Below are 60,365 nucleotides of genomic sequence, written 5' to 3'. Positions count from 1 at the left end.
GTGGCCTGGGAAAGTAGCAGAGGATGGCCCAAAGCCTTGGACTCCTGAATATGTGTGGGAGACCTGGAAGAGGCTCCAGGCTCCTGGCTTTGGATCAACTCCGCTCTGCATGTTGTGGCCATTTGAAGAGTGAATCAGTGATGGATGATCTTTGTCCTCTCACTGTAACTCTGCCTTTCAAATAAAAACAAATAAGACTTTAAGATATTTTAAAATTTATTTTACTTGAAGGTTAGAGTTATACAGAGAGGAAGAGACAGAAAAATACAGACCATCCAACTGCTGGTGTACTCCCCAAATGGCCACAATGAACAGAGCTGAGTTGGTCTAAGCTGGCAGCCAGGAATTTCTTCTGGGTCTCCCACATGGACTTGAGCTATCTTTCACTGCTCCCAGGCCATAAGCAGGGAGCTGGATCTCAAGTGGAGCTTCAAGAATTGAACCAGTTTCCATATGGGATGCTGGCCTCCAGGAAGAGGATTACTTTTCCACACTATCACGCCAGTCCCCCAAACATAGTTAGAAAAAGCTCTCTGTAAGGCTCTGACTTCTTCCAGCTGATTCAGAAATCAGTTGCTACCTACCATGTGGGTTTTCTCCCTGGTGCGTTATCCCTTCTCTAGTATTTTCCTCCTCAGTGTCTGCTGCCATGGCGGACACTAACTGTGCCATCTTCTCCTCCCAGTGGACCTCTAGGTTCTGTCTGTGTCCTTGCCCACATCTGGCATCTGTCGGGCTCACACTCTCATGCAAAAGAGGAGTCATGACTCTGTCCACCTTGCCAACCAGGACCTGAAAAGCAGCGTTTCCTACATTAGGTTTGGTTTCCTAATTATTTCATGTGAGATGGTCCATCTGGTTCCTGTTATCACTTTCAGCATAAAGAAATTTCCAAGAAAACACATTTTCTTAAGTGTTTATGAAGATATAGAAAACCAAAACTGACCAGTATGACCTACCAAACCAGAAATATTGTCAGATGTATACCCTCTCCATCTCATTTCAGATGATAATTCTGCCAATTATTTGGGAACAAACTAGATAGATATGAGTTTACATATTTCATAGGAAATACACAGTATTGAAACACTACATAGGGAAGTCGAAAATTTTGCAACAAAATATTTTAAATAATTTATTATTTATTTGAAAAACAGAATTAGAGAGAGAGAGAGCGAGAGAGAGAGGGAGAGAAACCACTTCCCAATTGGCTGCCAATAGCCGGCGTCCCATATAGGCACTGGCTCAAATCCTGTGCAGTTTCCTGGGAAAAAGAAGCCTTGCAACGGGTCTTCAGGACAGTTTCTGGGTTAACCATATGTGAATAAGGGAGAATTCCCACGGCGAGAACATGATCATTGTCCTGCCAGGAGGGAGAGGCTGCCTCCTGGCTCTGTCACTCACAGGTTCTCTTTCAAGGACAGTGGTGATCAGAAGCTGTAACTCACCCCACTGGCCCATCACACCTAGAGCTATTAGGAACCTCCTCAGTTGACCTTGCTAGACACTTCTGCCTATTGGGGAAGTGTTAGTAACAAACAAGGGATTGTCAACAAATTGTGCTTGATACCCAGGGCCATCTTCAGAAGTCAGAGTCGTTCTGGTCAGAAGATAGCCTACACTTTTTCCTTATGGTGTTGGAAACATGGAGAGTTAGGCTACTCCAGGCTATTGGCTACTGTGGGAGCACAGAAAAAGGAAAGGCACTTGCATAAGATGAGAAAACAAGCCAGTGTTGAGGGTGGTTAACACGAGCTGTGATGTGAGCTGACCATGCAAGGAGTAGGAAGCGGCGGTACTCCTGGGGTCAAGTAGGAGCATGTTCTGCACACACCCCATCCTTTCTGGGTTGCAAGCTCTAGGGCAGAATAGAAAGACACACCCTCTGCTCCTTTCTTCTTCCAGCCCTTCCTAAGACTAAACTGGAAACCCCTGGTTTCAACATCATCCTCAGTGCTGCAAGACTTTCTGGACTTCGTGTACGAGATTAAAATTTAACTATAGTATGAATAACATGACTTCTAGCTCATGACACATGCTAGAAAGCATTTTGTTGTTAAATAAATGAGTGAATGCCCCCTGCGTCCACAGAGGCCATACTTGGAAACATTTGGAAGAGATCCAAAAGCTTGTGAAGGTTCTAGAGATGACTCTTTCCTTGGCAAAGGCAAGTGTTTACCTGGCTTGGAAGGTGTTAACTCCTGGGGCCTCCAGGGGTTGCAATGGGGAGAAGAAATCCCAGTGTGAAAATGACATCAGGTGTTTTTCCTTTCTTCTCTCTCTCCTTTATAAGCTAACCTGGTTGTGGGACTCCCACCCTGGGCCGGGGTGACTGTCCCTTCTCTTTGTCCAGCTCCTGGGTGAGTGTCCCAAGGCCCCTCACTGCATCCTCACAACTTGGGCTTCCATGCAAGTGGAGTTCACGGTCTGGACCCAGGAATGGCTTTTCCCTCTCCCAAGAGCTCTGGTGGGACTTTGGTGCTGGATGGTGAATGGGGCGAGACAGAGAGGACTCAGTGGAATCTAAGGCTCTGAGCCACGGATGGCAAGGATGTTAGCAGAATAGCTTGATCAAGAGCAGACTGAGACAGAAGAAGGACAGTTTAGGTGTGGAAAGACTGATGTAGAGTGGTGGTAAGAACACGTCTGTCCAGAGAAACCCAGACCATTAGATGGCAGTGGATCTACTGGAGATTCAAAAGTGTTATTCTTGACACTTAACCATCAGAAAATGAATCCCTCTCCTCATGCCTTTTCCCCTTGAAGCTCTTCAGCTCCAGCCTTATCTCAGGTAGATTTATGTGGGTGACTTTTGAAGGACATCTCTAGGTCAGAGATTCAAGTGGGTCATCGTAGATGTCATGGGCATGGCCACGTCAAGGCTGAGGAAGGAGAAGCACTATCCAGGTCCACAGTACAGTAAGACTCTGACCTTATCTGGTGATCAGGCTCGGGATGATACGTGGGTGAGATGGCAGGTGATGAGAGCCAGGGCACAGAGAAGTAAACAGCCCAGTGGTTGTGGAATTGGATACAGAGAGGAACTTGAGAATCTGGCAGCTGCCTACCTGAGATTGCAGCTGGATGAGAGTTCAAGTGGGGACTTGGTGAAGCGGCCCTGCTGCTGGGGACTCAGTCATTTGGGTGCTTCAGCCTTGAATCGCTCACCCTGTTAAAACCCTTTGTACATTTTAAAAATAATTCAATAAAAGCCCAGTACTCTGGTGCTCAAAGTTGTCAGGTTTTGCATGAAGAAAAGCAGTGTAACTTTACCATGTAGATAATCTACAGGGCCGGAGGGACACAGACACTTCTGGAAGCTGCTGTGGTGGCCATCAGCCCTCATGGATGGTGCTCCATCTAGTTCTACTGGCTTTTACTTCAGTTTAATCTTTTCTGAAAAGTTCAGAGGCTCTTGGCTTCCCAAGTGGCGGAGTGGGCCATGGCAGCCAGTTCACTGTGGCTGTCGTGGGCATGTTTAGTGTTTGTGTGCATTTGGAGAGTGGGGGGAAGGTGTCTATGTTTCCACTTTCCCCTGAAACTTTCCCTTTCACCCTCGGGGTTCTGGAGCACATGACGACGACTCGGCCACCATGTTCAGATTTGGGGTTTCCTTCCTAGAACTATGGCTTCGCGAAAATCATCTTTTCCTTTCAAATGCTGTGCTTGTGTCCCCTCTGAGATCAATTCTTCTATGTTGAAATCTGCCCAGGGTCACCATTATTCTCCATTGAAAGATTTGCCAGATCTTTTTCTGATAGCACTAAATCTTTGGCTTCCTTTCCTTAACATGTTGGATGTCCTTCCACGCCATCCTTTCCTGGACATTGACACTGAGGTTGCAGTGGTGGCTGTGCTCACAATCTCCTTCCCTGTGGTCCCCCAGTGGCACCTTCCAACTCCTCTCTGACTGCTGCCGGCAGCTGGGAGCCATGGATCTTGGAACCTCAGAAAATGACTCTGTGGTGACTGAGTTCGTCCTGCTGGGTTTGACAGAGACCCCAGTCCTGCGACCCGTCCTGTTTGTCATCTTCCTTCTTGCATACATAACGACGGTTGGTGGGAATTTCAGCATCCTGGCTGCCATCCGTACAGAACCCAAACTCCACACGCCCATGTACTTCTTCCTGGGGAACCTGTCCGTGCTGGACGTCGGGTGCATCAGTGTCACTGTACCTGCTATGTTGAAGCATTTCTTGCGCCAGGACAGGAGCATTCCTTACAGAGCCTGCATCTCTCAGCTCTTCTTCTTCCACCTGCTAGCTGGGACCGACTGTTTCCTGCTAACTGTTATGGCATATGATCGCTATCTGGCCATCTGCCAGCCCCTCACCTACACCACCCGTATGGGCTGGGGAATCCAGCAAGTCCTCGTGGGTATGTCATATTTGTTTTCCTTCTCCAATGCACTGACTCATACTGTGGCCCTATCTACCCTGAACTTCTGTGGCCCCAATGTAATCAACCACTTCTACTGCGACCTCCCACAGCTCTTCCAGCTCTCCTGTTCCAGCACCCAACTCAACGAGCACCTGCTCTTTGTAGCTGCAGCCTTCATGGGTGTGGCTCCCTTGGTCCTTATCGCTGTGTCATATGCCCATGTGGTAGTTGCAGTCCTGCGCATCCGTTCTGCCGAAGGCAGGAAGAAGGCATTTTCCACCTGCGGCTCCCACCTCACCGTGGTAGGCATCTTCTATGGAACAGGTGTCTTCAGCTACATGCGACTAGGTTCAGTGGAGGCTTCAGATAAGGACAAGGGGATTGGCATTCTCAACACTGTCATCAGCCCCATGCTGAATCCCCTGATCTACAGCCTGAGGAACCCTGACGTACAGGGAGCTCTGAGACAGGTGTTCCTGAGGAGGTAGCTTCTGACCTGGCAAAGGTCATGGCTTTAAGAGGTATTGTTACTTGTGAATGTGGAACAAGGACACGATGAGGTGAGATGAAAGACTGGCTTAAGATGGAAAGTACAATGACAATGATCATTGCTCTCGCTTCTGATACCCATATCAGGCTGCGATCTAAGTGACTGGCATCTCTCAGCTGATTGCATCCTCATAACCATATAAGGTAGATAAATTTATAAATTATAAACTAGGAAACCTCAAAGAGGCCGAGCAACTCCACTTCATACAGCTAATGGAAGTCAGAGCTGGGTTTGAATGTAACCCATTGTCTTTCAGGAATAATGAACTTCAAAGGAGAAGGATACCCATGAGATGGATAAGAGCGATGGGCAATGGAGAGGTCAAAAAGAAAATGGATATCTGTGTAATGACCTTAAAAAAAACTGTAGGTATAATGAAAGTGGGAATGTAGAGGTCTTTTTTTCCTTTTTACAAATTTAGTTTCACAGCAGCTGGTACAGGTTGAGGGAATTGCTGATTTCAAGAGAGCCAACAAAAAATGAAAATGAATTTGAAAACTTAATTCAGAGGGGATAAGCACTGTTTAGGAAAACCATGGAGATGAAGTAGAGTTCTCTGGAGTCTGCTAAGACCCCCGACTGGTGACATCATCCACCTGATTCTTACGCATTTGAACAAGTAACTCCTCCATCTACATGTGAGAGATGCTTGATAGTCTGGATTTGAGATATTTGATGCTTGAAAAGAAGTTTTATTTGTATTGTATATTTGTCTCCTAGAATTTTCTGGTTATGAGCCCTGAATTCACAATAAAGGTGATATAAAGAGTACTCAGTGTTACTGAGATGAGTGATTGCCTTGTTTTGTGAAAGGTGTTGTGCATACTTAGTAGTATCTTTTTTATTATTTCTATTTGAGGGAAGATTTACAGAGAGAGAAGGAGAGACAGAGACAGAGAGTAAGATCTACCTGTTGGTTCACTCCCGAGATGGTCACAATGTCTAGAGCTGAGTTAGTCCAAAACCAGGAGCCAGGAACTTCTGGGTTTCCCACACGGGTGCAGAGGCCATCATGTGCTGCTTTCCTAGGCCATTGGCAGGGAGTTGGATAGGAAATGGAGCAGCCAGGACTCGAACTGGCACCCATGGGATGCTAGACCACAGGGACCACAGGTGGAAGTTCATCTACTATGCCATCACGCTTAGTAATTATTAAGGGTTAAAAAAGAAGCCGACATCACCAGATTGAATCCAATACTAAGTTAGACCTGATACATTTCTCCAAAAGCAGAATTCTCAAACTAGTAACTGATTCGGAAAGAATTTATCAAGCACCTGGAAAGAACTGATGGTGAGTTGTAAGGTTCCGAGAGCAGCATAACCCACGCTCTGGCCTCGCTCTGGCCATGTAGCAGAAGAAGCCAAGCAGGTCACAAGCAGGTCACAAAAGCGGGATGTCGGATGGAATACAGTCAGAAAGAAAACAAAAGTCCTCTCTGGCAGGGCAGAAGGAGGGTTAGGAAAGGCATTCTGGAAGAGCTGGACTGGAGCCAAGTGATGAAAAGTGAGTGAGCATTTGTCAAGGTGACCACGGGGCGGTCACTCCAGGCTGAGCGGAATCTGAAGGCTCTGCCGGGAGCAGTGGCAGGAGGAGGACATGGCCGTGGTGGGAAGACCGTTGGATGGGAAGCCAGGGAATGAAGGCCGCAGAGGAAGACAGCTCTCCAGTGAAGTTCAGGGGTGTCAGGAAACGGAGACCGCGAGGAAGCTCATGGAGAAACGGCATCCTAAGGGAGACTGGGACTGGCGTTTTAGCGTTGCCTGAACACCAGAGCAACTGCGTGTTTGTTAGCAGACACACATCAATAAAAAGGAAGATCATCAGTGAAGATCACAACAGAAGTGTGACAAAATGCAGCAGAATTCAGAGGTGCCTGCTCTCTTAAATATTGATCTACTTACTGATGAAAAGAAATGAAAATGTTGGAAAATGTGGTAGGATATATTAAATGAGTATTGCTTTCTAGATAATTCTTGCCTCTCAGCCATTTCCTTTTCCAACACATGATTTTGTTAACAATTCGATCAATTGTTAACAGTGTCTATTCATACCTTCCTTCAAAGAATTTAGAATTTAGAATGCATGGGAAATTTTAATGGAAGATATTAATTATATTGATTGAGTTTCACAGATTATGATAGAGCCCAGAGATTTAACAATCCCTTACTTAAAGAACATTCACGCATTAGAAATCAGTATTATATTAAGGTATTCGTATAATGCTTAAATAAATAAACATATATACAAATTCCTTTTATTTATTCATTTACTCAATGACATCTTACTGAAACCCTAATAAAGGTCCAGTACTTTGATGGTACAGAAATGAAAACTCAATCTCTACCCACAGATGAGTTGGTGTGTTACAGTAAGATGCTCTACCGATGTTTGTTACTGATATATATTGTTACTGTATATTTTCATTTCTGATTCTTCAGCATTTTTGCTAGAGGCCTGCCTTCCTCTCTCAGAGACTAGTATGGAAAGTGGGACTGAGTATAACACCACTAAATATACCTGCAGCAGTTATTTAAATGAAAATCATTCTTTTCAATTCACAAACCCACTTTCATACTCAGCATCTTATTTGATTTGCAAGACATGCCTCACTGGCCTACAGTGAGTGTCTCATTATTTATCCCTTATTTTGCAGGTGAAAAACTTGAAGTGCAATACAATACAGCTGCTACTTGGTTAAGGTCACAAAGTGTCAGGATAAATTATACAACTTAAGCTTGAGATCTGGACCATATCTCCAAGACCTGGTAGAATGTTCTAACTAATTTTGAGTGAAGCTGTATAGAATTGTTACTGATGTTTGTAATAAATTTTACTAGAAAAATTTATCATGTTCTTCTTTAATCAAGTATTTTAAAGAATCTACTTGCAACTGAAAGCCAACCAACATACCTAACAAAATTTTAGCCTCTCCCACCAACTCAAGACCAAAGCACAAGGACCCAATACATTGTTATTTTTTCTGAATTTCAAAACTACTTTAATCACACCTATTTCCTTTTCTCCCTATATTGAATTTGAGGAACAACAAAAAAAAAACCCCAGCATCTAATATACACAAATTGGTAGGTAGTATATCAATATTAAACAAGATAAATATCATTAAACATTGATGGTTACCAAGGTTAATGGAGGAAGTATTTTTATTGGAAAGGCAAATGTTAACACAGAGAGAAGCAGACACAAAGAGAGAAAATCTTCCATCTGTTGGTTCACCTCCCAGATGGCTGCAACATTCAGAGCTGAGCCGATCTGAAGCCAAAAGCTTCCTTCCAGGTCTCTCACATGGGATCAAGGTCTCAAGGACTTGGACTATCCTCTGTTGGTTTTTCAGGTCATAAGCAGACAGCTGGACCTAAAGTGGAGCAGCTGGGGCACACATCAGTACCCATATGGGATGCTGGTGATAGAGCATGCCATGCCACCATGCCAGTCCCACCATAATCTCATCCTCCGTTAGACATCAACCTTCTCTGTGCATCATTAAGATCATCTCCTCTCCACAGACAATCCCTGCCCTGTTGCCCAGTTCTTATTGTTTTTATGGAATTCCAGGAAGGGTGACTAATCTTGGTCGGGACATATGCGTGTCTTAGGTGGATGTAGGCTCATAAACGTTTGAATGTAAAGGAACTTCTAGCAGTATTTTGGCCTAGCTACCCCGACTCCAGACAGCTCAAATCCAAAGAAACATGTCCCAGATGTGATCAGTCCTCAACAGGCCTGGGAGGTTTTGAGTCCATCCCCAGTTCAAGGATCCAGCTCAGCAGATGTCACCCAGTATGCCATGGGACATACACACGTTGGGGATGCGCTCACACACCTCTCAGCAGTGCCTCCTCTCCCCACATCCAGCCGTCTATCCTCACCCTCTGTCCAGCCCAGGCAGAGTTCCTTCCACATTGCAGAGGAATTCCACCAGGGTTCCATTTCTTCTTCTTTTTCTACTGCCACACAGCAGCATGTATAACGCTCCATAAGGTCTATGTGCTCGTTTGAATTTTGCAGCACTTCTGGTGAAGAACTAGTGACACTGACCCTTGGAAATGCCCGAGACAGTCCAGCTGAGCAGAGACCCTTCGCTGGGAAACCTGGAGATCTAGACTCCACCAGATTCTGTTCCCTTAGCTTTCAGATCTGTTGTAGATTTCAATCCTTCATCTGCAAAGCGAGTTCCTTGTGAGTCTGCTGGGACTTTTTTCCTTCACTTGTTATGGGATAAATACTCAGGCCCAGAAGATATCAAAGCTGGAGGGAAACAAGGAACAGGACAGTTCAATGGTCATGTGACAAAGCTGGGAACAACTGGGCAGAAGTGGGGCCTTGGGCCTCAGCGACTGCAGAGTGCCTATGTGGAAGATGATGGCAGTGGACCAGGTACACATGTGAAGGCCTGAGTGGGAGCAGCGAAGGAAGCAGAAGAAAGTGAGCTGGGGCAGTTCACTTTCCAGGCAGAAAACAATTTTATTTTTGGAGTTTATATGTTTGTAGGATATGGGAAGACAAAGACACCAGAACCCTGAAATTAATTCAGATCTTTATTTGGTATCTACAGGGAGTGAACGGGCCAGGTCAGAAGGCAAGATAAAAGCAGACCTGGCATCATGTGGCAGGCAGCAAGGCAAGCAGCACATGGTTTGCAGAGTGAAGTCAGGTGTGACAGGGTGAAAGCCGATTGCACTGGGCAGTGGGAGGACCTGCACTTGGGCTGACATGGCCCTCTGTGCAACCTTGAGCAGCTCAGTTTCTGTGGGCCTCAGATTTAGCACCTGCGAGTTGGAAATCAGCATATGCATGTCAGCTGATTATTCTGAAGATTAGACAAAGCAAGATGCAGAATCACTGATTTGAACAGTGTAGAGGGAGATGGGAACCCCCATTGGGTTATCCTACTTTCTAGAATGTGTGTCCTCTTCTGACAAGGGTCAGAGGTGGGATGTCTCTGGCCCTCCCCCAAGGCGCAGTGGCCAGTGCTTCATCTGTTGCACCACATCAGCCCCACGCTTCCTTCCTGGCAAAGGGCTCAAACTGCAGAAGCCACGGTGTCTGTTCCCCACCCCCAACCCCGACACACACTACTCTCCCAGCTCTGGGAGGGATCATGCTTAATCTTCTGGGTCACAAGCACTTCAGACATTTTGGGGTTGGAGATGAGAGGCAACAGCTGAGAAACACTGCTCACTGCCCGAGTTGGCAGGGCCTCGGGAGGCACTACCCACGAGTGTTCCCAAAAGGTTCCCACAGAGACAAACAGGATCAACAGTGGGGACCTGAGTCCTGCTGAGTTCTGCAAACAGAATCCTGTAATTAGCTCCCGAGTGAGAGTTCAAGACTAGGGATTTACTTTTGGACTCCCAACTAACAAGGCCGGAGGGATGGGGTACCCAAGAAAGGCTGACTTCCTTTTTGGTTCTTACTCTGAAAGAAACTAGGACCTTGGAGAGTGGAGCAGGCCAATTAGCAACACATGATTTCAGGAGTCTCGTTAGCAAGACTCATTAGCAAAGTTGCTGGTAGGGGAAAGCTGAGTTCAGAATGAGCACTCCTGGGCATGAGCCTGCCTCCCTGCACACAGCAGGCCTGGCTCCTTCCCTTTGTGTCTGCTTGGGGCACTGCAGCTCTTCCATCCACCTTCACATCCCCACAGGTCTCTTCTCCCTCTGGCCCTCCTGTCTCAGCACGTTTGTTTTGTAAAATTCCATGCTCAGCAATGCCACTGTTCTGTCACTGGCAGTGGCTGGCTGATGTTGCAACTGCCTCCTCGCTTTCTCCTTCCCCACTCACTGTAGCTGGCCCCCTCTGGGTAGTTTGTAGTTTGTCACCATCTAGAGCACACTGCTTTGGGAAGCATCTGTATAACTCTTTCTTGGAACGGCCCAGCTGGTGTGCGACTATTTTTAATGTTTTTGTGAAGATTAACAAATGAGAAATAATTTGGATGTCTGATTTTTGTTCCAATTCAGTGTGACAGGGCTATCTTCCTAACCCTCACCATCTCCAGGTGTTACCAATTCTAAAGTCTTTGCAGGAGTAAAAAGTGCATCACTAGCTCCCCCTCCCCTGCTGTTTTGGTCTGTGGTTTTGGGGGAGACTCTCCTGTTGCTGTGTGCGGTGGCCCTTCCTCGGGGAGTTAGCGAATGCTTTCCTGATTACTTTGCCTCTCATGAATGCCATGCTACAGAGGAACATTGCTAATGTAGTTGAGTGCATAGATGTTTGTTTCCCAACTTTGGCCCTTGCTGTCACACTTTAACTCTTCTCCTGTGCATTTCAAGCTTACATAAAAAACAGCCATCTGTGTTTTCTACAAGTTCTTTTGTGACCTTAGTTTTTACATTTTATGTTTTATATGTAAAATTTGCTTTGTGTGGGGTGTGATACCGGGAAGGGATGCAATTTTAGTTTCTGAGCTCTACAGCCTTTGTCTCTACACACACTTATTCTGGCTGATGCTTTCTGCCCTTGGGTCTCCTGGGTGGCTAAGTCGAGGGTGGACATGACTCACGCACATACTGTGATCAATCTGTTGCAGGATGGAGAAAGAGACAGTGAAACAGAAGTGGATATTCATGGGGAAAGTCAGCTGGCAAAGAGAAGCTTCCAAGGGACGCTGCTCTCAGCTCAAAAACCTGCCTCCGGGGTGATCGCACTTTTCAGGCGTGCAATCCCATCTACCAGCCTTCACATATGGACAGAGAAGATGACTTTCAGAAAGTTTAAGAAAATGCAGATTTTGAAAACCTGGGCATGGGTTTCCATTTTAAATTATCTTTTTAAAAATCTTAAAGTTTACGCAGGCACATATGGAATGCCATGTGATGAACCGAAACCTGTATCTATATTACACTATGTATATAGTTATCTCCTCAAATATTTAGCATTTGTTTGTGGTGAATCTTTGTTCATTCTACTTTTACAGAAATATACATTATCTTCCCCAGCTGTAAGCAATGGCTGGGTTTCATTGTACCTAGGCAAGTGTTACACTGCTGGGAGAAAAGCAGCTATTGGCTGATGGCTATCCCGGGCCTGGTTAATGCCAAAATTGTGTTAACTGTATCAGTGTGTCAGCATAGTCACATATTCTATTTTTTTATATGTTGGGTGTAGAAGCTGGCACATCAATAGACATGGTCTGAGAACCTGCACCCAAATTTGCATGGGCCATGGGTAGGCAGGCAGGGCTCCAGGCTGGCACAGCATCCTGCCAGAGGATCAGGCACCGGGGGAGAGGGGCTGTGGATTGCTCAGGGAAGCGAGTCTGGAGATGTGTGGGATGGAGGACTACTGAGGGAGAATGCGACAGGTGAGGAGTGAGCTGTGACTTCTGGGGGGCTTCCACCAACCTGGCGACTGCACTTTCAGGTAAATGAGGTGGCTGAGACCAGGTGGTTTAGAGGAGAGAAACTAGAGGTCCTTTTGGGGTCAAATCAATATACCTGTCAATGTGGGAGAGCTGAACTGGGATTGTTGGTATCAACCACCGCCTATTGGCACACAAAACCGCCATGGCTGGAGGGCCTGCCTAACAGTGCTCCATCACAGTGCCTGCCAGTGAGTGCTGGAACAGGGGGTGGACCATGTTAGGTTGGGCCATGACACTAACCAGCTCATGAGATAACTGGGTCTGGGAGCAGATTCTGGGGGGATCATGGGCTCATCCCTGTGGGATTGCCATACCAGCTGGTTTGCTCAAGAGTTGAGGTGGTGATGGACTGAGGTAGGCATGATCATGGAGCTCAACAACACTCGTGGGTACTGAGGTTGGGAATAGGTTGTAGCACCCCACAGGCTTGCCCAAGAATTGGCTATGGGGTGATACAGGCTGCAACATCCACCAGCACAAGGCTGACAGTGGGAGGAAGACTGCTGGGTAAGGGCCTAGCACCCACTAGCACATGTAAGATCTAGGTCTGGGAGTGGGCCTTGTGGGAGAACTTAGGGAACTTCCATGATGGTCATGGCCTCCCACTAGTGAGCATGAGTCAGGGTTGGGTGTTGGTCAGGCAGAACAGAGCTGCTTCACTTGTTGGCAAGTGTGTGGGTTGACTCTGTAGGGGGTAAACTTGGCAGGGCCAGATCAAACCATAACACAATGGCATGTGCAGGAGCCAGAAGGAGGCGCAGGCCATGTCAAGCTAGATTAGGCTATCACCCTTACCAGCTTGCATGAAAGTCAGGGATGGGAGCAGGTTGGGCAGGGCTAGGCTGCAGCACCCACCAGTGAGAGTTGAGACTGTGGGTGGGCCAGGCTAGGGTAGGGTGCACCATCTGATGGCAAAGAGCAAGCTGTGTCAGAACAACTGCTGACATGCACAAGATGTGTTGTGGCTAGGAGCAAGCTTGGCTGGGGAACTAAATGGACATTCCTGCTGGGCTGCGGCTCCCACTAGTGAGCATAAAAGCTGAAATGGGGGCTACAAACTGGGCTGGACATGGCTGCAGCATCCCTCAGCATGGATGTGGACTGTGTCTGGGGTGTGCCAGACTGGGCTCCAGCACCTGCTGATACTCACAAAAGCCAAGGTAGGCATAGGACAGCTGGACTAGGACTCTGCATCTGCTGAACCACAGGAGAGCTGGGCCTGAGAGTGGACCAATTGTGGCTGGGCTGTAGCACCCAATAGTAGCAGTTGGAATGGCAAGGACCCACCTTTGTGCGCAAGATCTGCCACTGGGAGAAGACTGGATAGAGGACCTTGGGTAACTCCTCTGTCAGGACATAGTCCCTGAAGGTGAGCTCAAGAACCAAGGCTGGGAGCAGCCCAGACCATGCCAGGCTACAGTACCCGCACCTTATCCTGATTCTCACACTTCCATTGGATTCTATGAACTGACCCAGCCTGGTCTGAGCCATACGTATGGTCTGACCATGGAGTGCATGTGTCAGAACTGGGTCTCCATAGCTGTGAAGGGCTTTATGGTGGATGGCATGCCCAGATTCTCATGGGAGACACGATGATCAGCTCCTTGAGGCCTACAGAGGACATCTAGTACTGTGAAGGGCAAAACAAATTGTACAGCTCTCCTGGGCAAGTATCTGGGTGAATTGAGACTCTAAGGTGAACTATGGCAATGGGCCATGGAAGGATTTCCTCAGCCTTGGAACAACAAAACCAATAGCATCTCAGAACTGTCAAAATCACTTAAGCAGTATCCTCGGAACATGCTCCATGTTGGGGACCCTGGGATGACATCAGATGTCCTTCCTCCATCTCTGGGTACTGATGCAGTTGCCTGAGATGAGATTTCATCCGTTTTGAAGCCAAGCAGCACTTCATTGTGTATATGCACTACATTTTCTTTATTCATGCTTCTGATGATGGACACATTGTTTCCATTTCTTTCCTACTGTAAATAGTGGGAGGCAGATGATTGCCAGATTGAGTCCATGGCCATTGGATATAGACCCAGTACTGATATTATTGGGTCATATGGTAGTTCTATATATCTTATAGAGGGTTATTTATTTATTTATTTATTTATTTATTGAAAGCCAGAGTAATGAAGAGAAGGAGAGACAGAGATACACAGAGAGGTACCTTCAACCTGCTGATTCACTCCCTAGACAGATGTGAAGCAGCTGGGACACAAACAGGTGCCCATATGGGATGCTGGCATTGCAGGCTGTGGCTTTACCCACCAAGCCACAGTGCCAACACTAGCAGTTCTGTTTTTAGTTCATTGAGGAGCTTCCATATTGTTCTCAGCAGTGGCTGCACTAACTTACATTGTTACAGTATACAAAGATTCAAACCTATTTGTTAAAATTCCATTTCCCCCCACAAACTTTAAAAATACCTTTCTACACACCAAAAAGGATCATGTATTCTGCTATTTTCTAAAAACAAACAAACAAACAAACAAACAAACAAAAAACCCAACATATTCTCCTAGAACGACATCGTTTTCCTATACATAAGCAAAACCAGAGTACTGCTTAGTGAGCACAGTCACATTACACTAAGGTACACGGGAGGACTCTGCTTACCACAGGGGCAGTTGAGTCCAGGAAAGGTCATGCCGAACCTGACAAGGCCCGGTTCCCTCTCCCCAGGCCGTACTTAGAGTGGCACTGCCGTATTCATCTCGGAACACTGATCTTCCCCCAGATTTTCATAGTTGACCAACTCCCTTGTCTTTGCAGCATATACATATATATATATATATATTTTCTTCTAAATAGTGCTTACTCCAACTCACCAGCTTTTACTTACTAAAATTACACTGTTCAATAAAATTACAGCAATTTATAACTTTGCCTTCATGAAGAAAATAAAAAGCAAGCGAGAGAGAAAGAGAGACAAACCTCAGGTCACTTTGAGGCGACTTGGAAGTTTTTACAAAATTCTTCAGATGGTTTACAGCTAGTCTCTGTTATATCTAACAAACTCTTGCCCTGAAACCAAGCCACTGCATTTCCAGTTGCACATACGCTTCTCAGAATAGAAAAGGTGCTTGAATCATGGCGAGAAATCAGCAGCCCAAGCCCCTCACTCCCGGAGGTGACAGCCATTGCTCAGTTGTACAGAGGAATTTCTGACCTAGAAGTCTAAGATTCTTCCTAAATGCGAACAAACCCATTGGGCCTTTGACCCTTGACAGGTCACCAGTGTAATTCCTAATTTCAGGAACTTTGCACATACCGAAGTGAGTACAAATTAGTGTGATATCCTTCTTATAAACTAATAATAATGCTAATAACTGCCCACAGGGGTGTTATTTTAGGAGGAAAAATGAACGTCACAATTATTCAGATGTTTAGATGTATTACTTTGCAACTTAATGACATATATATGTGTATGTATATACATACATACGTGTGTGTGTGTGTGTGTACACACGTGTATTCTTGTGTCCAACTGAGCATAGTATAATTTTGGAAATTACTCCAAAGGTCCATTAAAAAGAATATGAAACTTTATGATATTTGTTTCATACATATTAATTTGAGAATTAGAATTAATTATGCAAATATGAAATTAGTTTTACATGGCTTCATCAGAGAAAAATTATAAATGTGAAATGTCTTGTCTCATAGCTTATAGTTCTTTCAGAAGTGAGGCATAAGCCAGGCCAAGGCTCTGGGTCGTAGTCAGACCTACTGACCTGGACTCAGACAAGAAAAGACAGGCAAGCACATCTCATAGAGCAGAGAAATGCCCCTAATGATCAAAGCAAATTAAAATGCAGAAGTTTCCCTCAGAGCCAAAATTCAAGTAAAAGAATAATCAATATTTTAAAAAGAGGGTCCAGCATGATGGTTCAGTGGCTATAATCCTCGCTTTGCATGTGTTGGGATCTCATATGGGTGCTGGTTCATATCCTAGCTGCTCTGCTTCCCATCCAGCTCCCTGCTTGTGGCCTAGGAAAACAGTGGAGAATGGCCCAAAGCCTTGGGACCCTGCATCCACATGGGAGACACAGAAGAAGCTCCTGTCCCCTGGCTACGGATCAGTTCAGCTTTGGCCATTGCAGCCATTTGGGGAGTGAGCCAGCAGATGGAAGATCTTTCTCTCTGTCTCTTCTTCTCCCTGTAAATCTGCCTTTCCAATAAAAATAAATAAATCACATATATATATGTATATATATATATCTTTAAAAGAATTAAAAGATCAAAAGACTGTTTCATAGTGGGTAAGGCAGACATTGAGCTAGAAGCTAAGACATGGGACCCAGGCATCCCACACTGGAGTGTTTGATTCGCAGCCCTAGCTCCTGAACCCAGGGTCCTACTAATGCAGACACTGGGGAATAGAAGATGATGGCCCAAGTAGCTCATGGTCTAAGCAGCCAGGTTCCTACAACTCCCTTGGGAAACCTGGATGAATTTCCTGACTTCTTTTTTACCTAACTGTTCCAGGCATGTAAGGAAGCTGAGGGAATCTCTCTTTCTCTGTCTCTCTCTCTCAAGATATACTGCCTGGCACCCCTTTCCCCTGGTCTCTTCCCTCCAGTACTGGCTGCCAAAGACACATCCCCAGAACTTTACATCCTCCGACCCAAAGGAATCATCAGATGCTGCCAGTTCACCCTTCTCAATTTACCCACAAGGAAACTGCAGCTCAGAGAGGGAGAAATGACTTGCCCAAGGTCAAGAGGTAGCATGGACTTAGAGATTCTCCTCATTCAAGGCTTCATGTGACTCCAATTTAGAGATCAATAGCACCCCAGGATGCTGAGTAAATGTCCCATGGACTGTGGCTGTCCACTCCACAAGCATTAAAAGGCATGCCTGGTGCAAGGGCAGCTAGCAAGGAGAAGGAGTTGACCTAAGGAGCATCCATTCACCTGGGGAGTGAGGTTGGTGCTGCTACCTTTCAGTGAGCAGCACAGGGCAGGAATGGGCTTCAGAACATACAGCAGAGATACTCTATTTCTGGCACTTGCTGGGCAGGTCCAAGATGCCAGCATCTCCCAGCCAGGCTGTGGAGGGGCGGAGGGTGGCAATTTGCCAGTCCACCCAGAGCAGCTCCCTGTGCACATCAGCCTGTTTTGTCCTCATCCCAGATCTTCCTCTCTAGGGGTGACCCTGCCAGCAACTCCTGCTTCCCCTCTCCTTCCTTCAATTCCTGGATTAGTTGTGACCCTGCAAATTGTGGCAAGTCTGGGATGCAGGGGAGGTCTGCTCCGTCCAGGCATCCTGGGGCCCTAGTTCTGTAGCATGTCTCCTTACAGCGCCATCTAGAGGAACTATGGCTCGCCCTGGCCATTTCCCATTCCCTGCCTCAGGAGGCTGAGAAGAGATATCATCATTTCCAGCCCCTGTGACTAGTGTGGCTGGTTACCACCCCAAGAAATACTGATTCCAATTCTAGGTTCTCAGACACCTTTGCTGGCTGTTCCTGCTCGGCCTCTTGAGCAAGTTGGGAGTGGGAAAGCTGGCTGCTTGAGGGCTTGAGACATTTTCACGGGTCCACAGGCTGCAGAGGCCACTGCAGTTCTCTATGTAGTTCATTTTATTAATTAATTGCTGGGTGACCTCCCACTGTCCCTGTCCTGCAGTCCTTTCCTCTCACCTCTGCCTGCTAAGGGAAATCTTTCCCTCTAGGGCATAGCTGCCAGAACTGCCCTCTGCAGCTTAGCCTGTGGGTACAGCCTAGGGAAGGCAGGGCTGGGCATGCTCACAGATGAGTTGTCAGGCAGGGGAGTTGCTGGCAGAAAAGGGGAGTCAACAGGTGGCCAAAAATAAGATAAATATGCAGATAGCATGAGGAAGCAGGCTGGACCGGAGATTTGGAGCACTGGGATGAAACCCTGACTTGTCCCCTGATCACTGAAGGGCCTCAGGTGCCAACTTCTCTTGACATTGCCTTCACTGCTTGCGGCATGGGTGTTGGGTGAGGTGACAGCCAAGAAACACTGCCAGTTGCATGGCACAAAGATAGAAAGGTGAGCTTTTTGTGCCTGCACTTCTGAATGCTCTCCTTGCCTGGTGTCTAAATTCCTGGCAAGAATTCAACACCATTATTGGATTTACAGTTGAATAAATCACTAAAGGAGAAGAAATGAAAAGTTGGCATGGGATGGTAGAGGACATCCCAATGTTAAGTGTGTAATTGGAAGAGCATAGTGGGCTATCACTCGGAGATTGTGGGCTGGACAGAAACCCAGAGTGAGATTGTTGGGGTCAGCAGTGATTTCGCTGCTTTCCCACAGCCCACTCTCTGCTCTGTGAAGACTGACAGCCCTGACAGCAGGTAGAGCATGGAGGTGGAGTGTTTCTATGCAGATCTACATGAGATCTCAGGGAACCTTACAGAAGCCGTGGGGGTCTGTGTGGCACTGCCAGTGTCTTTGATATAGGTGGCAGGCATGGCACGGGTTGGCTTCTGTATGAGTCTGTGTGCCTATGTCTGTATGTGCCCGTCATGGCAGGTGCGAATCCATATGTCAGGAGGTAGCTGAGCATGTCCGTGTCTGGTGTGGGGCCTGTGGGCTTCCATGTCATGGTGTACCTGAGTGTTCGCTGCAGAGATATTGCTTTCTGTCCAGGCTTTAGGGTGGTGAGTTGCTAGATGCTTTCTGCTCTGGTCTGCCCCCTTGAACAATCCTTACTGCCCATGGTTGCAGCAGGTGCCTGTCACATGTGGGTCTCAGAAGAGGTTCTGCATGGTGACAGTTACAAAAAAGCAGAACACTGACAGGAACCGTCATTGGAGTGTGCCTGACACCTCCTCTCCTCTTCTTCTGCCTCTGTTCACCTCTGTTTTCTGCTCAAAAACCTTCATCCAGCAAGCATCTATTGGCTAAGCTTTGTACTGAGTTTCCTGGACAAGCCTCCCTCTTGGGAGGGGCTGCCCTGCTAAGCGCTGACCTAGTCCTTCACTGGTAAAGGGTGGGCAGGTTAGGTGAGTAGCCCAATAGTTCTAGAAACTTTGGAATAGTGGAAGAAATCTGTGCAGAGGTTTAAGGAAGAGACTGAATGGGGAAACAACACAAACACGTATTTCCGAGATGATTAAAGTCACATGGCTAACAGCAATTTAGAAGTTTCTGTGAAACTGATTTTGTGCTAAGGTGACAGCAGGGACAAACCTGTCCCATAGTCCATTGTGGATATTTCACCTTCTTCCTTTCATGACTTTCTTGCTAACAAGCACACACCATCTCTTTTCGTGTTCCCACACAAGGTCATGTCTATTGGGTGAAACTCCTTCTGTTCTCTGAGACCCAGGCCAAGTCCCACCCCCGGCATTCTTCCTAGGAACAACAGCATGCTCTCAGTTGGTTCACAGAATTGGTAAAGGACTAAACCCCCAGCAAAGATGCTCCAGGCTACACTGAGGGCAGAAGCCAAGACTCACTCATCTTTCTGTCTTCAGCAGCCTGTGGACCCTGGCCATAAAGTGTCTATCTCCTGCTTTTGTAAATAGAGTGTCCTGGGAGCTGAACCATGACCATTAACTCATGTTATTGTCAGTGGTTGCTCTGGACTACAATGGGAGAGTGGTGGAGTTGTGGCTGAGACCATAGAGACTGCAAGCCTAAAATATGGACCATTTACAGGAAAGAACTGTCCTTCCTGAACCAGCCCATGCGATGCGGTGAAGAACATAAATGGGAAATGTAGTCAAGAGTTTTGTGAAAACATTCAGACTGGTATTAAGGCAGTCTGGCTAATGCCTCCGACCTAACTTATTGTCTAAGCAAAATAAATAAATAAATAAATAAGGAGGTAAGCAGATGATGGGTGCTCGGATGGAGATGGATGACTGATTGATGGCTGACAATAGATGACAGAGGATCAGATAATTTTGAGGCTTATTCTGCACCAAGCACAGTAGTGACAAGTACTTTAAACTTCTTAGGCACTTCATCCCGCAATCAAGCGGAGGGGTAATAATTCATATTTTTCCCACTAAGGGAGAAGATACTGAGGCTCAGAGAGGTAGAGCCAGGACTCGAACCCAGGTCTGATCTACTCTGAAGCTTGACACTTAGCCATCTGAGAATTTGTTTACTTGTAAAATTTGGATTATTGGACCAGCAGTATGGTTTTAGCCATAGGAATCAAAACTCTTACCTATCATTTATCTATCTATCATTCATCCACAGAGCCTCACAGATGGAGCATCATGGGAGTCCCAGGACTTAGCCCTATTGCTCTCTCGTCTCCCCACAGCATCAGCACGCCTCCAGGCACTCCATGGCACTAGTTAACCTCACATCTGCCCCAGAATTCATCCTTCTCGGCCTCATGGACGGTGCAGACGCCCACCCGCTCTTGTTTCTGCTCTTCCTTAGTGTCTACCTGCTCAACGCCCTGGGCAATCTGAGCATGGTGGCGCTGGTGAGGACCGACAGCGCCCTGCGCTCCCCCATGTATTATTTTTTGGGTCACCTGAGCATCGTGGATGTGAGCTTTACCACCGTCACGGTTCCCCGGCTGCTGGCCGGCTTGCTCCACCCGGGCCAGGTTGTGTCCTTCCAGGCTTGCTTCTCCCAGATGTTCTTCTTCGTGGCCCTGGGCATCACCGAGAGCTACCTGCTGGCGGCCATGTCCTATGACCGTGCTGTGGCGGTGTGCAGGCCGCTCCACTATGGTGCCCAGGTGACACCCAGGCGCTGCAGGGCACTGGTGGCGGCGTCCTGGGCTGTGGCGCACCTGCATTCGCTGCTCCACACACTGCTCATCTCTGCTCTCGCCTACCCGCCCACCGCCGCTGTGCGCCACTTCTTCTGCGACATGACTGTGATGCTGAGCCTGGCCACCTCGGACACATCCGCAGCGCAGACTGCCATCTTCTCAGAGGGCCTGGCCGTGGTGCTGACCCCACTGCTCCTGGTGTCCCTGTCTTACTGGCGCATCCTGGTGACGGTCCTTGGGGTTCGGTCGGCGGGAGGCCGGCGCCGCGCCTTCTCCACCTGCGGGGCTCACCTGGTAGTGGTGCTGCTTTTTTTTGGATCTGTCCTCTCCGTCTATTTCCGGCCATCGTCTGCCTATTCGGCCCGCTATGACCGACTGGCCAGCATAGTCTATGCAGTGGTGACCCCGACCTTGAACCCTTACATATACAGCCTTCGAAACAAAGAGGTTAAGGGCGCCCTCAAAAGGGGGTTTGGGTGGAAGACTCAAGAGGCATGAGGGTGAATAAGAGCTAAAGGAAAATATGGGATGATACGATTTGGGGTAGAAAAGCCTTTCTAATTATATTTATCAGATATACACATGAATAGGTTGTATATTTGTCAGAAAGTAAAAATCAGTTTATCTACATCAAGATTTAAAGTATTTAGTAAGGGAAAAACACATCTCTACCAATGTCAATAAATGAATAGCAAACTGACAGAAATGCCACTTGTTAAGACAGATAAAGATAGGGCCTGATACAGTAGCCTAATAGCTAAAATCCTCAACTTGCATACGCCGGGATCCCATATGGGAGCTGATTCATACCCCAGCTGCTCCACTTCCTATCCGGCTCCCTGCTTGTGGCCTGGGAAAGCACCAGAGGACGGCCGAGGTCCTCGGCTTCACATAGGAGACCTGGAGAAAGCTCCTGGCTCCTGGCTGCAGCCTGGCTCAGCTCTGCTCATTGCTGCCATCTGAGGAGTGAACCAGGAAACAGAAACTGTTTTTGTCTCTCTATCTCTCCTTTCAAATAAACATGAAATAAAACTTGGGAAAAAGTATCTGCAGTAGCGCCCCCTAACTTTTAGCTGCCGTTAGGAGAGAGAACAGAAGACACTAGAGACCCACCACTGGATTCATTTCTTTGTTGCTTAGGCATTTTTGTGGTATTTATTACTTTCAGAATCAAAAGCATTAAAAAAAAAACGAAGAAATAAAGTCCATACTGGCATTTTATTAAGAAAGTTTTTTTTAAGGTTGAATTTTTAAAGCCATAAATTCTTTTCAAGAAACATGAAAATGCATTCAAATGAAATCAGTAGATATCTTTTCTACATCTAACAGATGCAAGGAACTGAATGAGGCATTATAAAGACAAGAGCACACAGGCCTTCAAGATGCTCTAATATTAGACGTGGTAAGAGAAATAAACATACAATAATTGCAGAAGAATATTCCAAGGAGTAGGAGAGAACACCTCCCTGGGAGTCATAAACAGATTCTACTCCTTTGTTGCCAAATATGTGACCTTAGGCTATTCTCTGGGCCACCCTGTAGTGTTTGTGAATGAAACAATGTTTTTTTAAGACTAATTAATGTATTATTATTTTTAATATCCATGTGATTTTAAAATTTTTACTTCTATGATTAGTAGTAGTATTTTATGATAGAGTTCCATAGGCCCTGGGATTTCCCTTACTCCCGCCCCAATCCCCTGCCCTCTCACTGAGTTCTATATTATTACTGTATCATACTTCTTCATACAAAGTCATATGTCCATCATTGTGGGCATGGACAATGGCAGAGAGTCCAGCATCCTATTGTCAAATTACAGAAAATAGTTAAATTGGGAGTCCATCTTAGGTCTGGAAGTAGAGATGCATACTTCTTTGTATCTTTTTTTTTAATGCTAATAACACTGTATTATGTGATAAGTTTTATAGACACTGGGATTCCCCCCACCCCTCCCACACATTGTATCTTCACATCTGGATATGATCGTCTCCATTACAGTTATTATACATCCCCTTAAATGAAAAGCCACAAAAACAATAACAGAAAGAAAAAAAAAGAAATTAACAACACCATGAAGTTAAACAACATGCTACTGAATGACTGATATGTTGCTGAAGAAATGAAAAGGAAAATCAAGAACCTTCTTGAAGAAAATGATGCTTATGTATGATCTATGAGTCGTTGGAGAATTTATTCAGAAGGAAGTGTTTTAAAGAGATGAAATTAAAAAAAGTAAAAATCCATGAGATACAGTTTCTGCTGATCTTTGCTGGTGAGATAATTTTTTGTTGGTGAGACAATGTCTCCTGTAGGCAACAAAGATGGGTTCTGTTATTTTAATCCAGTCTACTAATCTATGATGTGTGGTTGATTAGTTTAAGACATTTACATTCAGGGTTAGTATGAATGGGTGTTAATTTGGTTCTGTCATTTCAGCAATGTGTTGCTCACTGATTTAGTCTTTCGTTGCTATTTTACTGGGATGTTCTTCACATTTGCCTTTGGTCTTGATGGGTGCTATTCCTCTTCTCTGTCAAGACGACATCTTGAAGTATCATTTGTAGGGCAGGTTTGGAAGAGGCATATTCATTTAACTTTTCTTGACTGTGGAAGAATTTTATTTCATTTTCAAAGACAAAAGAAAGTTTTGCTGGGTGCATTATCCTGGGCCAACAATTTTTTTTTTCTTTTAAAATCTGGAATATGTTGCTCCATTCTCTTCTGGCCTGTAGAGTTACCTGTGAGAGGTCTCCTGTGAGTTTAGTTGGCATTCCTTTATATGTCTATTGATTTTTTTATGTGTACATTTAAGAATCTTTTCCTTACGTTTGATTGAAGAGAGCTAGATTATGTGCTGTGTTGTGAAGATTGCTTTAGGTCAACACTGTTGGGAGTTTTGTGCCCCTCCTTGATGTTTTTTCCCAATTCTTTCTCTGTATTAGGGAAATTTGCCCTTATTATTGCGTTGAATACATTTGTAAGCCCAGTTTCTCTTTCTGCACCTTCTGTGACTCCAATAACTCTTACATTTGGCCTGTTTCAATTCTTTAATACTTTTTCGCCTGACCCAGTTTTGCTTCCAGCTTTTTATTTCCCCCTGGTGACAGTAATTATCTTCTAATTTTGAGATTCTTTCTTCTGCCTTCTTCATTCTATTTTGGAGACTATCCACTATACTTTTAGTTTACTCCACTGTATTCTTAATTTCTGATGTATCAGCTTTCATCCCCAGACCCAGTCCACTCCCAAGCTGAGGGAGTCTGCATCCATGTCCAGACCAGAACACAGCCCCCACTCTGGCCCCTACACTCACCTGTGGGATCCACAACCCAGCCAGGGCATCCCATTAGTCCCCCAACCAAGCCTGATCCCAGCCACAGATCTCGTGTGTCGTAATGGCTGCTCTGACCCAGCTTGGCATAGCCTCTCATCTGTCTTGGTCTTTGCCTTTGGATGCTGTATCCTGGCCTGCCCAGCCAGCCCCCAATCCCAACTCTCTCTGGTGGGTGCTGCAACCTGGCCCTACTCAGTCTGCTCTCATCCCTGGCTCTTGTAAACCAATAGGTGTGGCAGCCAAGCCTGGTATGACCTGCATTCCAGCCTGGTTTCTGCATTTGCCAGTGGGCTATAGCTTGCTTGGCACTGCCTGGTTCACTCCATTCCAAAACCAACTCCCACACTTGCCAACAGATGGAGCTACCCTGTAGATCCTGCCCAACACCCAAGCCTGGACCACATACTCATCAGCAGGAGCTATGACCCTTTAGGGGAGTTTCCCAGGTTCCCCCATTCAGGCCATTCCCAGACCCAGATCTCACACTTGCCAGCAGGTACACGCCCGACATGGCTTGCCCCATCCATCCCAGCCTTTGATGAGCTGGTGCAGCCTGGCCTGCCTCATACCCTTTTTTAGGGTGCTCATGCAGGCGCTGCAGCCTGGACCTACCCCACTTGTTCCCAGCCCCATTACTGGTGAGCATCAGTGAGTTCCATGGTCACACCTAGCTCAGTCCATCATCATCCCAACTCTCAAGCTAACCAGTGAGACTTGTAATTCCATAGGGTTGGCCTCCCATTTCCCCCACAGAATCCACCCCTGAACCTGGTTCTCTTGCATGCTGGTTAGTGTCATGGCCTAGTCTAATGTGGACCCATCCCTTGATCTGAAACTCACTGTCAGGTACTGGGATCTAGCCCTGCCAAATAGACTTCCCCAGCCATAGCTTGTGTGTGTGTGTGTTGGCGTGTGGTGGTCAGCCATGTTCCATGCTAACAAGCCCAACCCAGAACTCCCATGTGGGCTGGTGTATCAGTCTGACCCATAAAGATCTTCAGATCTCTCCCCTCCAAACCACAAGGTCTCAGTCCCCTTGCTTATCTGCAAGTACAGTGGCCTTGTTGAGGTGTCCCTCAGGATTCATTCCTCACCTACACATATAGTGACCTTATCCACGGATGTCCCTAGGCAGTAATTCCATACCCCCAACACCCCAGAGCTTGCTGCCCACAAGAGCTTCACCTGCTGGCCACCCACAAACCCAGGACCTTCCCCTCACCTAGCAGCAGTGGATGGGGAGCTAGGATCCCTAGCAGGAAGCCTGGGATGGCACGGGTACCCCTAGCCATAGGCACATGGCTGGGGGATCCAGACATCCATGCCGCTGCTCAGACTTACCTGGATTCCATTCTCAAAATGGAAATTCTAATCCGAAATGTACATATTGTTAATGGGCATGCCATAATGCGCGTATATATGAAAATATCATACTATATCACATAATAAAATTTAATTACTATTTGTCAATTAAAATAAAACTTTAAAACATAGATGTCCAAAAGAAATATTTAATTAACTGACAAATTTTTGGTAGTTAATTTATAAAGATAATTTAATAATATGATTACTGATGAAGTAGATTATCAACACACAAAAAGAAAACTGAGAACTAGTAAGAAGAGAAAATATTATCACATACACAATCGGGCAATGTTCCTCATTGGTTGTGTTTGCCAAAAGCAAAGCACTAAAGTGACCGAGAAATTTAGAAAGCACCACACAATTTTTTAGTATAATAAACATTAAGGTTGGAGGGATATTCATAGAATATTCATGATGTCTACATTATATCTGAGTCATAGTGGTAAACTTAGAGGGGTGCTGGACCTTGGTGAAACCTGGGAAAGCTCCCCCTAGTGGTGTTGTGGTAACCCCACTGGCAATGCCACGCTTGGGTCCCCCTGAGTTATTCAGAACGCTCCTCTTCAAAGGTAGATCTACTGTCTGGAAACAAGTATGACTCTTTATAGAGTCACTGCCCCAAAGAAGAGTGAATTGTTCTCTTTGAAAAGATCCTTCCCAAGGCTCCCTTTATGTCCTGATTCCTCAGACTATAAATAAAGGGATTCAGCATAGGGGTGACCACAGTGTACATCAGAGCCATGACCATCTCCTTCACAGGAGAACTGTCAGCTGAAGGGCATAGGTAGAGGCCAATGATTGTCCCATAGAACAGGGACACCACGGAGAGGTGGGAGCCACAGGTGGAAAACGCCTTGTGGATGCCTCGTGCAGAAGGGACCTTGAAGATGGAAGACACAATTCGCACATAGGATGAAAAGATCAACAGAAATGGAACAATAATGACAAGACTGCCCAGGATAAGTATCATCATCTCGTTAACATGAGTGTCAGAGCAGGACAGCTTCAGCAGAGTTGACATGTCACAGAAAAAGTGGGGGATCACGTTACTAGCACAAAAAGACAGTCTGGCCATGAGCAGGGTGTGCAACAAAGAGATGGACATGGTCAGCACCCAGGACAAGGCTACCAGACAGAGGCAGAGCTTGGGGCTCATGATGCTGGTGTAGTGCAGGGGGAAACAGATGGCCACATAGCGGTCATAGGCCATGGCCACAAGCAGGAAACTCTCCAGGTCTGCAAAAAGTAGGAAGAAGTACATCTGGGTGAGGCAGCCTGAGTAGGAGATGGGTAAGATCTGACTGTTCATGATCTGCAGCAACTTGGGCACTGTGACAGAGGAGAAGCAGAGGTCAGAGAAGGACAAGTTGCTGAGAAACAAATACATGGGCGTGCGGAGATGGGAGTCCAGTATAATGAGGACGATGATGAGGAGGTTTCCCAGGATGGTTGTCAGGTACATGGCCAGGAACAGGATGTAGAATAGGTTTTGCTGATTTGGTTCAATAGGCAAACCCATGAGAATGAACTCTGAGGTGACTGTCTGGTTTCCTCTTTCCATGTTGCTTTTTAAAGCCTTTGTTAAAATTAAGAATACATTGTATGAATTCAGTGTACATAAGTATATATATTCACATAAATATACACATTTTAAAACTTTCAGAAAGGTAGTTTTAAATATTCTCAAGTCACAGTCACAAGGGTTTTTTTTCAGTGCTTAATTTGTCCTGTCTCATGTATATAAGTAATTTACATAAAGGAAAAATGGAAAACACATTCACTTTGGAATATGTTCAATGATATTCCAGAATATAAGAAAATTCCATGACTGTACTATGATTAAAGTCAGATCACATGGTCTGAAACTAGATAAGAAGTAGTGCTGGAAAACACTCTAGCTTAGGAACACAGTTAATAGCTCATCAGAAAGCCAGTCACCTTCTTATCACTCAGGAGTGATGGTGGTAATGATTAGATGATAGTAGTACTGATATTAAGACCACGTCAATATTTGCAGGTATTTTCTCTTACCAAACAATGTAACAAAAGTTTAAGATGCATGAACTGACTTACTGTTTGTAACAACAGGATGAGATGGATACTATTGTCTATTTTTTTTTAGACAAAGAACTTGATACTTTCATGAATTAAGTAACTTGTCTAAGGTCTCAGAATTATCCAGCAGCAAATTTGCCCTAGCTTCAGAGTGTTGTTGTTCATGAAGTAATCTTCAAAGACACTGTAAATGAAAGAGTCCAGACTCAGGAAAAAAAATCCATTTATTTGGAGTTCATGAGCTGTCAAATCTAATCTGTGATCATGTGAATACAGGAATGGGTACATTTGGATGTTGGTGTACTGAGGAGCAGGAGGTATGAGGGAGATTTCAGAGATAACATAAATATTCTATATCATACTCTCAATCGTGGGTCCCTGGGTGTCAAGTTCAATGAAACGTACACCTAAGTTTTTAGTCTAGGTGCAGGTATTTAGCACAGCATTTAAGACCAGCTTGGGACACCTGCAGTTCATGCTGCTTCCCATCCAGCTTCCAGTTCATGATATTCCTGGGATGCAGCTGGTGATGCATCCATTGGTCCTTGTGAGACCAAGTCTGAGTTCCAGGATCCCCAAGCTGTGGTTCCAGCCTGGCCCAGTCCTGATCATGACAGGCTGTGAAGAACGACCTTTCACACACTCTCTCTCTCAACTCTCCTTTTTTCTTTTCCAACCCCTCTTGCTCTGGCTTTGAAATAAAGAAAACTGTAAAAAAGAGATTCATGTTCTGTGTGTAAATTACGATTTTTAAAATCTCTTGGTTGAGGAAATGTTTAAGTTTTTCAAACTTTCAAAGAACAAATAAACCCCTGGCTCTACTTAATGCATTCCAGAACATAAAATTGTATTCTAAAAGCTGCATAATCTAATGAGGAAACAAAAAGAAATATAAAGAAAAAAAATTATAGACCAATTTCAATAACCCTGAAGTTTTCACATCTGAAATCATCTTAATATAGTTAATTAAGATTCAGGATTACATCAGCACAAACAAAAGAGATGTTTGAAAATCCCTGACCAGAGTGCAGAATAAAATGAAAGGTTACTTCTGTAGGCCAAGGTTGGCCTTTAACCCTTCTGGATGAGAGCACTTTTTGTCTGAGTTACAATGAAATGGACCAATCTCATCAAAGGATTTTGCTCTTCCTTTATTTACCACTATCCCAAACACTAGCATTACTAATATTGATGCCAGCAAGGCTGTTTTCCTCTGTTCCTTCAGATGCAGGGCCTCGGGACTCAGCAGTGGATCGCTCACCCCAGAACCACCGTCAGGTCTCTGCCAACAACAGTGGGCAATGGCTGCTCTCACCTCCTGCACAGCTCCATTCAGAGCAGACCGTGGGGGCATCCAGAGACCCTCTGATGTTCTTTCTTTATGCCACTGATGAGACAAACCAGCAAACAAGCAGATCTGAGAGGGGAATTTGCAGTCACCACATGGTGTCCTGCTTTATATGAATCCTGTTTCTTGTAAGAGTCGTAGATACAGAGGGGTCCCGGCTTCCGCACAAGAGTTGATCAATACTAATTTAAGAAGAAACTCAGTCCTCAAATAGCTGAGAACAGGCTCTACAGAGAGCATTTTTTTAAGAGAGAATTTTTCAAAAAACATAATAAAAATTATCAAGAATCAAAATCATATGGTGAGAAAATTTTTCAACTTCCAAAATTTGGTTGCAGAGGCTATGTCCACTTAGGAAGTGAGTCAATGGACAGAAGATCTCTGACTCCCGTCCTTTCTATATATCTGCCTTTTCAATAAAAATAAATCAATCTTAAATAAACCCTGATGGTCCTGTTGTGTTGTTATCAGTCATGATGGTTACCTCTATAAAAGGGAGGTCCCAAGATCTAAAGGGACAAAAGTTTTATAAAATCCTTCAAGTGCTTTGTAAAATGAACATAAATGGTTTTTCTTTTTGTTATCCATCATTTTGTATCTTCTCTATAAAACACTGGCAGTCAGATATATGAAGAAAACTCTAACAAGTGTTCTTGAATATAGGTTTCTGATTGGTTTAAGATTAATGGAGACCTGGTGCAATAGCCTAGTGGCTAAAGTGCTTGCCTTGCATGTGCTGGGATCACATGCCGATTCTAATCCTGGCATCCCTGCTTCCCATCCAGCTCCCTGTTTGTGGCCTGGGAAACCAGTGGAGGATGGCCCAAAGCCTTGGGACCCTGCACCTGTGTGGGAGACCCGGAGGAGGCTCCCGGCTCCTGGCTTTGGATCGGCTTAGCTCCAACAACTGTGGCCACTTGGGGAGTGAATCAGCAGATACAAGATCTTCCTCTCTGTCTCTCCTCTTCTCTGTATATCTGCTTATAAAAATAAATAAATATTTTGATTTTAAAAAATAGATTAATGGATACACGCATTTCCTGTGTCTGGCAGTCTCCAGGTGCCCCTCTGCTGTTGTTCTGACCTCTCCTATTTCCTGGCATGTGCCCTCTCTGCTTCACATTGGCCAATGTTTCTCTGTCTCCTTAAATGTGTCCTTACCCTATTCCGCCATCTTGATTTTCCCCACTTTCACTGACTCTTACCTCACAGAATGGAGGGCTTACCATGGTAATTACAAAGGATGAAGTACTCTACAAGCATTCAATGTACCAGTCCTTTTAACAGCTCTGTTAGTCCCCAGTTAGACTGCAAAGTGGGCGTGTCTGTTGACAGTGGGAAACAAGAAAGAGGATGATGACTTCTAAATCCGGCTGTGAGAGTCACACCGTAGAAAAGTGACCTCTGAGTACCCGATTGTTTGGAGCTCCCTCCCAGCTCACCCAGCAAGTCAGAACGCAGCTGGGGAGCCCGCTCGACGCCTTCTACCCCAATGCCATGCACTTCCAGCTGGAGTTCTGCCGCTGTCCTCTGACTCCTCTCTCCTATAGTGCCCTCACCCCGGGGACACCTGACTCCCAAAGAAGCTCATTAGCACCATCTCTGAGTAAACTGCATCTAGGAATAGAATCCTGGACTGGTCTCAAATCTGACATTCTTAATAAATCTCCTCTTGACCATCACAGCTCAGGCTTCTGTCACCTCTTTATTGTATCTTCTCCAGAATATGACCAACTAAAAATTGTAGGGATCAAATCTCACAGCACTGTCTCATGTTGTTCAGTGATTACATCCCTGTAGAACAACTTTTCCTTCAGCTGGATTTTAAATAGCCTCTATTCACACCGAAATGTTGATCCATTAGTTCCATTGGTTCACACAGAAATATTTAAGGGACAAAGCCATGTGCTGTGGGAAAAGCAGCAACCAAAAAGACACAAACATCTGAACTTGGCAAGCTTATAATCCATCTGGAAGAGATCTTCACTAAGCAAACCATTAGTAAATAATATAAATGACATCACAGAACAAGTACTGCTTGTTAGTAGGAAAACTAAGCAAGGACAACTAGCTTTACGTAGCAGGCCAGGGAAGACATCTTCTATTTTTCTCCAACAAATATTAAGTAGAATCCAAGGAGTTTGACAAGAAATGGTAATGAAAGTATTCAGAAGGAGGAGAAGAAATATGGAAAACCCCAATATGAGAAGTAGCCTGGATCCCTTTAGCAAGTAGAGGAAATTCCATGTGGTTGAGAGGTTGAGATATGGGTTATGTACTGGGACGATGGCAGAGGATGAGGATGGGGTGAGTGAAAAATGGTACTGCTGAAGGGGCAGGCATTACAATGTCTTAAAAGCCATGTCATTATTTTTAAGATGTATTTGTTTTTTATTAGAAAGTCAGATTTATAGAGAGAAGTAGAAACAGAAACATTTTCTATCCACTGGTTCACTCCACAAATGGCTGCAACAGTCAGAGATGAGCCGATCCAAAGCCAGGAGCCAGGAGCCTCTTCCAGGTCTCCCATGCACTGGGTGCAGGGTCCCAAGGCTTTGGGTCATCCACAACTGCTTTCCCAGGCCACAAACAGGGAGCTGGATGGGAACTGGAGCAGTTGGGACATGAATGGATCCATATGAATTTCCGGCAAGTGCAAGGCAAGCACTTTAGCCACTAGGCTACCACACTGGGCTCAAAAAGCCATTATTTTGTACACATGGCAATGGAAAAATCACTGAAGTATTTTTAAGCAGAGGAGATATTTAGTCAAATTTTCCTTTTCAGAAAGATTTCTATGGCTGTAATACAGAATATGTATGTGTGACCCTACATACCAGAGGCAGGGAGCCAGCTTGGATGGTTCAGCAACTCTCAACAAGCAGACTGGTAGTGATCATAGCCTGAACTTGAACTGTGGCAATGGAGATAAAGAAAAACAAGCAGGCTTGAGGAATGACTAAGAATTAGCATGCAGAACTTGATGATGATCTGGATGACAGGAAGTGAAGCAAAAGAAGGAGTCAAGCATACCTGCACTGATTCTGTTCCGGCTTCACTCTAATGCGTTGCTTTCCTGAGTCACCTCACCTACTGTGTTCTAACTCAGTTCTCTTCTGTTTAAGATATTATTAACTGCACTGAAATATACATCTTCTGATAAACCTTGCACAGACATGTAGCAAATTTCTACCAGTTTCCAGAAATAGAATTTCTGAAACAAAAGATACTTCAAAATCAAAGCTAACAGCATACCAAATTAAACATGAAACGCAACTTTTAGCAAAAGTTTCAGAAAATTTCATTTAGAATCAAACCAGGAAAGGACTGTGCAGGCATGAAACTAAATCAGAAAGTTAAAGTGTTAGTGGTGAAATTATATGAAATTTCCTACAGGAGGGAGGCATGTAGTAGAAATTGAAGGGGAGGATGAGACATTGCAATGTTGGCATCTTATTTAGTACTAATCTAAGTACAGCACTATGTAAAACAGATATCATACACAAAAGAGGGTTGTGGGTAGTATCAAAATCTGTGATAATTTCACAATAAAAATAGAGCTTAAACAAGTTACTTTAAGGATATTTCTTTAAAAAATCTATTTATTTAAAATGTGGAGTGACAGACCAAGAGGGAGAGACAGAGAGAATCTTCCATCTACTACATCATTTCCCAAATAGCCACAATGGCCAGGGCTGTGCCAGCCTCAAGTTCAGTGCCAGAAGCTCCCACCAAGATTTCAACTGGGTACAGGAGCCCAAGTACATGGGCCATCTTCCTTTACTTTCTTAAGCCTTTAACAGGGAGACAGAACTGAAACATCTGGGTCTCCAACTTGTACAGATACAGAATCACACCTACACAGGCGGCAGCTTAATTCATTATGCTATAACAGAAGGGGATAAACTATGAGTTTCCAAGAGGAAGGCATACCAATGCCAACAAGACACTCTTGCTACTCACCTGCACTTTATATATCTTGAATGTGAAAAGTAATATTAACATATACTAAAATTTATAAGAGAGTGAAATGCTTGAAACAGTCTTCCAATATTCATACCAATCTATGTATATATAAAATTACATAAAGTCTCAAATTTTAACATACTAAGGAGAAGCAATTTTCTTCTTATGCACAACTCTTCTCAGGGCTCCCTTGATGTCTCGGTTCCTCAGGCTGTAGATGAAGGGGTTCAGCATGGGAGTCACCACAGTGTACATCATGGCCATGACAGTCTCCTTCACGGGAGAATTATCAGCTGATGGAACTAGATAGAGACCAATAAGTGTGCCATAGAACAGAGACACCACAGACAGGTGTGAGCCACAGGTGGAGAAGGCCTTACGGATGCCTCGTGCAGAAGGGACCTTGAGGATGGAAGACACAATCCCTGCATAGGACAAGGTGATGAGCAGGAATGGGATGACAAGAATGAGGCCTCCCATGACAAATATCACCAACTCATTAACATGAGTGTCAGAGCAGGACAGCTTCAGCAGAGCTGACATGTCACAGAAAAAGTGGGGGATCACATTATCTGCACAGAAAGACAGTCTGGCCATGAGCAGGGTGTGCAACAAGGCATGGAACGTGGTCAGCACCCAGGACAGTACCACCAGGGAGAGGCAGAGCTTGGGGCTCATGATGCTGGTATAGTGCAGGGGGAAACAGATGGCCACATAGCGGTCATAGGCCATGGCCACAAGCAGGAAACTCTCCAGGTCTCCAAAAAACAGGAAAAAGTACATCTGGGTAAGGCATGCTGCATAGGGGATGGATGGGACTTGACTGTTCATGATCTGTAGCAACTTGGGCACTGTGACAGAGGAGAAGCAGAGGTCAGAGAAGGACAAGTTGCTGAGAAACAAATACATGGGTGTGTGGAGATGAGAGTCCAGTATAATGAGGACGATGATGATGAGGTTTCCCAGGACAGTGATCAAGTACATGGCCAGGAAGAGGACGTAGAATAGGTTTTGGTGTTCCTGCTGGATGGGGAGGCCCAGGAGGAGGAACTCTGAAATGACACTTTGGTTACTTCCTGACATGGTGTGTGCTCAGCACCTTTGGGAAGAAATAATTATGTCCTTTAAAACTTGAATTTGAAAATCAGTCCATCTATGGTATAAACTCAGCTATTCTGCTAAAATATTCTTTTATCTACACTACAATCATAATAATCTCTCTACTCCTCTTGTACACAATTATAATCCATAAGTATCATCTTTTCTTCACTTCTTTTCAGCCTACCACGATGTCCCATTCTTTCTAAAGTAATCCAGTCTATTTGATTCTGAGCCATCACATACATTTCTGTTACACTAACCAGTGATGCTCAATGCTCTTATTATCTCCACCTCTGTCAGTCTCTTACATGTTAATCTCCCTCAGGGTTTATTTTCAAAAACACTATTCACTTATCACCATGCACATCCACAAGAAACCCTATCTCCTCCACTGTTCAGATGGCCATTTAAATATCCACATGGACATCTTTCTTCCCACAGAACTCTGGATCCCACTGTTCAACGATCATCTTGCTAGGTATGGGATCACAGGCATCGTGAGCTCAGCAAGTCCCAAATGAAACTCACAGTCTCACCTGTTCCCTCTCCCAGGCCTTTCCTCCTTCACTCTCATATTTCTGGGCAAGCAATCCAGGATCAAAACAAAAGTTACTGAGTTTTGTTTCACTCATTCCTTATCTCACCATGACCTCCAATCTCAACTTCCTATAGATAGAACCTGAATTCTCACTGTAGTTTATACACTGCATGCAACTACCATAATCCCAGACCAAGCTGACAACTTACCTGGATAGTTACACAGTTTCTCAATTCATGTTTTCATTAGGACAACCCTTCTTCAATAAGCCTTTTTTCACACAGCATTTCCCAGAGTGGAAATCCCATCACCTCTGTTCTAATTAAGTATTTCAGAGGGCTTTCCTTACTCTTTTTAAAAAGTAAGTTTTTTTTATTGGAAAGACTGAAGTACAGAGAGAGAAAATGAGAGACAGAGATCTTCTATATGCTGTTTAACTCCCCAAAGAACCACGGCAGCCATATCTGAGCTTATCTGAAGACTGCAGCCGGGTGATGGAAGCCTGGAGCTTCTTCCAGGTCTGACAAGTGGAATGAAGGGTTGCAAGGACTTGGGCCAGTCTCTGCTGCTTTCCAGGTTATAAGCAAGAAACTGGATCCTAAGCAGAACATCCAGGACTGAAATTTACGCCCATATACGATGCTGACACTGCGGTCAGGGCTAACTGGCTACCTGGCTACCACAACAGCCCCACTTATTGTTCTTAAGACAAATTCCTTTCAAGGGTAGGAATGGTACCTTAGGACATTACCCTTGAGACGGTAACTTTAGTAACTGTTGAAGGAACAGAAAAAGTGATACGTTTTACCATCCAGCTCTTGCTGGAGTTCTACCTTGAATGTCTATACTTCACATACTCCACAGAATGGTTACTTCTGTGTGTCAAATTGGCAGGCTCTGTTAATACACACACACACACACACACACACACACACACACCATATATATACAAATATACAATATACAAATATATGTACAATATACAAATATATATACAAACATACAATAACAAATAGACTGGTAAAATACCAGTATTATTATATTATAGTATAGTATTAGTATAGTATAGTATAGTGTTATTATATATATATTTAAAATACCAGTCTATTTGTTATTGTAAAGATTTTTCAAAATATAATAAAATTTAAAAAGGCAAACTTGGAGTGAGCAAAGCACATTACCAATCATAACATGATGAGCCTTGCAGAGTCTGTTGAAGACCTTAAGAGACTGAGGTCCTTTGAAAAAGAAAGAATTCTACTCCTGGGCTGCCTGTGCACTCACAACTGAAGCCATAACCTAACTTCTCCCTCAGTTTCTCCCTACTGGCCTAGACTGCACGCTTTGGACTTCCCAGGACCCACAACTGCAGAAGCCTAAAATCCTTAGTGTCAACCTCACCTACTCCCTCATGTTCTAGCTCTCATCAATTGCCAACATCTGTTCTCTATCATCTATTTGTCTATGATCTATCATCTTTCTTCATCTATTATATCTGATGTGGTCCTGCCTTTCAGACAACCCTGACTCAAGTACATTCCATGTTGTCTGAAAGCTGACTGAGGAAGCAGAGGAAGGACACTAAGAGGTGTCAGAAGCTCCTTCCTGAAAACACCTCAGTGGGGTCAAGTGCCAGCATGTCCACTCGGCCCATGGTGGTCTTTAATTGAGGTCACTGACACTTTACACTTGGACATTAGGTTCTGGCATTACACTGTAGGAAATATCTGGAGGAACCATTCAGTGGTTCCTTCAGAAGTAAACAGGTCCTTTACTCCAAGGAGTGGGACCCACACTGGTGCCAAGAGGCTAGCTGGCAATCACAAAGCAGAGACATCCCTGGCAGCCACTGCCACTGATGATGCCATTAGTTTCATCATCTTCCTCACTCATTGGCTTAGTAGATCTCAAGCCAGACTGGGCAAAAGAATCACCTAGGATAGAGCTTACAAAGTGTGATGGCCATCCATTCACCAGGCAATCTGTTAACAACACTGAATCTATTCTCTAGTTCAGATTGTATATTTTAAGATGACACCTGATGATGGTAATGCTGTGGTTTGCTGAGACACCTTGTCCTTACGATGCATACTGGTTGCCTCAGAAAGACTTTATTACCACTTCTATTCTATGATATTTTTAACCTGGACATACTATTTCTAAAATAAACAAGTCTTAATAAATTGCTGCTTTAAAGCTGCCTCACAAAAACTGTCACTATACTAATACGATACAATATTGAATAGTAAATCATTAAAAACAGGATAGCTGAAGACTTCAATCAAACCATTTCTAGAGTCTCAGAAATTCTTGGGCTCAGAGCATGGCGTAGAGGATAGTTAATACACAGCTCAAGAACTACCCGTCAGAACACCAACAACTCAGAAGGAAAAACATTTGGGGTGGAGGTGAACTCCATTAGCAGCTCATTCCTTCTCCTGCCTGACTTACCCAGGTCCCTCTGGGGTGATTGTAGGGCCCTGACTCATGGTCCTGCTCCCTTTGCTTAATACAGGTATGTGAGGTGACAGCTTGTGTAATCAGCCTCTATATCTGCACTTCCCCTCTCACATCTCTCATTTCCCCCATCCTTGGGCCTACAGGGATCTGCATCCTGGAGGAGTCCAAATCCAGGAAGAATTCATTAAAGACAAAGTAATTGTCCTGGACTCTCAGAAACTTCTACATAAAGACCAAGATGGTTGATTGGTAAGCTCAACTTCCAATTTTGTGAACACATGGTTACGCCTTGTCAGAAGAACACTTCACTGGAAGCACACCTCTCGTGCACCATTGTAGCTTCTCTCAGCGTCATCCTTTGTTTTAGCCATGGCTTCATGAGTCCTATCCAGTTCTGCCTCACTTGCTGTAATAAGATGTAAATTGACAGTATCTCCTTTATCCTTTCCCATCTGCTTCTTGTTCTCACCCTGGGGCTTCTCTGCCTCCACTGAATAGGATGTCACGGAGAACCTTCTCAGCTCCCTTTAACTATGAGGATCTGTGATTTAATTGTAGCGTCAGAGGTATGAACTGACACGGAGTTTTGCATAGGTAAATCCAGTTTGCCAAGTCCCACTAGTCTCCAATCACTTGTCTTTTAACTTTAAGGCTCCTCTATGAATTTCCTTTGCAATTTTCTCAAAAATGAATGGATGAGGAATGACTGAATCTATTCCTGCACTGTCTGTTCCATACTCTCAATTCTGGTCTGTATTGCCATCCTTCCTCTAATACCATGTTTTCCTGACCACTCTGACTTCGTAGTAAGTCTGAAAACCAGATAGCATGAGCCCTCCTACATTTTCTCTTTCAAAATTAATTCTTATTCCTAGTTAATTTGCTTTTCTACCTAAATTTTATAGTCAGGTAAGCAATTTGTACCCAATCTATTCTATTAGAATTTTTATTGGAATTCCATTGAACCTTTAGATCAGTTTTTGAGGAATATACACCCTAAGAAATACTGAGTATTCCAACCCAAAATAATTCCTGAAATCCTCCTCAATTCCTTCATCTCCATTTTCTTTAATGTTTGGCAGTTTTCAAGATAACAGTCATGCACATACAGTAGTCTACATCCACCATTTCCCTTCCTGCAATTCCAGTTACTCACTGTCTTGTTCTAATATTTAAATATTGAATTCATAAGGTTTGGATTATGCTTCATTCTGAGTACCACAATGAGATCTCCTGCTGTCCTGCTGCACCCCAGGTAAGGGTGAATCCTCTTTGTCCATCACATCCACTCTGTATACACTACCCACCCCTTACTCACCTGGCAGCCATCTCAGTTATCAAACTCTCATGGCATTGTAGTGATGTGGCCAAGTAACCCTTGAGTAATCTCCTAACTCAGTCACAATGCCTATGTCATGTGTCTTACTTCATCTCATCATATAGACTTCCCGTCATCATCAGAAAGGTGAGCACAATACACTGTTGTATTTTTTTTATGAGAGATAGAGGTAGTGTATGTACATAAATTATGCACAATGCATTATTCTAATTGTTCTCTTCTTAGTAGCTATTTAAATCCTTTACTGTTCCTAATTCATACATTAAAGTTTATTATATACTCTTTATATTTTGAGGAAAAAACAGCATAAATATAATTTGTGACTACTTATGTTTTCAAACATCCACAGAGTGACTTGGAATATATATTCATGAAAAAAAGAGGACTACTGCTTTTTATATGGCTTATTAAGGATTAATTGATTCAGGAATAATTTAGAGGCTGTTTTGCTTTTTGTAATTTTACATGTTCATTGATATTTAACATAAGTACATCAATGTATAGCATACATTATGTATAATATATAATATAGTAACATTAAGTATCATATAATACTACATCTTATATAATAATATTTTATACTGAGTATTAGTATACTGTATATCATACCTTATACAATTTTATAACATATTATATATTATTAAATAGCATATTATATGTCATATTAACATACCATAGCTTAGATTAGAAAGTATTTGTTTATATCATATATTATAGCACTTATTATATTAAATACAAATATATTAAATGTTTATATACTGTATTATATACAACACATATAATAATATATAACACATATGAGATATTATAATTATCTATTATGTGTATAATAGATATTATAGATTATATACAAGATATATATTATTGAAATAGTACTTATATGTTATGTATTGCATATAAATATATCAGATGTACCATGCACAACATACATAATATATATGACATATATTATATATCACATATAATATTATATAGAATTATAATATGTTAATACATAACATATCAATACCTAACATATAATATTAACATACAATGTAATATTATTCATAATGTAATTATTAGCATACTTTTAATATATAACACATATATTATAGAACTAGGGTGTTTTTTCTGTGTTAGAAATCAATTTTAGTAATATAATTTGCATACTTGACAATGTGCCTTTCATTAGCGCTTAAAAGTCATCAAATAATTTTTTTGTTTTACTTTGTAAAAACTATTTTATGATTGAGTTCCATAGTCTCTGGGATTTGCCTGCCCCCCTCTCCAGATCCCCTTCCTCTCACTGATTCCCCAACTTTATTATAGTAGTGTAATTCTTCACAAACTGTCCTATGTCTGTCATTGTGCTATTTAAGTATTTCTGAACATTGTAGGTATTGACAATGGCAGAGATTCCACCATCCTACTGTCAAGATATATTTAAGAGTTTAATTGGCAGTCCATCTTTGATTTGGAAGTAGAGATTCATGCTGTTTATTGTAGCTTCACATCCAGATAAGACAGTCCCTATTATATAGTTACTATACATCTTGTTCAGCGAAAAGCCATAAAAATTTCAACAAAAGGAGGAAAAATAGGAATTTTACAACAATATGAAGTTAAATAACATGCCACTGAACAACCAATGTGTAGCTGGAGAAATGAAAAACAAAGATAAACTTCTTGAAGAAAGCCTTGCCACTATATGACCTATGAGTCAGTAAAAAAAAAAAATTAACAGCTAGCAAACATTTTGGGGGCCAAGTGCAATAATCTAGTGGCTAAAGTTCTCACTTTGCATGTACCACTATCCATTATCAGTGCTGAATCACATTCCAGGATATTCACTTCCCTTTCAGTTCCCTGCTTGTGGCCTGAGAGGATGGCTCAAAGGTCTACACCCACATGGCAGACCTGGAAGAAGCTCCTGGCTCCCGCCTTTGGATTAGCTCAGCTCCAGTCATTGCTGCCACCTGAGTGTGAGCCAGCAGATGGAAGATTTTTCTCTCTGTCTACTTCTCTCTGTAAATCTGACTTTCCAATAAAAATAAATTTAAAATTTTGAATAAATGAAAAAAACAAAAATTTCAAAACCCATGAGATTTAGCAAAAACAGTATTGAAATGGCCAATGATCTTATATTTTACATGACATTTGCTTTATATCAGAGAGAATATATGATATTTGTCCTTTTGGGATTGACTTACTTCACTGATCATAATGGTCACTTGTTGGGACCATTTGGTTGGAAATGGTAGAATTTAATTATTTTTAATGGCTGAGTAATATTCCATGGAGTAGATGTACCACAGCTTCTTTAACCATTTTCCATTGGATGGACATCTGGATTATTTCCATGTCTTTGCTATTGTAGATTGTGCTGCTATAAATGTAGGATTACAGATCCCCTTCTCATATGCAGTTTTCATTTCCTTTGGATATATTCCTAGGAGTGGGACAGCTGGGTCATATGGCAGGTTTATTTGCAATTCTGTAAACACTCCCCATACTGATTTCCATAGTGGTTGTACTAGCCTAAACTCCCACCAACAGTGAAGGAGGGTACCTTTCTCCTCACATCTACTCCAGCAGGTGTTGTCAGTAGAGTTCTGAATGTAGGCCAACCTCACTGGAGTTACATAGTACCTCAATGTGGTTTTCATTTGTATCTCCCTGATGGCTAGGGTGCCTGAGCATCTTTTTATATGCCTATCAGCCATTTGAATCTGTTTTTTCTTTTTTTTCTTTAGAAATGTGTGTTCATTTCCTTCACCCATTACTTCACAAGGTTTTTTTTTTTTAACTGCCTCTTTGTAAATCTTGGATATTAGTCCCCTATCACTAGTGTGTGTGCAAAAATTTTCTCCCATTTCTGTTGGTTGCTTCTTCACTTTGTTAATTGTTTCCTTTGCTGTACAGAAGCTTTTAAGTTTGATGTAGTCCCATTTGTTTATTTTGGCTTTGAGTGTCCATGCTTTTGGTGACTTTTCTAAGAAGTCTTTAATTCTTATATCTTGGAGAGTGCTTCCTATGTTTTCCTCTAACAGTTTGGTTTCTAGGTGCAGATTTAGGTCCTTGATGCATTTAGAGCTGATTTTTGTACAAGGTGACAGGTGGGGGTCTTACCTTTGCAGGCTGTTATCCAATTGTCCCAATGGCATTTGTTGAAGAGACAAGCCCTTTTCCCTGGATTATTTTCAGTTCTCTTATCGAAGATTAATTGGCTGTACATGTGTGGGCTCCCTTCTGGGGTTTCTATTTGCATGAAATTTGCTTTATACCAGAGAGAACATACGATCTTTTCCCATTTGGGATTGACTTACCATTGAGGCTATCAGTTCAAATTTGCCAGATCTCAGGGTTAAAGCATTCTATCTAACACCATTAAATATGATATTACCACTAGTTTTTGGAAGATATTTTCCCAACTGATCTTTCTAAATTTCCTGCTATTTCCAGTTTTCTGACTATTTTAGTCGCAAGTTGGATGAATTGACCTAGACTTTTTGTTAAAGGTTTTTTTCTGTCCTTGTTGAGCTGATCTTTTCCTTTTCAGCAAATGCTCCCTCTGTAGTAGTGTAACAGCACACACACACACACAGAATTACACTTTGGAATACAGATTTCATTAAATGGTCTCTGAAATTTCACACATTTTGACTCCTATGGTTTCACCTTTAGCTTATTCATACATGTAATCATTAACTTCTATTTTTTATTTTTTCAAAAATTTTTATTTGGCAGCTCCCACCCCATGAGAGTTGGGTTGTAGAGATGCAGACATCTAGGAATCCTCCCAACACATGTATCCAAGGGTCACTAAGGCTTCTTGCTGTCCATGCAGCAAAATCTATATTGATATAAGGCCAGAATGTCCTAAAACATTCACAGCCTGGTCTTTCCTAAACTCTATGGCTTCTCCAAAACTTCATTGGCACCTCAGAAATGTATGTTCCAGCTACACAGGTCTACTCTCCATTGTCTAACAGGAAATAGTAAAGTGCCCCCTTTTTACATCCACTTTCCCCAGAGCAGAATCAGGGCGACAGTAATAAGTCAATATTGCAAGACTCAGAACGTTTGTCACAAATGGCCCTGGGCAATTACTTTAACAAGTTACTCCAGGCTCCGGACTCCTTTGGGATACCAAACCCCTTAGGAGCAAAGTAAGGGTTGAATGAGAGTTGCAAATATAGACATCAACAGAGACACTGGTCTATAGAAGCTGTCTCTTTCCATGCCTGGAATGAATATAGGGGAGCAGGATCTTGGGTCAGCACCCTGGAGTCCTCCTCAGAAATGCTGGGTGAGTTGGGCAGAGGGTGGATGAACTGAGACCCTCAGACCTTTGAAACTGAGGTTCTTACTTTCCCAGCCTGTAGTTCTTCACTTTCCTTCTCTACATCTCTACCTCCCAACACTGCGTTACTCTATGGATATATGTTTATTATTATTGACCTGCTGATATCTTTTTATTGATGACATGGTTCAGTAATAATTTTGTGCAGCACATTATCACAAGATCATATCTTTTTAACGACTGCTCCGTGAGCATACTTTAATGCAGCAGTTCTTTTTTTTCCCCATTGATTTTTTTTATTGCATTTCGTTTTATAACATTGTTTCATAGGCTCTGATGTTCCCCTATTCCCTCCCCGTGCCCTCCCCCCATGGTGGATTGCTCCACCTTATTGCAGTATTACAGTTCAAATCCACTCCTGTTTCTTTCATTGCAAGCATGTGCCATGCATAGAGTCCAGCATCTTACTGTCAGCTCAATTTAACAGTTTCTTGGGGAGACCAACTCTGGTCTAAAGGCATAGTTGGCAGAATATCGTTCCGATCAATTAAAAGCTAATGCAGCAGTTCTAAAGCCTGTGTTTAAAATCATAATGTGATTCAATTGATTTGATGGGCCTTGTAATAGCTTGCATATTTATTTGTAGAGCTTATTTATTTGAGAGACAAGGAAATCACAACTTGATGATCCACTCTTTAAATGCCCACAATGGTCAAATTCAAAGCCAGGAGCTGGGCACAAAAGCTTCATCTCCTAGCTGGGTTACAGGAATCCAATTATTTGAATCATCACTACTCCTTCCCAGGCTCTGCACCTGAAGGAAGCCTGAGGCAAAACCTGGAGTTGGGAATCAAATCCAGGTATTCTCATAAGGGATGTGGGCATATTAACCACTGAGCTGAATGCCCACTCTACTAACTGTATTTTTAAATGCAATACCATTCACATGCTACTCAAGCAGAGTCCATCAACCACAGCATGGACATCATCTGGATGTTAGTTTAAATGTAATAACGCCTCTGGAATCAGAATCCATTTTATCAGTGCTCATGAGTGATTTGGAGAAACATTCACTGTAGTAATGCTGCTCTGCATGAATGTCACGCAGTGACGAGGGTGGGGACTGATGGCTTGCTAAATGAGGAAACTCATTGCAGCAGCAGCATTTACAAGTGACATCACTGGTTTGTGCTCCTGCTTACACCGTGACATCAGAGATGAACCCACCCTTGATGAGGCAAGAGATGCCCACCCCCACCACCACTGATGCTTCTTCCCACTATAAGGCCAGAGCATAATTTTTACATGCAAAATCTGTTAATGCTCTAGGCCAGGATTAAAGGCCATTAGCAGGGATGGAGGGAGACGTCTCAACAGGGACTCTTTTGTGGAAGAGTTTTCCAATTCTGTTAATGCTTCTTCCTCTGTTTTCTTGGTAGGTAGTAAGACATACTAGTATATATTCACTAGAGTTCTCCCGAAAGATGGGTGTGTGTGTGTGTGTGTGTGTGTGTGTGTGTGTGTGTGTGTGTGTGTGTTTGTGTGTGTGTAAGGAAACAGGCCACATGACTGTGGGACCGTGGGTAATGTTCACATCTGGGAAGAGCCAATGGTACGCTCTTACAGTCTTGAGTCCAAAGGCAATGAAACGAATGTTTCTTCCTCAAGGAACCCCAACATTTTCTTTTGAGATCTGTAACTGATTCTAGGACACACCCCATATTAAAGTTACTTTTACTTTAACTTATATGTCTGTGTCCTGACACAATACAGCTCTGAGTATCTTCCATTTATACAGTGACTGGCATTCTAAGATGAATTCTCATCATCTCTTTTCTGACTAATGTAGCAGAAGATTCTTACTTCTCTGGGAGTAAGTAGCTTCTTTCAAGGGCACAGACTCTTCTCCATTGCATCCTCTGTGCCTCCCTCCACACCTCTGTCTGGCTGCAAAATTATTCTTGTCTCAAGTTCTAGAGCAGTGCTGATTTAAATATCATAATTTCTTACTACCAAAACTTTGAACTATTTTCTCCTTCCACCTATTCCTTTTAAACCTAAATTACCCTTACTTGTTCTTCACATATATTATATTTCACTTGTTCAGTTAAACCTTTCTAATATCAGCAGCTTATTAATGTAAATGTTTTTTTTTCTTTTTTTTTTTATTGTTGCTTACATTGTATTATGTAGTACAGTTTTATAGGCGCTGGGGATTTCCCCCACCCCTCCCATACCCCTCCCCCCAATTAATGTAAATGTTAACAGCATCAAAAAATTTATTCACATCAACATTTAGAGCTGAAGTTTTATCATATCCTGGTATAACACGGGCCATGGATATTTGAGGAAGAAATCAAGTGAATACTCAGGGTAGAAATTATTCTGCATCTTTTTGTTTCTCCCCTCATGCATAAAGTTATCATATTTATTGTTCCCATATCACTATGAATGACATAATAGTAATATCAGCCTAAAGATATTTAGTTTGATTCAGTATTGTTGAAAAAAATATGACTGCGGGGAACTCTCCTAATTATTAGGGGTAGAAAATTAGATCCATTAACTCAGTAATAATGTCAAAATTTGGCTCTAAAGAGTTAAGCCCGCTGTGTTCTAATTTCAGGAGGATTTTGTGGCGGTGATGATTCTAGCCTAACAGTCGCTTTTCTCTCTAAGCTGGAAAATGCATTTCAGCTTGCAGGCAGAGAGCAAACATAAATGACACCTGAGCCCCAGTCAGGCCCCTCCTGTGGTGCAAACTCCACTGCACTCATGAGGATCCTTACCCATATGAGGTTTGCTACATGGTGAGGACGTTGGCTGCAAGCTAATGATCCAGGGTATTTGATGTTGTGTAAATGAGTAAAGGTTGGGGTGAAAGTACAGCATCAGGTCTCACCGGGTCTAGAAACAGAAAGTGGCAGGTGATATACATGAAGGACTATTAGGGTAAGTCAGCTTAGAATGTAGCAAAGGGAAGAAAGTGATATGTGGAAGGAAAAGCAAATCCAAAGTTTTGGAAGTAATGAATTGTGTGTGTGTGTGTGTGTGTGTGTGTGTGTGTGTGTGTGTGTGTGTGTGTTTTAAGTCAGTGCTGCGCTAGAGTTGGAGGAAAGAATCATTGTGGGGTCAGACGAGAGTGTGCAAGAAAGCATAGATATCATATCAAAGCATAATTTGGACCCTTGAAAGCAACTTCAACTTTAAGTGAGAATCCCCTGAAGCATTAACCAGAAAAGAGATGATCACATTTTCATCTTAGGATGTCACCCACTATGTGAAGGAAGCATTCAAGGAGGAGGGTGTTGCAGCAAGATGGAAATAAGACAATTACATAAACTGGAGGCAGTTTCAACAGCCCAGGGAAGAAAAGACACTTTCCTGGTCTAGGAGTATGTGTGTTATAAGAAGTGGGTCAATTAGAGTGAGAATGTAGTGTGAGACAGAAGGTGTGCTAAATTGGAAGTTGACTGTGAGAGAAGAAACAAGCTATATAGACATATGTCAAATTTGAATCTGGATTTCTTTCTCTGGAATATGACAGAATGGAGAAGGAATAGTTTGAAGAGTGGAAAGGAGATGTCATTTCATTTCAGATCCATTAAGCTTAACATGTCTCTGATGTATTCTCAGAGAGAATATTTATTGAGCAATAGGATACACATCCTCTGGATTGGAGATATAAAAGTTTGATAGTTAAATGATAACCTAACATGAACTAGATTAACTTGTCTTTAGCAAACGATTGTTTGGCATATATGATTCTTAAAACATTGTAAGAGAATGATGGTTAGAAAGAGCCGGCAGGAAAACCAACATAAAAGACACTGAAAGAAAAGCCAACATTGCTATGTAACTGATAAAACCAATTCCTACAACACCAGTGTCCTGCGAGGGCACTGGCTTGTGTTCCCACAGCACCACTTCCACTTTAGCTCCCTAATAACAGCGTGGAAACGCAGCAGAATATGACCTGATTGCTTGGCAGCATGAGGGAAACGCACGGAGCTCCTGGCATCTAGATTTGGCCTGGTTTAACTCTACCCATTATAGCCATCACAATGTGAGTCAGCGCATGGAAGCTCTCTCTGCTTCTCCTTTAGTTTATAATCAGACTTCAAACAAAAATTGTTATGGGAAAGATACAGACAGTGCTGGAGTAAATTACATTTACTAAGCATGACCACAAGGTATGTAAAGGGAAAATATATATATTGCGCATTTGAAAAGCAAATTGTTTTAGAAATGCTGGGATAGTGTACATGGTAAAGAGACGTGAGGAAAGTCATATATGATTACCCAGATTCTAATTACAGAAATCTGAAATTTAGAAATTATAACCATTGGAATAAGATTGAAAGAAAAATCTTTTTAGATAGTATATCATAGGAGAGTAGGCAATATAACTTTAAGTTTTGATGGAAATGGTTATTTCCTCTTAAAGGTATTAACAACGGAGCATGACAGGAAAGAACCACACCACTGTCTCAGAGTTCCTCCTCCTGGGCCTGCCCATTCATCCACAGCACAAACACCTGTTCTACATCTTGTTCCTGGCCATGTACCTGACCACTGTCCTGGGAAACCTCATCATCATCGTCCTCATCCGAATGGACTCCCATCTCCACACGCCCATGTATTTGTTTCTCAGCAACTTGTCCTTCTCTGACCTCTGCTTCTCCTCTGTCACAATGCCCAAGTTGCTACAGATCATGAACAGTCAAGTCCCATCCATCCCCTATGCAGGATGCCTTACCCAGATGTACTTTTTCCTGTTTTTTGCAGACCTGGAGAGTTTCCTCCTTGTGGCCATGGCCTATGATCGCTATGTGGCCATCTGTTTCCCCCTGCACTATACCAGCATCATGAGCCCCATGCTCTGCCTCACCCTGGTAGCTCTGTCCTGGGTGCTGACCACGTTCCATGCTCTGCTTCACACCCTGCTCATGGCCAGACTGTCTTTCTGTGCAGATAATGTGATCCCCCACTTTTTCTGTGACATGTCAGTTCTGTTGAAGCTGTCCTGCTCTGACACTCATGTTAATGAGTTGGTGATATTTGTCATGGGAGGCATCATTCTTGTCATCCCATTCCTGCTCATCACCATGTCCTATTCAGGCATTGTATCCTCCATCCTTAAGGTCCCTTCTGCACGAGGCATCCGTAAGGCCTTCTCCACTTGTGGCTCACACCTGTCTGTGGTGTCTCTGTTCTATGGGACAGTTATTGGTCTCTACCTAGTTCCATCAGCTGATAATTCTCCAGTGAAGGAGACTATAATGGCCATGATGTACACTGTGGTGACTCCCATGCTGAACCCCTTCATCTACAGCCTGAGGAACCGAGACATCAAGGGAGCCCTGGGAAGAGTTGTTTGTAAGATTTCCTTTTCTATGGGAGGGTAACATGTAGGACTTACATACAATTTATCCTGCTCATATTTTAAATTAATTCTCAAATATTAATCCAAATTTTCCTCTTGCCCAGGAAACCTTTGTTAAGAAGGCATACTGCAGGGCCTGGTACAATGGCCTAGTGCCTAAAGCCTCACCTTGAACGCGCCCCAATCCCATATTGGCGCCAGCTCTAATCCTGGCAGCTCCACTTCCCATCTAACTCCCTGCTTGTGGCCTGGGAAAGCAGTCGAGGATAGCCTAAAGCCTTGGGACCCTGCACCCGCATGGGAGACTTGAAAGAAGTTCCTGGCTCCTGATTTCAGAACAGCGCAGCACCAGCCATTGGGGAGTGAATAATTGAACTGAAGATCTTCCTCTCTGTCTCTCCTCCTCTCTCTATATCTGACTTTGCAATTAAAAAAAATATTTTTTAAAAAGGCATACTGCGTATCTGTCCAACATTAAAAGAAATGGAGTGTAGTTGAGTGGTTTTAAAGATAGATGATTTGCATGTCCTTACTGTACATCCTCTGTTTTTCCAACATAACCTTGGAGAGACAAAGCCTAAGAAATACTACCTTAAATCAATCTTCACCCCATAATTTTTATTTATTTATTTTGTTAGAAAGGCAGATAAGCAGAGAGAAGGAGAGACAAGCAGAAAGATCTTCCATCTGCTGACTTATTGCCCAAGTAGCTGCAACGGCTGGGGCTGAGCTAAAATCAGGAGCCAGAAATGTCTTCTGTGTCTCCCACTCGGGTGCAAGGATCCAAGGTTCTGGGCCATTCTCAAGTGCTTTCCCAGGCCACAAGCAGGGAGCTGGATGGGAAGTGGATCTGCCATGACATGAATAGGTGCCCACCTTGAATCTCAGGTGTGCACGGTTATGATCCAGCTGGTATTGCTGGACCCCATGACATAAGTTCTTAAAAAACAACATTACTATTCTATGTGCAGAATGGAGTTTTAATAATTTGTACATATGACATGTTGGGTTAGGTGTTTCACATCAGTTAGAAATTTAAGTTTCTAGTGTTACACAGCACAGTGTTTGACCTCAGTTCACGACAACGTTTTTATGCTTTCTGAGCAAGCAGGAGATAGCAACTCCATGGCTCTAACCATAAAGACAGGGAACGTTATGTTCCCTAAAATGACCACTACACCTTGTATACATTATTTGAATATCACACCATACCCCATTAAAGTATCAAATTGTTGTTAACCGAATTTTTAAAATATATTTTGAAGTGTGAATAAACATAATGCTTGAAAAAACTGTTTTTTTTTTTATTTTTCTGGAATCATGGTTGAATATTGCACAATTTTAAATGTAGTTTGTTTTCCACCTGGCAGTTAGCTAGTACTAACAGAACATCAATTTTCTTTGCACTGGGAATGTAGAAAGACATTACGACTGATAGAAATTTCACTCTTTAAGGTTGACTCTTATTTTGGACTTTAAAACATAAACTTGTGTTTTTATTTTTACTGTCACTGTTTTACAAAATGGAAAACGCGGAATTCGATGATTTCCTAATCAGCATCAATGTAAGCCCCTTTAAAGGCCTATGGGCTATCAGATTCTGCAGTTCCTTTTCATTTTCTCCAACATACGCAAAAGATGGGTGCTCACCATTTTTCACACTCTTTGATTTGTGCCCTTGGTCCTCACTGAGTGATGGCCCCCAGAGCCATCACCTTCATTCTCTTGTATGTTCTCCTGACCACCACTAATGTGATTTCATATTGTTCATGCATAGCAGAGAATGAGATCCTGTCATCACAGACTGTGAGTGAAACTAGAGGACATTATACTAAGTAAAATAATCCAGAAAAAAAAAAAAAAGACAAACATGAGACACAAAGGTCACGGAAAATGGGGATAAAATACAATGTCAATTTTCCTAAACTTTTAAACAGTCTTTTTGCACACTGAATCGCAATAACTTCATTTGTACGGAGAATCCTAAAGTGTCAAACTTACCAAGAGGTAGAGTGGCGATTACTAGAGTCAGGGGGAGGAAAAGGAAGACGTTGGGGAAAGGATACAAAGTTTTAAATGGCAGAAGTGAGTGTTTCAGATTTACTTTGCAGTGTTATTACTAACAATAATAACATTAGTTAGTAATAGATAAGAGTAAAGTTATGCAAATTTGAGAAATACTGAGAAAAGGCACTCATGACCAAAAAACAAAAACAAACAAAAAACCCCCAAAACTAGTAAGTATAAAAGTTAGCCTTACAGTACAGTAGGTTAACATACCCCTATGATGCCAGCATGCCACTGGAATATAAGTCCAAGCCCTGTTCCAAGTCTTGAGCGGCTCCCTCCAATTAACTTGGGAAAGCAATAGAAAATGGCCCAAGTACTCGGGCTCCTCCCACCCACAAGAGAGATACAGAAAGATTTCTAGGCAAGGCCTGCGTTCAGCCATTGCAGCTACTTGGGATACAAAATAGCAGAAGGAAGATTCTTCTCCCTCTCTCTGTAACTTTACCATTTAAATAATTTTAATAAACAGGTAAGTATTTTTGGTTTAATGTTCCATTATGTATACATAGAAAAACAGCATATTGTGCCCTATAAATAGTGACTATTTTTCACAAAACAATACTTAAAAAAATTAGGGATGTAGGCAACTACTAAATTATGAAAGCACTGAAAAATACAATTAAAAAATAAGCTAAAACATAACAAATATGTTCATGGGCTGAAAGACTTAATATTATTAAGATCTTGATTTTTCTCAAACTAATAAAGAAACTTAAAAAGAAAAATTTCCATGAGAAGGAAAAACAGAAGTAAGAAAACTCACTATGCCTGGTTTCCAGACTTACTGATAAGTTGAAATAAGCATGAAAATGTGTTATTAAAGAAAGGACAGGAATGTTCATCATTATGGAGTTTACAGACTATCATAAGGGCACTAGAAATTGATCCCTCCCCCAACCCCATCTTTCTTGCATTGATTTGCATCATTGGAAGTTGCATTCCAACACGCATTTGGCTCTTAGGTAAATATATACATATATATATATACTGCTTACAGGGGGGATTGTCACTCGGCCTGGGGAGAGGATATTGACTACCAAGCGAAAGCTGGGCTCCTCCACACAAGGGCAGAAGGAGGAACCATGCCTGAAATTCCAGAGAATTCATTAGATGACAAGTACTATTTTAATTTCTATTAATAAATATAATGAAACCTACAAAAAACCTAAAAAGATCCACATGGGTGAAGATGCAGCATCTGTGGGAATTAAAACTAGCCATGTGTTATTATGGAAAGATCATCAATGGCCAGGCATGGCCAATGGGAAGATGAGCAGCAACTGGGTCTTGGGATTAGAAATGCCACATGTGACTTCATGGAGAACGTGCATTTAGCAAGCAACAGGACATTCAGGGAGAGCAGTAGGAAGAACAGTGGTGGTGGGGAGTGGAGCAAGATAAATGGAACAAGAATCACGGCTTCTCTTGTAATCATTCCTGAGGCACAGTGAGCATGATAGGGGAGAGCTCATCATCTCTCTTAGTCCTGTCCTGCTTGTATTTCCACATGTGGCTGGGTCACAGAAAGCTGGTCCTTGTTCATTACTGCTTTCCTCTCTCCTGGGACCTGTCTATAGAGATATGGATGCAGTGACAGATCCTGACACTTGGACATCTTTCCAAGCATCAATGTGTCCTTCAAGGTCATGCTGTATGCAAGACAAAGCCTAAATTCTTGCATGCCTGTGATATTTTAAAACAGTCACAGTCCAGTCCCTCTTCATGTTATACTTCCTCCAATCATTCTTCTTCACCACACAAGATGACATCCTCTGACAGGCTGCTTAAACATCCATCATGAACTTCTCCTCAACCCACCTTCCCCTAAAGCACAGCTTGCGGTGACCAGTGACTACAATGAGTTCCTGCCCCAGAGGACTAGAGAGCCCTGTCGCAGTGCAGCCATGGGCAATTGCTTGGTTTCTAATGAGTTATTCCAGGCTCTGGACTCCTTTGGGATGCAGGGTCCCTTAGGTCCAGGGATGAGGAGAGCAAGACATGTAAGAATGAACAACACAGATACAGACCTGTGACTACAGAGGCTGTTGCTTCCGAAGTCTGCAGTGAACAGAGAAGGAAGTAGCAACTTGAGTCCAGGCTCCAACTCACCATCAGTAACCCTGGGTAAGTGGGGTAGCATGGTGAATGAGTTGGTAATAACTTGGAAGTCCCCCAGCCTGAGGGTTGTGGCTTGCAGGTGGTGTGGAGATCTGCCGGATAGATCTTCAGAAGCAATAACTCTTTCCATCTCCCTGCCTCCCACAACTGTGCCACACTGCAGAAATACTTTAAGTAATGTCCACCTATTACTACTTTTGTTAAATGATAGTAAGCAGTATTCTCATTTACTGTAAAATGTATTGTCATATGAGTATACATTTCAACATAACAGTAGAAGTGTAAAGCTGTATATTTAGAAAAACATTAATTAGTTTATTTGTTTTTTATTTGAAAGACATAGTAACAGAGAGAGAAGGAGTGACAGAGACACAGAGAGGTTTTCCATCCACTGCTTCACTTCCCAATTGGCTGCGATGGCCAGGGCTGAGCCACCAAAGCCAGGAGCCAGGAGTTTCATCTGAGTCTCCCATGTATGTGGCAGGCACCCTACTACTTGAGCCATCTCTCACTATCCAGGCACATTAGCAGGGAGCCAGCTGGATTGGAAGTGCCATAGCCAGGCCTTGAGCTGATATCCATATGGAAGGTTAGCATTGCAAGCAAAGGCTTAACTGGAAAAACTATGATGCTGGCCCATAAGCCAGTCTTTAATGCAGCAGCACTTAGCCTCATCTTAGTTTAGAATCACCTCTGTGGTGATTCTAAAAACATTTAAAAACTCTACATTCCTCAAATGTGGTGATGTTCTTGTTACATTTATCTGAAGGCATCCAATAACCTGCATTTCAAAATCAACATACATCCCTCAATGCTAACGTGAGTTTTTAGATGATTTAATAGAGGTATTCTTAAGACTTATTTATTTTCATTTGAAAGGCGTATCAGATTTAAGGAGAGAAGGAGAGACAGAAAGATCTTCTTCCATTGGTTCACTCTCCATGGCTGGAACACCAGCAATATCCAGTCACTGTGCCAAGTTCCGGCCTTGCTGCAGTCAAGACTAATCTAGACATCAAGGGCAACGGACGTTATGGGTTAAGTCCAGGATAGAGTCGAAGCATATAGCAGACCTTACCACCTGTGGAGATATACAGGTTTAGCTGAGCAGGTGACAGGTAAAGCACCTGAAGAGTAAGTAGGATCAAGGCAGGTGAAGGAGGCAGCAGGGGGAATGAAGGCAGGAGGAACACAGGATTCAAAGTTTGGAGACAAAATGGTGATACTGAAACCCACCATTTCTGGAAGGTGGGACGCAGGAGTCATTGTGGGATCAGATGGGAGTGTACAGGTGGACAAGGGCGAGATTGTGAAGCAGGGTTTGTGTCATTAAAAGCAGCTTTGCCCACATGTTAAGAGAAATGAACATCTCCTAAACCATTCATCAGAATGGAAATGATCATAGAGTTGTCTCTGTGGTGCAGTCAGTTAAGCTACCACTTGTCACACTGGCATCCTGTATCTGAGTGTTTGTTCAAGTCTCTGTTGTTGCACTTGCAGTCCTGTTTCCTGCTGCTGTGAGAGACCCAGCTGGAGTTCCAAGTTTCCAAATTTCACTTGAACCACTCTCAGCCACTATAGCCACATGTGGAGTAAACCATCAGAAGGAAAATCCCTGTGTGTCTCTCTCCCTCTATCTCTTCCTGTCACTGTCTTTCAAATAAAAATCATCTTAATAAAACAATAAGATTTAAGCCACAAGTTCAGGAAAAAAATTTGTATACAAAATATAAATACTGCACATTTATGCTTACATGTGGGGACTAAAAATTATTTTAAAAGTAAAAAAAGGCTAAATTCTGCAAGCAATGGGATCCCATATGGGTGCCAATTTGTGTCCCAGCTGCTCCACTTCCCATCCAGCTCCCTACTTGTGGCTCAGGAAAGAAGGATAGGATGGCCCAATGCCTTGGGATCGTGTACCCATGTGGGAAACCCAAAAGGAGATCCTGGCTCCAGGCAGATACTAAATCTACCTACTCTGGCTGTTGTGGTTGTTTGTGAAGTGAAACAGTGAACTGAGGATCTTCTGTCTCCACTTCTCCCCATAAATCTATTTGTTTTCCAATAAAAATAAATAAATCTTTTTTAAAAAAATAAGAAACAAAAAAGAAGTATATGCCTGTTTTACCAGTATTGCTTCAAATATAGTTTTCTCAAAGTGTTTTATATTCTCATCAAACGAATGGTTAGCATTGATATCCTAATACAGATTTAATGATTTGTGATTGTTGTAAAATTAACTGTATATGAGTAAAATGGTCACTTTCCATGTGTTTATTGTGTATGGCCCTTACCTGCATCCCTACTGAATCAGAATTTTTTTACTTGTTGAACTCTTTCTTCACTGTAGCATTAAGCCTTTAAATATGAGGTAAATCAAAATGTTATCTCAAAAGCTACAGGTGAGAGGGCAGAGTGGGAAAACAGGAATGTAACAAAGTGTCACTAGATTCTTGGAATTGTTTCTCTGAACTGCACTGAGTCAGTTCTCTTCACATTAATGTCATATTATCATGAGAATTGATGATAATCACATCTGAGTAATTATCATGCCTTGCTGTGTCCCTGAGGATCTAACATATTACTAATTCCTAAAAAGTGAAAGTGAAGATTTTTAAATTAATGTAAAAGTATTTATCTTAGAATGTCAATATATGAACAAAAAATATTTAAAAATACAGGTGTTGAAGCAAGAAGACAAGGAGGTTAGTAAAAAGGATGTTTCTGTAGTCCAGGTAAGATAAAATTCAGTCTGGTCTAAGATTGTGATGTTGGGATTAAGAGTAGATGAATCAGACACAAAGTGTGAAATTAATAAGACAGCTAAATAGGAACTGACAGTGAAAGAAGAAATAAAATAAAACTCAGATTCTTGATGTGGTCCTAGATTCCTTTCACTGAAATATGGCAATGTGATGGTGGAGGAGGCTGTCAGCAGAGGGAGAGGATGAGATCAAGACTTTCTTTGGGATATCTTGCACTTACAACGTCTGTGGACCATCCATCTGAAGGTAACTCCTGAGTAATAAGATGTAGAGTTCTCAGTGTTGGAAAGACATCTGCACCTGGTTCTATGAAGGAGAATACAAGAATTTTCCTGGGAGTATTCATACAACTAAGAGAAACGGGGTCACAGGAAGCCTTGAGGAACATTACCATGTAGGAAAATGACAGAGCAGAAACCAATTACAGTTACTATGGATGACAATTTAGGAAAGTAAGAAAATTCATGTGTTATATTAAAAAAGGACAACAGGAGGGGGAAAGCACATTAGAAAAGACAGAATCTTATAACATGTTGAAGTGAAGAAAGTCATTTAAGATTGATTATACAGCCACTGTTTAGTATTTATTTAGCAGACATCTGCTCGACAATCTTCAGTTCATTATGAGCTATAAGAATGAGGACATAATTACTACTGTGCAACACACAAGCCATCAAGTCACTGACTGACGAAAACGTTGTATCAAAGCTGTCCAAGGGATGTGACCAGAAGGCAGAGTGGGCACTTAGTCAATCACTAAAGAAAAAATAATCCTCTGTTACACACTGCTGTTTACTTCTAAATGACCAACAACAGAGCATGACAGGAAAGAACCATACCACTGTCTCAGAGTTCCTCCTCCTGGGCCTCCCCATCCAGCCAGAGTACCAAAACCTGTGCTATGCCCTCTTCCTGGCCATGTACCTGACAACTGTCCTGGGAAACCTCATCATCATTGTCCTCATCCGAATGGACTCCCATCTCCACACGCCCATGTATTTGTTTCTCAGCAACTTGTCCTTCTCTGACCTCTGCTTCTCCTCTGTCACAATGCCCAAGTTGCTACAGATCATGAACAGCCAAGTCCCATCCATCTCCTATGCAAGATGCCTCACCCAGATGTACTTCTACCTGTTTTTTGCAGACCTGGAGAGTTTCCTGCTTGTGGCCATGGCCTATGACCGCTATGTGGCCATCTGTTTCCCCCTGCACTACACCAGCATCATGAGCCCCAAGCTCTGCCTCTCCCTGGTGGCACTGTCCTGGGTGCTGACCACGTTCCATGCTCTGCTTCACACCCTGCTCATGACCAGACTGTCTTTCTGTGCAGACAACGTGATCCACCACTTTTTCTGTGATATATCTCCTCTGCTGAAGCTGTCTTGCTCTGACACTCATGTTAATGAGGTGGTGATATTTGTCATGGGTGGACTTGTTATTGTCGTCCCATTCCTGCTCATCACCATGTCTTATACAAGAATTGTGTCCTCCATCCTCAAGGTCCCTTCTGCACGAGGCATCCGTAAGGCCTTCTCCACCTGTGGCTCACACCTGTCTGTGGTGTCTCTGTTCTATGGCACAATTATAGGTCTCTACCTAGTTCCATCAGCAGATAATTCTCCTGTGAAGGAGATTGTCATGGCCATGATGTACACTGTGGTGACTCCCATGCTGAACCCCTTCATTTACAGCCTGAGGAACCGAGACATCAAGGGAGCCCTGGGAAGAGTTTGTAAAAAGAAAATTTTCTCTTGCCTGTGATGGTAGTACTTGAAATTCTTTTATAATATTTTCTCATATACATATTGATACAATATTGCTATAACTTTCCAGGGTCTTTACTCATCATGTGAAACTCTGCTAAAAGGGCATATCATATAACTATTATATATGTAAATTAAATAAATTGTAGTTAAGCAATTTTCTAAGGGGGAGTATCTTGGTGACTGGGCAATACCTTCTTTGTTTTCCCTTTCTGGAAAAGCAGAGTATAAGAAGTCTGAAATTATTTGCATGTATTGCATTCTGAAATTATTATAGGATTTCCATTATTCTATCCAGGGCACTTCCCCTGGCATCATTCCTGAAGGGTTCTCTGGAATCACTGCACAATATTAAATTACATCAAGTGTGTCAGTCTCCAAACCAACCACTGACTGTGTCCTGTAAATATCCCATGAAAGAGTTTCCATTACATTATCTCACTCAGGTACCCCCTATTGTCCAGATTTATTTTCATATTCACAAAGACTTTTTGACCTACCCCAATTACAAACACTTCTGTGTCCTGGCCAGATGTTGAATAGATTTTTCTAATCCTTTGCTAGTACTAGAGTTTGGCTTTATCCAGAATTAACTAATACCACAGAGAGATTGTAAATTTTCAGTGAGGAAAAAGCTGAAGTTTCTAAGAGTAAGTTCACTTCAAAAGATGTATTAATATAAAGGAAATTAATTTTATGGATGCCATAGTCTTGGTTCAAAGAAGACCATGATTCTTCCCCTGTGCTCCCTAATATCCCTTCCCCCTTCTGTCCTCATCAGGTTTTTCAAAGACATCATTTCTATAAACACAAAAGTCACACATTTGATTTGCCGCCAATCATAGTTAAGAAGTAAAAAGCAGGAAGGTCACAGTTCCACTAGAGAACAAATATGGGCTAAAAACGACAATCCTATCTGAAACTGGGCATCTTTCCTGCACATTTTTAACTGACAATCATCACAGAAAACATATATTTGTTCTTCAGACTGACTTATTTCACTAACAATAATGATTTCCATTTGCATCCGTTTTATTGAAAACTACAGCATTTCATTTTTATGACTAAGTAGTATACCATTATGTGTGTGTGTGTGCGCACGCATATGTGTATGTGTTTATGCCCCTATCAGTTGATGAACATCTGGCATGCTTCCTTCTCTCAGCTATTGTGAGTAGAGTTTCAATAAATGTGAGGAAAAAGAAACATTCCGAGAATTTACCAACTTGAAACCAGCATGCAAGTTTACTTTTTATGGATGTCTTTCTTCCATTTGGTAGTTTGGCCAGCACAAAATAACTTCATTCCACCTTCATGACAATTTCAAGGAAGTCATGAGGATGCTCACATTGTAAACTATACAAACTATGGAGGAATTCAATGACTTCTCAACCAGAAAGTGTGTCAATGGCTGAGCCTATGTAAGGTCAGACTCTCTGACTCCAGTTTCTTTTCATTCTTTCCCAGTTGAGAAAAACAGGCACAACCACTCTTTTTCCAAACCTTCAGCACCACACAAGGCAAGGATTCCAGCCTCGCTGGATCGTTCCCTTTGTCCCCACTGAGTGATGGCCTCCAGAGCCATCACCTGCATCACCTTGTGCATCCTTATGTTCTCCTGACCTCCTCGTCTCAGTCTGAAGCCCACATCTTGCTCCTGAACTCCCAACTGGCATCTCATCTGCTCAGGGGACAGCTCCATGTGTGGTGCCATTGAGCACCTCCCTCTCACACCCTCCACATGGAGCTCTAACTTTAATCCTCGTGTCCTGTATTCCACATCTTGACTTTTGATATCACCTCTGTATAATTCCTGAACCAATCACTTCTATACATTTGATTTCATGTTTCTTGAAATAATTTATCATATTTTATGTATCTGTTAAGGCAGCATAAGTCCTTACAATGAATAAACTCTTAAATCTCAGTAGCATAAATAGAAAAAATTATCAGTGAGAGGACAAAATATTAGTCTTTAAATACTTTTCTCTATATCAGAAAATTAAATTAAAAAAATTATTTTAAAGGGATTCAATTTTAAAGGACAACTAAATTAGGTTCAAAAGCCACAGAAAAGAAATAATTGTTTACCAAGACATACACAAGAACATCACAATGAAGGAGATACACAATGTCCCATGAAAGGTGACTCCTTTGAAACAGATTTTCAAAGATAGGCTTTGCTACAATAAAATTAATCAACTTAAAAGCTGCAACACTTTAGCATCAATTCACCTCAAATATATTCAATAAAATACAACTCAAGTTTCTCATAGAATTATTTTTGTATAAATTGACAAGCTCATTCTTAATTTTTTTAAAAAATGTGTAAAATTTCCAAGAATTAAACTAATTTGTGGTTAAAAAAACAATATATATTTGAAAAAGTAAAAAAAATCTATATTTTGGAAACTGGTATAAATCCATACAGGATCAAAGAAAAATGAATAAAGTGAAAAAACATAGATAGTCCTATGTCTGTGGGGATTTACTTTTTGGTGAATATGGCATTTCAAACAATGGAGGGAAGAATATACTACTCAATGCTGATACTACAACAAATCTGACATGAAAAATAGTAAATTAATTCCTTACACTATATATGAACATAATTTTCAATGGTTTCAAATGCAAAACAAAGATAGAGTTATAAAAATATTGTATTATAAAAATATATTAGGGCACTTCAACATCTTCAGGAAAAATCAGACTAAAAGACAATGGAGGTAGGGGGAGTTGGCACCTTCCCGACTTGAGTCTCCTGGAAGCTGCTCTGAGAACTTGGGTTTGTGGATTAGCACGGTGAAGGGATGATCACACAGGTGAGGCTGAGTGCTGACTTGTGGATTCATGCCCAGTTGAGGAATTACTGCTGAGGGATATCCTTGGAAAAGGCCACCGTACATGTAGGTTAGGAAGGACTCCAGAAGGACTCCCACCTACAAGTCCACTGTAATTGCAGATAAGCCAGAAGACTGAGACCTGATGGTATGGAAGATTATGGTTCAGACTGATGTGCAAACCCACATGGGAGATATGAGCTGGGCTTGTTCACCTGGAACATTGCTGACCACTACACGCCAGCCCACATGAAGGCTAGGGCTTGGGATCTGTCTGGCAGGGCTAGATCCCAGTACTTGATAGTGAGTGTCGGAGCAGAAGACAGGTCACATTAGGCTGGGCCATAACACTAACCAGCACGCAAGAGAACTAGGTCTGGGGGTGGATTCTGTAGGGAATATGTGAGCCTAACCCTGTGGAAATACAAGTTCCACTGGTTAGATTAAGAGTTGGGGTTGTGAGGAGCTGAGCCAGGTGTGACCATGGAATCCACCAACAATCACAGGTACTGGGGCTGGGAACAGGCTGGGCATGTCCAGATTGCAGCAACTGCATGTGTACCCTAAAACAGGGTGTGGGGTGGGCTGGGCCA

The 60,365-nt window shown here is 42.8% G+C and overlaps 6 protein-coding genes across 7 annotated transcripts; 4 read left to right on the top strand and 2 right to left on the bottom strand.

The window, feature by feature from the left end:
- Nucleotides 1–3,932: 3,932 nt before the first annotated feature.
- Nucleotides 3,933–4,868, top strand: LOC121170122 (putative olfactory receptor 3A4). Its single transcript, XM_041001073.1, has one exon. It carries the CDS (start codon nucleotides 3,933–3,935, stop codon nucleotides 4,866–4,868), a length of 936 nt encoding a protein of 311 aa, XP_040857007.1.
- Nucleotides 4,869–20,598: 15,730 nt separating this feature from the next.
- LOC121169992 (olfactory receptor 1L6-like) lies at nucleotides 20,599–21,537 on the top strand. The gene has a single exon (XM_041000847.1). The coding sequence runs from the start codon at nucleotides 20,599–20,601 to the stop codon at nucleotides 21,535–21,537; it is 939 nt and encodes a 312-aa protein (XP_040856781.1).
- A 4,811-nt stretch (nucleotides 21,538–26,348) lies between these two features.
- Nucleotides 26,349–27,305, bottom strand: LOC121169990 (olfactory receptor 1E5-like). Its single transcript, XM_041000842.1, has one exon. The coding sequence runs from the start codon at nucleotides 27,297–27,299 to the stop codon at nucleotides 26,349–26,351; it is 951 nt and encodes a 316-aa protein (XP_040856776.1). The 5' UTR covers nucleotides 27,300–27,305.
- A 5,147-nt stretch (nucleotides 27,306–32,452) lies between these two features.
- Nucleotides 32,453–34,190, bottom strand: LOC121169807 (olfactory receptor 1E5-like). Of its 2 annotated transcripts, XM_041000533.1 has the most exons (2): nucleotides 33,264–34,190; nucleotides 32,453–32,470 (listed from the first exon to the last, which is right to left on the bottom strand). In XM_041000533.1, exons 1-2 carry the CDS (start codon nucleotides 34,188–34,190, stop codon nucleotides 32,453–32,455), a joined length of 945 nt encoding a protein of 314 aa, XP_040856467.1. The 2 variants fall into 2 exon arrangements, with proteins under 2 accessions (XP_040856467.1, XP_040856468.1); XM_041000534.1 differs by lacking the exon at nucleotides 32,453–32,470 and having other exon boundaries at nucleotides 33,249–34,190.
- A 13,100-nt stretch (nucleotides 34,191–47,290) lies between these two features.
- LOC121169989 (olfactory receptor 1468-like) lies at nucleotides 47,291–48,235 on the top strand. Its single transcript, XM_041000841.1, has one exon. It carries the CDS (start codon nucleotides 47,291–47,293, stop codon nucleotides 48,233–48,235), a length of 945 nt encoding a protein of 314 aa, XP_040856775.1.
- A 7,738-nt stretch (nucleotides 48,236–55,973) lies between these two features.
- On the top strand, nucleotides 55,974–56,930 carry LOC121169806 (olfactory receptor 1468-like). Its single transcript, XM_041000532.1, has one exon. The coding sequence runs from the start codon at nucleotides 55,989–55,991 to the stop codon at nucleotides 56,928–56,930; it is 942 nt and encodes a 313-aa protein (XP_040856466.1). The 5' UTR covers nucleotides 55,974–55,988.
- Nucleotides 56,931–60,365: the final 3,435 nt, after the last annotated feature.

The sequence above is a fragment of the Ochotona curzoniae genome, unplaced genomic scaffold, assembly GCF_017591425.1.
Source record: "Ochotona curzoniae isolate NIBS_2020 unplaced genomic scaffold, NIBS_Ocur_1.0 scaffold_2453, whole genome shotgun sequence".
NCBI lineage: Eukaryota > Metazoa > Chordata > Mammalia > Lagomorpha > Ochotonidae > Ochotona > Ochotona curzoniae.
Note: the sequence above shows the minus strand (reverse complement) of the source record. Positions and strands in the feature narration are given on the sequence as shown.

Bases quoted from the DNA above. Each gene is read 5' to 3' on its own strand.
- LOC121169989 (XM_041000841.1), top strand. From the start codon at position 47,291: ATGACAGGAAAGAACCACACCACTGTCTCAGAGTTCCTCCTCCTGGGC.
- LOC121169807 (XM_041000533.1), bottom strand. From the start codon at position 34,190: ATGTCAGGAAGTAACCAAAGTGTCATTTCAGAGTTCCTCCTCCTGGGC.
- LOC121170122 (XM_041001073.1), top strand. From the start codon at position 3,933: ATGGATCTTGGAACCTCAGAAAATGACTCTGTGGTGACTGAGTTCGTC.
- LOC121169990 (XM_041000842.1), bottom strand. From the start codon at position 27,299: ATGGAAAGAGGAAACCAGACAGTCACCTCAGAGTTCATTCTCATGGGT.
- LOC121169992 (XM_041000847.1), top strand. From the start codon at position 20,599: ATGGCACTAGTTAACCTCACATCTGCCCCAGAATTCATCCTTCTCGGC.
- LOC121169806 (XM_041000532.1), top strand. From the start codon at position 55,989: ATGACAGGAAAGAACCATACCACTGTCTCAGAGTTCCTCCTCCTGGGC.